General features: G+C 39.3%; 6 protein-coding genes across 9 annotated transcripts; 4 read left to right on the top strand and 2 right to left on the bottom strand.

Moving 5' to 3' along the window:
* Window positions 1-22,060: 22,060 nt before the first annotated feature.
* On the top strand, window positions 22,061-24,842 carry LOC122050243 (sulfate transporter 3.1-like). The gene is made up of 12 exons (XM_042611167.1): window positions 22,061-22,385; window positions 22,472-22,679; window positions 22,748-22,919; window positions 22,996-23,061; window positions 23,124-23,237; window positions 23,318-23,434; window positions 23,526-23,652; window positions 23,724-24,010; window positions 24,090-24,280; window positions 24,361-24,446; window positions 24,531-24,607; window positions 24,681-24,842. The coding sequence occupies exons 1-12, from the start codon at window positions 22,061-22,063 to the stop codon at window positions 24,840-24,842; spliced, it is 1,932 nt and encodes a 643-aa protein (XP_042467101.1).
* Window positions 24,843-25,618: 776 nt separating this feature from the next.
* On the top strand, window positions 25,619-29,905 carry LOC122051286 (probable RNA helicase SDE3). Of its 2 annotated transcripts, none has more exons than XM_042612330.1 (5): window positions 25,619-25,748; window positions 26,219-27,047; window positions 27,130-27,300; window positions 27,400-28,851; window positions 29,304-29,905. In XM_042612330.1, exons 2-5 carry the CDS (start codon window positions 26,268-26,270, stop codon window positions 29,670-29,672), a joined length of 2,772 nt encoding a protein of 923 aa, XP_042468264.1. In that variant the 5' UTR covers window positions 25,619-25,748; window positions 26,219-26,267; the 3' UTR covers window positions 29,673-29,905. The 2 variants fall into 2 exon arrangements, with proteins under 2 accessions (XP_042468264.1, XP_042468265.1); XM_042612331.1 differs by having other exon boundaries at window positions 26,235-27,047.
* On the bottom strand, window positions 29,803-33,189 carry LOC122051287. The gene is made up of 5 exons (XM_042612332.1): window positions 32,875-33,189; window positions 31,348-32,773; window positions 30,948-31,008; window positions 30,628-30,851; window positions 29,803-30,226 (listed from the first exon to the last, which is right to left on the bottom strand). The coding sequence occupies exons 1-5, from the start codon at window positions 32,999-33,001 to the stop codon at window positions 30,169-30,171; spliced, it is 1,896 nt and encodes a 631-aa protein (XP_042468266.1). The 5' UTR covers window positions 33,002-33,189; the 3' UTR covers window positions 29,803-30,168.
* Window positions 33,190-34,168: 979 nt separating this feature from the next.
* On the top strand, window positions 34,169-36,407 carry LOC122050244 (calcium-dependent protein kinase 2-like). The gene is made up of 8 exons (XM_042611168.1): window positions 34,169-34,931; window positions 35,040-35,183; window positions 35,255-35,407; window positions 35,483-35,598; window positions 35,663-35,830; window positions 35,895-36,022; window positions 36,095-36,194; window positions 36,274-36,407. The coding sequence occupies exons 1-8, from the start codon at window positions 34,169-34,171 to the stop codon at window positions 36,364-36,366; spliced, it is 1,665 nt and encodes a 554-aa protein (XP_042467102.1). The 3' UTR covers window positions 36,367-36,407.
* Window positions 36,408-37,020: 613 nt separating this feature from the next.
* On the top strand, window positions 37,021-41,835 carry LOC122051289 (transcription factor TGAL1-like). Of its 3 annotated transcripts, none has more exons than XM_042612334.1 (10): window positions 37,021-37,689; window positions 38,873-38,929; window positions 39,022-39,183; window positions 39,959-40,036; window positions 40,131-40,190; window positions 40,314-40,391; window positions 40,485-40,536; window positions 40,720-40,991; window positions 41,070-41,315; window positions 41,407-41,835. In XM_042612334.1, the coding sequence occupies exons 3-10, from the start codon at window positions 39,118-39,120 to the stop codon at window positions 41,551-41,553; spliced, it is 999 nt and encodes a 332-aa protein (XP_042468268.1). In that variant the 5' UTR covers window positions 37,021-37,689; window positions 38,873-38,929; window positions 39,022-39,117; the 3' UTR covers window positions 41,554-41,835. The 3 variants fall into 3 exon arrangements, with proteins under 3 accessions (XP_042468268.1, XP_042468270.1, XP_042468271.1); XM_042612336.1 differs by having other exon boundaries at window positions 37,021-37,671; XM_042612337.1 differs by having other exon boundaries at window positions 37,021-37,594.
* A 571-nt stretch (window positions 41,836-42,406) lies between these two features.
* Window positions 42,407-44,011, bottom strand: LOC122051288 (GDSL esterase/lipase At1g28580-like). The gene is made up of 5 exons (XM_042612333.1): window positions 43,745-44,011; window positions 43,461-43,670; window positions 43,227-43,375; window positions 42,889-43,165; window positions 42,407-42,815 (listed from the first exon to the last, which is right to left on the bottom strand). Exons 1-5 carry the CDS (start codon window positions 43,983-43,985, stop codon window positions 42,553-42,555), a joined length of 1,140 nt encoding a protein of 379 aa, XP_042468267.1. The 5' UTR covers window positions 43,986-44,011; the 3' UTR covers window positions 42,407-42,552.
* Window positions 44,012-70,521: the final 26,510 nt, after the last annotated feature.

Raw genomic sequence — 70,521 nt, forward strand, 5'->3', positions numbered from 1 at the left:
CGTCGTCGATTGCCATCATCAGACAGGCGACAGCGACACCATGAAGCCGATTGGCGGATATCCAGAAAGTCTCCTGAGCGGTATCATCCTCAGGGGCACGAGGACAATCCCCGGGTATCTAAGAAGCGGCCTCTACCGTCCGCCCAGGAGGAAGAAAATAGAAGCAACACGTCCCGGGGCGAAATCAACATCATCGCTGGCGGACCGACCGGAGGTGACTCCAACAGAGCAAGGAAGGCGAGTGTCAGGCAGCTCCAGATCCATGCGGTCTGCTGCAGTCAAGAACGGGCGAGCGAGCCCGAAATCAGTTTCGGGCCCAGGGACCTTGAGGAAGTCGAAGTGCCACATGACGACGCCCTCCTCATCAAAGCGGTAATAGCTAACTATACTATTCATCACATTTTCATCGATACAGGCAGCTCGGTCAACATTATATTTAAAAAGGCTTTCGACCAACTGCAAATTGATCGAGCTGAGTTGCTGCCCATGGCAACCCCCTTTACGGGTTTACGGGCAATGAAGTTCTACCGGTCGGACAGGTCCGACTGCTATTTCGCTGGGAGAAGATCCACTCAGAAGGACGCAGACTGTTAACTTCGTCGTGGTCGACTCTCCCTCAGCAAACAATGTTATCCTGGGGCGACCGACGCTCAGTGAGTTCCGAGCGGCCGTCTCCACCTTCTACCAGAAAATTAAGTTCTCTGTTGAAGATAAAGTTGGAGAAGTGCGAGGAGACCAGCTGGCGGCTCGGCGATGCTACGTCGAAATGGTCCAAGCCGAAGCTAATTCCGCGCGGAAGACGCCACGGATCGAGGTGAACGCCATAACCGAAAAACCACCCTCTTTGGTTTATGAAGAAAAAGAGGAGGTGCAGATCCACCCGACCCCGATCGGAGGCCACCACATTCATTGCGGCCGATTTGGAGGCAAGCCAAAAAAAGGAGGTGATCAAATGTCTCCAGAGAAACTGCGACGTCTTCGTTTGGTCGACGCATGAGCTGCCGGGAATTTCGCCAAGTATAGCACAGCATGAGCTTCACATCCGACCGGACTCTCGGCCGGTGAAGCAAAGGAAGAGGGACTTTAGCGCCGAACAAAACGTCATCATCCGAGCGGAAGTCGAGAAGCTTCTTGAGGCCGGCCATATAAGGGAGGTCCAGTTCCCGAGCTGGCTCGCAAATGTAGTGCTAGTCTCCAAGCCGGGCAACAAGTGGAGGGTTTGCATCGATTTCCAGGATCCCAACAAAGCATGCCCAAAGGATTTCTACCCTCTGCCCCGGATTGATCAACTGGTGGACTCCACAGCCGGGTGCGAGCTAATATGCATGCTAGACGCCTATCAGGGCTACCATCAGGTGCCGCTCGCCCGAGAAGATCAAGAGAAGGTCAGCTTCGTCACAGCCAACGGCACTTACTGTTACAATATAATGCCGTTCGGATTGAAGAACGCGGGAGCAACTTACCAGCGCTTAATGAACAAGGTATTTAAGGAGCAGATCGGACGCAATTTAGAAGTGTACGTAGATGATATTCTCATCAAGTCTGTCCGAGCGACTGATCTTTTTACAGACATGGAGGAGACCTTCCAAACGCTGAGGAAGTATGGAGTTAAGCTGAACCCTCAGAAATGTCTGTTCGGAGCAAAAGGCGGACGTTTCTTGGGCTATATAGTGACCGAGCGGGGCATAGAGGCAAATCCCAGCAAGGTAAAAGCGTTGCAAGATATGCCTCCCCCAAGAAATCTGAGGGAAGTACAACGCCTGACCGGGCAGATAACTGCATTGTCAAGATTTATCTCTAAGACTGCCGACCGAAGTCTCCCTTTTTTCAAGATCCTACGCAAAGCTACTAAGTTTCATTGGGACGAAGAATGCGATCGAGCGTTTGAGGAGCTGAAGACATTCCTGAACTCCTTGCCCGTGTTAGCCAAGCCAGCTGTAGGTGAGCCGCTCTGTATTTATTTATCCTCAACTGAGCGGGTAGTAGGCTCGGCATTAGTGAGGACGAGCGGTGAAGAACAACCCGTGTACTTCTTGAGCCATATTCTAAAAGATGTTGAATCTCGCTACACTGGGCTCGAGAAGATGGCTTTTGCTTTGGTCCTCGCCGTTCGACGACTTCGTCCTTATTTCCTGGCACATACAATCGTCGTCCGGACAAATAGCACATTGGGAAGAGTGCTGCTGAATCCAGAAGCGTCCGGACGGCTCATCAAATAAACAACGGAGTTGAGTGAATTTGACATTCAGCATCAACCCCGTTCGGCGATAAAGGCGCAGTCCTTAGCATATTTTGTTACTGAAGTGCAAAATCCTGAACCTGAAGCTATCTGGAAAATATTTGTGGATGGATCGTCCACTCGGCGCGGGAGTGGAATTGGTGTGCTATTACTCCCCCCCCCCCCCCCCCAAGAAGAAGAACAGATGCACCTATCCGTCTGGCTGGACTACAAAGCCAAAAATAATGAAGCGGAGTATGAGGCCCTCATAGCCAGCTTGCAGGCAGCCCGGCATGTAGGAGTCGGTCGGGTGACACTCCATTCAAACTCCCAACTGGCCGCCCAGCAGCTCTCGGGCACTTTTGAGATTAACAACGCTCGGCTCAAGCTCTACGCTGAGGCCTTCGAAAAGCTCAAGGCCCACTTCAGATAAGTCATTATCCAGAAGATACCCCGAGCGGAGAACCAGGCGGCAGATAAGTTAGCCAAGCTCGCAAGTTCAATATCACTGGTCATCATCCAACAGCCAATTGAGCAAGTATTCTTGGTGGCACACATTGACCGAATGGAGGGCCTCGCATTCCCGAGCGATTGGAGAGCAGACATCATAGAGTTTTTGCGCTCGGGTGCGACACCGACCGATCGGAAGGAAGCCCAGCTATTGAGGAGGAGAGTCGGTCGGTTCACACTCGTTGGAGACCAACTCTACGAGAAGGCTTTCTCCCGCCCACTTTTGAAGTGTGTGAGCTCGGAGGACGCGGAGTACATCCTCCAGGAAGTGCACCAAGGATCGTGCGGAGGACATCCGGGCGGGAGATCGCTGGTGAGGAAGATCCTGCTGGCCGGGTACTTCTGGCCAACCCTTCAAGCAGACGACGCTCGGACCATCGCGACGTGCCTCTCTTGCCAGAAGTACCACAACGTCTCCCACCGACCGGCGGAGGAGATGAAAGCATCTACTGTGTCCTGTCCGTTCGATCTGTGGGGAATGGATATCGTAGGTCCGTTCCCTATGGCTACCGGTCAGTGGAAGTTTCTTCTAGTGGCGGTCGACTACTTTTCCAAATGGGTGGAGGCCGAGCCACTGGCCAAGATCACCGAGCAGATGGTCAAAAGGTTTATCTGACAGCATATAATTTGTCGATTTGGCATTCCTCGCCGGCTCATATATGATAACGGATGATAGTTCGTCGGGAAGCAGCTCGAAGAATGGTGCAAAAGTTATGGCATCGAACAACACTTTACTTCCGTGGCGTATCCCCAAAGCAATAGTCAAGCCGAAGTAGTCAATCGGGAGATTCTTCGTATTCTTCGGGCTCGGCTCGACCATATGGGAGGAAGCTGGGTGGACGAACTGTCGGGCGTCCTATGGGCTATCCGCACTACTCCAAAGGAGGGAACGGGCGTCATGCCGTTCCATTTAGTGTACGGCGGCGAAGCAGTTATCCCAGTTGAAGTTGGCGTAGAGTCCGTCCGGATCCAAAACTATGATGATGACAATCCCGAGCGGAGGGAGATGGAGTTGGACTTGATTGACGAAGAGCGAGCCAAGGCGTCCGTCCGGCTGATGGAGTACCGGCAGAGAATGAAGCAGAACTACAACCGGCACTTGATCCCTAGAGCATTCCAGGTCGGCGACCTAGTGTGGAAGAAAGTAAAGTCGGTCAGGGACGTTGACAAGCTAGAGGCTCCTTGGGTGGGCCCCTTCAAAGTCATTGAAAAGCTCCGCTCGGGTGTCTATTATCTGGAGGATGAAGACGGGCGGCAACTGGATCGACTATGGAGCGCGAACCACCTCCAGCCTTACCGGGCGGGATGAAAGATGCGCCAATGTAATGTATGCTGAATACTTTCCGTTCGGTTGTATACTTGAAATGCAGGAGTAAAAAAGTCGGAAAATTAGTGCAAGTATAGGGCATCGTCAGCCGAATCGGAAGACCGTCAAGCTCCGACGTTAAATATCGAGAGTCGAACCGGCGACTATAAACCCTCCGGTCGAAAGAACCGTCGAGCTCCGATGTTAAATATCGAGAGTCGAATCGGCGACTATAAACCCTCCGGTCGGAAGAACTATCGAGCTCCGACGTTAAATATCGAGAGTCGAACCGGCGACTATAAACTCTCCGGTCGGAAGAACCGTCGAGCTCCGACGTTAAATATCGAGAGTCGAACTGGCGACTATAAACCCTCTGGTCAGAAGACCGTCGAGCTCCGACGTTAAATATCGAGAGTCGAACCGGCGACTATAAACCCTCCGGTCGGAAGAACCGTCGAGCTCCGACGTTAAATATCGAGAGTCGAACCGGCGATTATAAACCCTCCGGCCGAAAGACCGTCGAGCTCCGACGTTAAATATCGAGAATCGAACCGGCGACTATAAACCCTCCGGTCAGAAAACCGTCGAGCTCCGACGTTAAATATCGAGAGTCGAACCGGCGACTATAAACCCTCCGGCCGAAAGATCGTCGAGCTCCGACGTTAAATATCGAGAGTCGAACCGGCGACTATAAACCCTCCGGTCGGAAGAACCGTCGAGCTCCGACGTTAAATATCGAGAGTCGAACCGGCGACTATAAATCCTCCGGCCGAAAGACCGTCGAGCTCAGACATTAAATATCGAGAGTCGAACCGGCGACTATAAACCCTCCGGCTGGAAGACCGTCGAGCTCCGACGTTAAATATCGAGAGTCGAACCAACGACTATAAACCCTCCGGCCGGAAGACCGTCGAGCTCCGACGTTAAATATCGAGAGTCGAACCGGCGACTATAAACCCTCTGGTCGGAAGGTCGTCGAGCTCCGACGTTAAATATCGAGAGTCGAACCGACGACTATAAACCCTCCGGCCGGAAGACCGTCGAGCTCCGACGTTAAATATTGAGAGTCATACCGGCGACTATAAACCCTCCGGCCGGGAGACTGTCGAGCTCCGACATTAAATATCGAGAGTCGAACCGGCGACTATAAATCCTCCGGCCGGAAGACCGTTGAGCTCCGACGTTAAATATCAAGAGTCGAATCGGCGACTATAAACCCTCCGGCCGAAGCGAAAGACGCTTGAAGATAAGCGGCAAGGGAAAGTGGTGACAAGTCATATGCCACCTACGCCCGCTCGGGGGGCCTAGTTGGCCGAGTTGTGTGTCATAGGCCCCAACCAGTCACCCACAAGCATGCAAAGTAAAAACGAAGTTGCACAAAGATAAATTTTTCATGGAAATTAGAGAAATCAAGGTCGAGCGGCCGAATTACAAAAAGGGAAGTTTTTTGGCCGAACGACCGAATTACATAAAGACTTCTACTCCAAAAAATCATAAAGGTCCTTAGGGATATTGCTGAGGAGCGCCGCATAGTCTTGGGTCGGAATGCTGGCAGAGTCAGGGAGCTGACCCTTGGACTTCAGATAGTTCGTCGTGGCAGTTATGGCAAGCTCGAAAGCAGTATACATCCGTTCGCATACTTTCTCTGAAAATTCGGTCGAGCGGATGTGCTTCAACCTCAGGGCTGCGACTCGGCCGGGTTCCGCCTCTTGATATTCCCTGAAGGCAACTTGAGAAGCTTCGAGAGACTCCTGCAAAGTCTTCAGGTCATCCTTATGTTTAGTCGCCTCGGTCGAGCGGCTCGCCTTCTCACCATCCAGCTGCTCCATCAGCTCTTTGACTTGTTGCTCCAGGCCCCAAGCCTCGACATTCTTCTTCTCTAGATCGGCGATAGCCGTTTTCTTTCGATCGATCGCCAGGCTTATTTTTCGATCCAGTGATTTGACCTGTCGATCGAGTTCAGCCAGAGTGTGGGCCTGGTCGACCGTCTTCTTTTGCTCAGCCGCCAACAGAGCTTGGGTCTTCTTGAGCTCTTTCTGCAGCTCGGCATATGAAGGACCCTGAGAGGGTGCACCGCCCGAACTCCTTAACCTCTTTAGCTCCTCGTCCACCATGGCCAGACGATTGGAGACAGCCATCTCCTCCACCCATCTCTGGCATAAGCAAGATTGTTAGTAGCCGAGCGGAAAGAATGCGTAAAGGACTTGAGAAAACACGCTTACCCAGTGGCCTGCTGCATGTGGCTGTTGGCCAGATTGCCGAGTGGAATTATCGTGACCCGTGCCCGAGCGTCGGCCCACATCTCGGCTAGGGGCCCCTTCATGGTGATCATGTGCTCGGGCACGGTTGGCCGATCGGACTTGGGCATCAACTCTTCGGTGGGGAGATACAGGGAAACCCTAATGGTACGGTGCCGACCGGGAGTCGTCTGGGCAGAAGCTGGGGAAGGATCGGAGGCCGGCGCAGAAAACTGGGACAAAATGGCCGAACGTTGGACTTGGCAGGGAGCGGGCGGAAGGGCACTGACAGGAATGGCCTCGAGAGGGTCCGCAGACGCATCCAGCTGGGATGGGGTCCGATCGGACGAAATCGCCTCAACCGCTGGAGCTTTGCCGCGAGAATCGACGGTGGTCCGCTCTGACGGCTAGACCGCGGAAGTGGCCGATCGAAGTGGTGTCTCTCCTCGGTGCCTCTTTTATCGAAGAGGGTGCTCTTCCTCCTGAGCGGAGCCTTCCTCCCGGGCAGAAGGCCCTCGGCTAGAAGTTATGCCAACCGTCGGCTCCGGGAGAGAATCCTGAGCGGCCGACTCCCCCGCATTCGTTTCGCTCCCTCCTTCGTTAGAGCCGACCGGGGTGATGCCCAGTTGCTCCATCTCTTTGGCAGCTACGGCCTCAAGCGTCGCTGCTTTCCTCTTCAAAATCCCGGCCATCACGGACTCCATGACAATGTCCGTTGCAAAGGAAAAAGGAGAAAATCAGTTAGCAATCAAAGCGAATGCACAAGTAAAATTCTTACTGAAGCCGCTCGGGAGGGGGGTCCTGATCGGACTCAGGCCAAATATGTACATCACCCCTTCAGGCAAGAACTTATTGATGTCAAACTTCAGACCGACTAGCATGTATGCAGCGTGAAGATAGTCTGGTCAGGTCTTGAACCTCTTTAGCTCGGGGGAGATTGGCGGTCCGACCTGCCACTAGGTTCGGAAAGCGGCCCGTTCGGGAAGACGAAGATAGAAGTAGTACTCTTTCCAATGTTTATTGGAAGAGGATAATTTATTAAAGAAGATTAAACCGGGCCGAGCCTGGAACATGTAAGTACCCAGCTCGGACTGTTTAGGATAATAAAAATAATAGAAGACCTCCGGTCGGAGGGGAATGTTGTGGATTTTGAACAAGAGAACAACACCGCATAGAAGGCGGAAGGTGTTAGGGACTAAGCTTCCGAGCGGAATGCCGAAAAAATTACAAACTTCTACAATAAAGGGATGGATTGGAAAGCGCAGACCGGCTATGAACTGGTCGCGGAAAACACAGAAAGCTCCACGCGGCGGTTTGTGTGGCCGAGCGGAGGGGGGAGGGTAAGATAAGTTCAAAATCAGAGGGGATGTCAAAATTATCCATCAGAATATCGGCGTCACGCCGATCGAAGCGCGACTCCATGGTGGTATACCACGGGCCGAGGGCTTGGTCTTGAGGCTGAGAGGAACTGGCCATTGTCCGAACGGACGAAACCACAAAAGGCGAGGAAAGGCAAACGATAGAAGGAAGAAGATGACAAACAATTTAGTGACCAGAGAGCGAGAACTCGACAAAAAACACGAGAGTAACAGAGAAAGGGGTAAGGACCTTACAAAGAAACGGAGGATCGAAAGGAGGAGGCTGGAGATCGCCGGAAACGGGAAGGTGGGATCGCCGGAAGTCTAAAACGTCGGAGGAAGCTGTGGAGCGCAAGAAAGCAGAAATGCGGCGGAGGGGGAGAAGGAGAAGGCTTTATAGGGTTGAGCCTGAGCAGCCTCCACCGTTGGATGCAGGTCACGGGAACCGAAGCACGCATCGGGCCGTTCATTTTAAACCGCCTCGGTCTCGTCACCCGCGACGCCGCCGCCGTATGATGACGGCAGCAGCGCCACGTGGCATTCTACTGCTGGAGGGCATTTAATGAGCGCCTTCACGAGGCACAAAGCGCATGCCCGGCCTTAATGTCGAAGATTGGCGCAAAATTTGAAGAGATCCGAGGAATGGTGGCGTTGACTGAGGTCATAGCTATCCCCGTGGGGGCCGAGCGAAGGATAGTTTCACAGACGCCGCTCGGTGTGACTGGCGGTCCAGTCAGTCGGACTAATCACCTCCTTCGACTAGACTTGAAGGGGAGGCAAGTGATCGGCAGTAAGGTCGGGGGACCCCCTCTGGGGGGGAGTTAACGCCACGTAGAGGTCAAAAGTCAAAAGGGCCAGCATGAGGTTAGGCCGATCGGAGAAGGGGTGGGTCGACCGGCCGAACAGGTCCGAGCGGAATCAAAGACAACTCGACGGGTAGTCGGGTTTCCGACGCTCAGGGTGAACAGGGTCGCCGGGCCGAGCGGGTAGCCCGCTCGGCCGAGGCGTAAAGCAGCAATGCTGTGAAGGAACAGTCTCAACCGAGCACGCGATGGAGTGAAATCTTCCCGGTTGGACCGATACCTACGTCCGGTCGGACCGATGCTTGCCGAGCGGATGGACGCTCGGCTCCGAGAAAAAGGAGACAAGGACAAGGGAACATTGGGGAATATCTTCTGACAACAGGCATGTTCGACAACCAAGTCATACACAGAATCTTACGGCAGAAGGTTCTGCTGTCCCAGTAGAGAGATGCTCGGACTGTAGCAGTATGGTGTCAAGCATGTTTCTCTGGTAAGCCCATACTAAGGTATGGTAAAGGACACGTGTACGCCTCGGTAGGTGTGCATAAGCCTCCCCACAGCTTTATATAAGAGCCCTCAGACTTCGTCGGAGGCACGCGATCTCGCATCTTTGGAGCCACTTCATAGTTTTCCTCTTGCCTGACTTGAGCGTCGGAGGGTCGTCGTCGGGAACCCCTTCCCGGCCCGACTTCCTTACAGGTTCGCCGGAGATTCATACGGCCGGTCAGAGATCCACGTCATCAGTTCGGAGAGCACCACGTGCCCAGCGTCCATCGACTCAGCGTTCGGACAGGATCAGCATACAATCAAGACCACCCAATATATCAGGGAATTCGTGTCTCTGCTCATATATTTCAAGCAAGTGTTGGATATCAGCAACATTTGGTTTTCTCAAATATTAAGCTCCGAACACTTCAATTACACATTGACAGAAGTTAAATAAGCATTGGATGACAGTTGTTTCAATCCGTAGGTACTTATCATAATGATGGGCGGGGACTCTATATGTCAATTGACGGATAGCCGTCGTACATTTTCTGAAGTGGCAACAAATCTATTTTTTCCCGTCGCATTGACCTTCTATTGAAAATATTCTAAATGATTTTTCAAGGCATCGACTATACGAAGGAATAACCCTTTTTGCATTCAAAATTGATGTCAAAATATATCATCAGAATATATTGGCTCATCAGAGAAATAATCGTTAAAAAAACGAGCATGTCCGACTTTACAATCCCGATTTAAATACCTTCTCCTCTGTGTTCTGCTAGAAGAATTTTGAATTTTTCGACGTACCATTTGTTGTTGCTCATATAATCGGAACATTCTTTGTTCATTTATATCCTTTACATCTTGCTTTAATTCATTTATCTAGAATTTACCGAGCATAGATTGATCTAGATTTTTAGCCATCAAATCTTCTCAGATATTTTCGTGGTTGAAAGAAATAGAAAGTTGAGAAAATGATAAGAATAATAAAATATTAAAAGTATATTTATAGAATTTTTTAAATAAATAATTAACTATTGAATATCGTTGCTCAACGATTTAAAAAAATTAACATTCAATGTGTGTGTATTTTTTTTAATAATAAATATTTTAAAAAATTACTAACGACGTGGAGTCAATCCGTCGTTTGAGGGACGAGTCTTACGTCACCAGTGGAGATGCTCTTAATGGCACCATGAAAGAGCTTGCTTACGCCCACACGAACAACAGTGAGCTAGGTCATCCTTTTTCCACGCAATTCCTTCCAGGTGTAGTTATCGTCTTCCCTACCTCCTCTATGTCATTGGGCGTGGCAATGTACAGTCAAGGTGGTGCAATTGATTGTTTGTGGGTCTTTGTAGAGTAGCGTAACCTTTTCGGTCGGCTTCAATTTGACGACTTTGCTACATGCATTCTCCGTCGACCAATTAAAACTAATTGCACTGTAATATATAACTAGGTGATTCTGTCTAAAATCAGTGGAGATACACAATGGATAGATGATTCTATTATTAAATGGGAGAAGACTTTGAGATGGTGAAAAGACGACACTTGATACTCTTTCGTGCGAGCAATGCAAAAAGAGTAAAAGGAACGTTAGAGCAAGAACCAGGGAAGGGTCCCTAGCACAGATACTCCAACGCTCAAGTCAGTACAGTAGCTGAGTGAAAAGTGGAAAAGAAAATGAACATTAGATGCGTGTGTGTTCCAAAAACGTAGTTAGATGTAAAAAATATACTTGGCCAACGGAGAGTACCCCTTTTATACTAACCCTAGTAACCTCAGTAATAGTAAAGTGTCAGAGAATGTCTAGTATTAAAATATGTCGAGTAATTAAATATGTATAGTAGCTCTTCTCCGGGCGGAGGAAGGTTCCACTGTAGGTACATGTTAGAGTAGTGGAATCTTCTTTGACATGTCATTGTGATTCTCTGATAATGTTGTTTTTTAAAGGAGATCCGATTGACTTTGGGGTCGGGCCGATGTAGGCTGGGAGTCATGCCTAAGAGAGATGAGGAATTAAATTTGAAGTTTTGGTCGGCTCTGGAACCAAGGTGAATATATGTTGGGAGTTGTGTCCTAAGTAACGAGGACATGAGTCTAGAGGTCCGACTGGCTCTCGAGCTGAGCGAATGTATGATGGGAACTATTCCCAGGAGAGGTAAAGAATTGAGTTTGGATGTCCGACTGGATCTGGGACCAGACGTATGTATGCTAGGGGTTGTGCCCTGCGTAGTGAGGAGCTGAATTTGCAGGTACGACTAGCTCTGGAGCCAGGCGAATGTATGTTGGGAACTGCAGCCAAGATAGGTGAAGAACTAAGCTTGGATACCTGACCAGCTTTGAGACCGGGTGGTTATAGCCTGGGAATCATGCCCAAGGGGTGAGGAATTTGTTGGTTGCTACTCGGAAAGCCTAATGGTTCCACTGTTCAAAAATTTTGTACAAAGGTCTGAACCTTTTCCTAGCTACCATGTGTTCTTTTAAATTAAACTTGGATCGCCTGCGGAACTTAACACGTTTGATCCAAAGTTTAATCTATTTGTTCTTTTAGGTTTAGACTTGGATCTCCTGTGGAACTTAACACGTTCGATCCAAATCACCTAGGTTATTAATTCCATTAAATATTAATTTCCTAAATTGACTTCCATGACTGTATGGCGAGGCACATGACCTTCTTGGATATAGGAACAACCACCACTGCCTAGACAAAGCCTTTTAAGGAAAGCTAATATTTAATTTCCTTAAATAACTTTAGGTCAACCGAAAAGAACAATCAAATCACAAGGAAAAGAAAAACAAAGAACACAACATCGAAAATAAATTCGAAATACTGGAATCGCATGCCTCTTGTATTTGGTATTTTTACATGAAGATGAAACTAGTATGATGCGGAAATAAAATACTAGTATACCTTTTCTTTTGTAAGCAAAAAAACCTCTAGGTCTTCTACCGTATTCCTCTTCTGACCTCGGACGTTGTGTGGGCAACGATCTTCCGAGATGAGAAACCACCAAAGCACCTTCTTCTCCTTCTTGTAAGGCTCGGCCACAAACAAGAGCTCCTCCAAGGATGAAGAGAAAACACCACCAATGCTCCAAGGGATGCAAGCTTTCTCTCCTTCTTCTCCAAGCTAGAATCCGGCCACCACTTGATCTCCAAGAGGGATGTGAGGTTCGGCCATAATGATGGAGAGAAGAGAAAGGGAAGGCCGACCACACCAAGGAAGAAAAGAGGGAGAAGAATAATAAAAGTTGTGTCTTGAAGGCACCCCAACCCCCTCTTTTTTAATCCTTAGCTTTGGCAAATAAGGAAATTTAATTACAATAAAATTTCCTTAACTTTCCTTGACAAGAATTAATTAATAAAAATAAAATAAAATTTCTCAATTAATCATATCATGGCCGGCCACCTCAGGGAGAGCAAACAAGACAATTTTCAATCAACAATTAAAAATTCCTTATTTGTCTTCAGAAATTTTAAAAAATAAAATTTCCCTTTAAAATCCCTTCATGGTTGATAAAAAGAAATTTTTATAATTTTAATTTTTCAACATGTGAATAATTTATAAAGAAGAAAAATAAAATATCTTTCCAATCTACAAATAAGGAAAGAGATCTAATATCTTTCTTTAATTTTTTGTAGATCCTTTTAAAAGAGATATTTTAATTTTAAATCTCTCCAATAAATTATATCTTTCACATAAGAAAATTTTAAAATTAAAATTCTTTTAAATTTAATGGGAGCCGCCCACCTAAGCTTGGGTTCAAGCTAGGGCCGACCACCCATGAACCAAGGCTTGGCCGACCCTAGCTTGATCCACAAGCTAGCTTGGCCGGCCCCTACATCATGGGTATGAAGGTGGGTATAGTACTCTATAAATAAGAAGCTACGATAGGAACCGAGAGGAGGAATTGATTTTGGTCTCCCGATAAAATTAAGCATTCCGTGTTCGCCCCGAACACACAACTTAATTTTATCAATAATAGCTCATTCCACTAGAGAACTATTATTGAACTACCGCACCAATCCCAAATTACATTTTTGGGCTCCTTTTTATTATGAGTGTGTTAGTCTCCCTGCGTTTAAGATGTCGAATGCCCACTAATTAAGTGAGTTACTGACAACTCATTTAATTAATATCTTAATCCAAGAATAGTACCACTCAACCTTATCGTCATGTCGGACTAAGTCCACCTGCAGGGTTTAACATGACAATCCTTATGAGCTCATCTTGGGGACATTCTCAACCTAGATTACTAGGACACAGTTTCCTTCTATAATCAACAGCACACACTATAAGTGATATCATTTCCCAACTTATCGGGCTTATTGATTTATCGAACTAAATCTCACCCATTGATAAATTAAAGAAATAAATATCAAATTATGTGCTTGTTATTATATTAGGATTAAGAGCACACACTTCCATAATAACTGAGGTCTTTGTTCCTTTATAAAGTCAGTATAAAAAGAAACGACCTCTAATGATCCTACTCAATACACTCTAAGTGTACTAGTGTAATTATATAGTTAAGATAAACTAATACCTAATTACACTACGACCTTCCAATGGTTTGTTCCTTTCCATCTTAGTCGTGAGCTACTGTTTATAATTTATAAGGTACTGATAACATGATCCTCTGTGTGTGACACCACACACCATGTTATCTACAATATAAATTAATTGAACAACTACATTTATCATAAATGTAGACATTTGACCAATGTGATTCTTATTTCTAGATAAATGTTTATACCAAAAGCTAGACTTTTAATATACATCCTAACAGAATTTGCCCCGGATGTCCGACTATGTTTGAGACCGACCATATCTATTTTAGGAGCTCTGTTTAGGAGAAGTGATTCATTCGACCACATACATCCTAACTTGAACTGTCACATCATCTTAACTTTGACCCCAACTTCATGGTTATCGCATCACATGGGATGTGTATATATATGATATCACCCGAAAAAAACTTTGTGTCACCACTTGGGCCCTTTAAAATTTTTATAGCTCGAAATGATTCTATGCCCGACATTAAATTTAGGGTTTCTACTCTAGTCCCGTCCCAATAGCTGAAAGAAGAAAAGGCCCAAGCAATTTGAATGACTTTGAAACCTGGAGCAACTCATTAGGATTTAGCATCAGAGGGCATTCAACAGGCGGTCAAGAGAAATGGACTTCACGTGCCTTGAGCAGATGCTTTTCTCCGTATTATTGTTTTGAATTACCTTATTAAAAAAAATTATCTTCCAATTTGGATAAAGTAATTAATTTTTTTTTTACATTACTATCTTATTTATTCGTTAAATTTAACATTTATGAATAATATTTTTATTCCATTTCATAAATATTATAAGAGAGAAAGAAAAAAAAATAAAAAAAGCTAATATATATTGTATAGTGAAAAATTAATATTTAAATTTAATAAAATAATATTTTTATTTTAAATAACAAAATTGATATGAATACTTTAATGCATTTATTCAATTCCATACAAATTTTTACCAGCCATCATCAGCTAAATTAAAAAACACATATAAATTTTAATGGACAATCCAACCTTATGAAATTTTCAAACTCTTCATGTCGTCTTTTAACACCGTACTATATTAGAATCAAAAAAATTCATATTGAAAAAGAGAAGGCGAAAAATATATGTTTAAGTTGAGGGGCGCGGCGGTTCTCCCTTTCACCCTCCTTTTCTAACGAAAGCGATCAACTAAGTTTGACTAAATTAGTCAACTTTTGAATATTAGTGATTATATTTGAAGTTTATTTTTTGAGGAAAGTTTAGATATTGAAAATTATTAGCTTTATTCTTCTGAGTCTAGTTCGGTACAATTTTAATTGTTTTTTCTTAATAATTTAATACGCAATCAAGTGATATGCATATTCAATAATATATAAAACATAAATATATCTGGGGGAATGAGAAAGGTGTAAAAGGGCTCCATTAAAATAAAAAAAATTAAAAGGTACCACGATTTTTTAAAATACCTTATTTAACGTGACTAATTTTAATTAAAACTATTCTAATTAGAAACTTTGTACGAAGGTAAAGTAGGAAAAATTGTGCCCGCGGGCCCAACACAGCGGTAAGAGTGCGCATTTGACATGAATCAAAAGGTTAGAATAGAAATGAAAATTGTGCCCGCGGGCCCAACACAGCGGTTCGATTCTCTAGGCGGAGCCACCCGCAGAGCTACCCAGACGGTAGCCTGAGGGTCCTATAATTTTAAAAAGGAACCGAAATGAAACTGGTAACAGATGGGTAAGAAAATTTGATACCGGGGCGTTCCAAAGGTTTTTATTCTTAGACCGGGTACGTTTGTTCTTATGGCTCTCATTGTTTACTAGAGCGTGCGCCGGCTGGCGGAGAATTTACTAAAATGGAAATTGTGCTGGGACCTGGGTAGCCTGATGGAAATATCCATGTGCGAAAAAATTGAGAGCTAACCTACATCCGGCCTTGCTCACGCGTTTGGGCGTGTCGTCCGACCATAACTCAGCCGAATGGCCAACATCACCTTATCTGTGAACAATATCTCTTTATCTTCTTTGATTTTAATTTTCACATCAATCTATTTTCCTTGTTTTGACTTATCTTTAGTGGAACCTATGACTTTGACTTCCACATGCGCCTATTACTTATATATCTGTATGAACCTCCCTCCATATCCATGGGACTGACACTAGGAGGACCGCTATGATAGCGAATCTACTTTTTTTTAGTAGAGCCCCTTTTTATCACCGTATCAGAGGTCTTATCTCACTGACTAGTTAAGTCAACTGGATTAAAAAATATTAATAATAATAAAATAAAATTACTACAACAATTTTTTAAATCAATTATAATAATTACAGAAAAATATTTCATCTACTACTAGATAAACCTCTTTTAAAAAATATTTTTATAATATTTAATCAATTTTTATTAAATAATATTACTTTTGATCAAATTAGAGTTGTTTTAATTAATATTTGAACAATTTTAAATAATGTTAAAATACTTTTAATTTTAATTATTTAATAATTTAAAATATGTTATAATAGTTTTATCCAAACTATTACAAAAATGTTAAGGTAATATTGAATTCAGCCATTCAATGCTAGGATAAATTGAGAAATGCTCGTTTTAGATAGTTTGGAAGTCTAGTATTTCATGGTTGTTGAGAAAAAAAATTCTTGGTAACTGAAAATTAAATCATGAACGTTTAAGTGATAGCTTGTTTAAAATTTACAATAGACTAAAAATATCAGTTTTAAATAATGCTAAAAAACTTTTAGTTATAATTGCTTACTCATTTTAATATGTTATATTGATACCAATAGAGTTATGCCGATCCAACAACCAGTTCGACGATTTGAATTGGTGGAGTTCGATTTGAAACAAACTTTAATTTTTTTAAAATCCTTTGTATAAGCTTATCAGTTAAACTAATGAAATAATAATGTTCTAAAATTTCAAACAAACTTTAATTTTTTTAAAAAATTTGTATTGCTTATAATTGTCTATGCTATTGTGACAATAATTATGACTATTTATAAGGTTGAAAGGTAATTAACTAATTACCTTTTAATTTATAATTTCGATTTCAGCCCATAACAATAATAATTAATTGATCATTAAGTAATTAATTATTTACTTAATTAATCTATTAAGTAGTAATTAGCCAGTAATTAATATTTTGCTGCCGCTCATAGATTAATTAATGTCTTTCATTATTATTATTTTTAAAATTTAAAGAAAAAAAAACTAGCTTTGTTTAAAAAATTATTTTTTATTACGCTAATTACCTCAATTATTTTCTTTTAAAAAAGTAAAAGAAAAAGAGAAAGCACAAAATTAGATAAATCGAACAATGGAATTTTAAAATTTAATCCGATTTATTCAAAAAGTTTAGTTTTTTTTTAAATGATTATTTAGGTTCGATTTTAATTTAAAAATTTCTTATTCAATTGAATAGATCGAATTAATTAAATTTTTAGATCATATTTTTTAAATTAAAATTGAATTTTATTTAATAACAAAAATTAAAAAAATAGTTAATTCAGTTGATATTTTATCGATTTTTTTTTTAAAAAAATTATCGGTCTAATTTATTTTTTAAAGATCAATTATATTAGATTTAATCGAATACTCACTGACCAAATTACCAAAAACATTACAAATCTCGTTTTTTTTAAAAAAAAATTTGGCGAAATCCACTCATCTTTATTGCTTTGATGCGACAATCTTCTTTAATATTGTTTCCATATTTAGAAAATTCGGATTTTATCTCGACACATTAGAACCTGATACGCCTCTTAAATTCCAAATTATCCGTCATCAAACCTAATTACTTTGTTTGCCTTACATGTTCATTCCCAATTCAAATCTTCTATCCCCAAATTTCTCTGTCTCCATATCCCCTACCGATCGGACGAATCTGCAAGACATTCTTGAGATATAATTTGATCCGTCCGATTGGTAAAGAGACACGGAAACATTTGAGAACAGAGGATTTGAATTCGTCCATTCCCATTATATTCTATCTCAACTAAATTTGATATAACCAATTATTTCACATCATCTGTAGCCATATACAGAGCTATCCGGGCTTTAGCCTACGGGCCACATTGAAAAAAAGTAGAAATAAAAATTATAAGAGATAGGATAAGAAAATTTATTAATCATGTCGATTCAGCCCGGGCTTTCTAAAGGCTTTTATTTTCTATTAGTCCGGGTAGGTTAGTTCTTATGGCTTCGTCATTGTCTACTGAAGCGTACGGTGATGATAAATTTGTTAAAATAAATTGTGTTGGGCAGTCCCGATCGAAATACTCACCTGCTGAAAAAATTGAGAGTTTACCTTTTTGGTCTAAGTATATGATTCGGAATTAGATGTCCTCTCGGATGGGTCTAGTGGCTAGCACATGAGGTGTTATCATCATGAGATTTGGGATTCGAATTTTGGCAAAACCGAGATAAATGTCTCCCTTATGTGCTAGTCACTATTCCAAAGGTTAGTAGCCGCCCATGATTTATCTCCTCCGTGTTGATCTTAGGACGGGTTGACGGGGGCGCTGGGGGCGAGCGTATTCGTCTTTTGCCACCATGATTCGAAATTAGATGACTTTATAGGACTGTATGACAGGAAGGATTGATGTATTTGTTAAGTTTATCTAGGGGTAATAATTTAGATCGGGCTTAAATTGATGAATTTAATTAATATTTCGGATCAAATTATTCGATACAAATTTGATATGTTTATCTGCATCTTAACCTGAACTCAATCTGAATTCGATCCGAAAGACTTATAAATGGATTCGTGAATTGTAACTGGATCATTTTAGATTAATCCGAATTCGATCCATTTATTAATCATGTCAATCAAGTTAACCCGAACCCAATTCAAAACTAATAATATTTGATCCTAATCTAATTTTTTTTATATTCAATTAGGTCATTCGGATCATATTTTTATATTGGGTGATAAATTGTCACCCCTAAATTTATCATTTTAACATCTAGGTGAAAACTTGTGAAATAATAATGTTCTAGAATTTTGAGTACTAACCGACAGGATTTTTTTTTTTTAATTTGAATTGCTTATAATTTTTATGCTATTGTGACAATAATTATGGTTATTTATAAAGTTGAAGGGTAATTAATTAATTACCTTTTAATTTATACATCCGCCAATTTCAATTTAAGCCGCATAACAATAATAATTAGTTGATCAATTAAGTAATTATTTACTTATTTAATTAATCAATTAAGTAAGTAATTAATCAGCGATTAATGTTTTGCTGCCGCCGCATTAATTGATTAAAGGAAAAAAAATAAAATTAATTCCAAAATGGTAAAAAATCACTTTTTATCACGTTGATTACCTTAATTATTTTTTTAAAAATAATATAAAAGCAAAAAAGCAGACAGAATTAGAAAAAAATAATAATATTCTTAAAAAAAAAATTTAAGGAAAACTTGGAGGTTATGGGGAATAAAACATAAACAAATGTTGTTTAGTTCAACTTAGATAATACAACAAAAACTTGTTTGTTTAAAGGTTTTAATAAATATCTTAGTTTAATATTTTACCGTATTACTCTCAGTTACAAAATCAACTATACATATTATTATTATTATTATTATTTTTTTTTATGTTTTTTTACTTTTTTTTTTTTGTATATTATTTTACTTTTTTATGTGTTTTTTTTATTTTTTTAATGTTTTTATATTATTTATATTTATATTTTTTTACATTTTTTAAATTTAAATTTTTATTTATTTATTTTATTTTTTAAATTTTTTATTTTTAAAAAATTTTAAATTTTTTTAAAAAAATTAAATTTAAAAAAAATTAAAAAAATTTAAAATTTAAAATTTTTATTTTTTTTTTAAATTAAAAAAAATTTTAAACATTTTTTTATTTTTTTATATTTTTTAATATTTGTTTACCTTTTTTCTTTTTTTTCCATGTTTTTTCTTAATGGAAGATATTTTTGGTAAAAAAAATTCGTTAATCCCGGAATCAAGAAAAACCTTAGTTTTATGAGGTTTTCCGATTCCGGGCTACATGACCCTTTTGCTAACGTGTCAGGCATGGAACATTACTCGGGAATCATCGAATACCTAAATCAAACAAGGTTTTTGTTGATAATCTTGGATGAATAATCAAGATTATCAAGAATAACCTCGAACCAAACACCCTTAAAGATAAACAACATATAAATATGGGATCCACATAAATAAAATAGTGGATCTCATCATTTATATATCATAACTGTTAGAAAAAACGTTACAAATCTTGATTTTTTTTAAAAAAAAAATGCTAAATCCACTCATCTTTATTCTCACTGTGCCAATCTTAATTAATTTTTGTTTAATAATTGACTATGAAATCAACTGATATGCATGTTGATAATTAAAGTAGCAGTATATCGTAGTAATCATGATAGAATTAAAAGTTTATAAAATAGAAATATGAAATGAGAAAGGTATAAAAGGGCTCCATTTAAAAATAAAAAAAGGACCCTAAATTTTAAAAATATCTTATTTAACGTGACTAATTTTAACTAAAACTATTCTAATTAGAGCAACTTTGTATGAAGGTTAATTAATAATAGTTGTGTTTTTTTATGACTAATTGGATTGTGAAAAAAATAATTAATTAGGTGGGGTAACGTCAAATCTGGGGTGATTGATCCTTACGGAAGCGCTTGCAGCGGACAGCCCAAGAGCCCAATATATTTTAGTTGCGGGTCTCATTTGGAGGAAAAATTTCTACAAATTCATCATAGCTAGGGCTTGAACCATGAATATTTGGACGATAACCTGAATACCTTGTCATTACATCATAACCACAGGGGCACTAATTGGATTGTGAAAGAATCTATAGAAAGAATTTATAGGAGGGTGGAGATTCATGTATACGATACATTAAAAGTATATTTGGATCTGATATTTTATTAGATATGAACACCTAATTATTATTGTCTACTCTTAGACTTATAATATATACATTTTTTACTCATAAAAAAAAATAAAATTGCTCCGTGTAAATTTGATCCATTATTATATATTCTAAGAATTTTAATTAAAATGATTTCGTCTATTTTTTATTATACCTTCTTAAAAAAATGTGTTTATAATATGTGATCAATTTTAATTAAATTAGATTACTTTTGATCAAATTAGAGTTGTTTTAATTAAATGTTTCGTCTATTGTTTTAATTTTTAAACAATGTTAAAATATTTTTAGTTTTAATTAATTAATATTTTTAAATATGCTATAATAATTTTGATAAAAAACAATTAGTATTAAGTGTTGAAATTTATTGATGTATGTATTATTGGATTGATGGGATTGATCCAACAGTTGTGTTTGGTTAATCAGCTCGGCGATAAGTCAAGGCTCCATCTACAATAGCCCGTATATCGATGTGAATTTAGTCCCATTTATATTCTTTGCACATTTTTTTTTGTTAACGAGACAATCATTGGATAATAGACATATCCTTTTTGATATCATCATTATAAATTATAATCTCATTGATCATCGTGTTAATTATCCTTTTAAATATGGACCACTACTTTTTGATAAGTTTATCCCTATGGGTAAAATTATTAAGGTTGAGATAAAAATTAGATATTATCTTGACTAAGTATTTACGATTAATCAACAATCGTATTTCAAAATGCAAATGACCTATATCTTGAAATAGAAACACTATAAAGTTTAAGCCTTGATAAACTTTAAAATCCTTAAAACTCTTCAAAAAAGGAGAGAGAAGAGGATTCAAAGTAGAGTTATAACTTAAGAATTGAATGATTTAATTCAAAGAAGTGAGGTTCATTTTTATAGGAACAAAGGATTTAGGCTTTAGAGTTTCTTTTCCGAAGTGACATGAGTAGTGTGTTTTTTCACTTAAATATTAATTAAATTGATATTATAGTTATTATTAATCTGATTGATCATTCAATTAATCTCAAATATTGTGACAATCAATAAATACGAAGGATGATACTATTTATTAATTAAATATAATTACCTTTTAATTTGTACATCCACCGATTTAAATTTCAGCGATATAACAATAATAATTAATTATTGACTTTATTAATCAATTAAGTAATTAACCCGAAATCAATATTCGCTGCCGATTAATTAATTCCTTTCATTATTATTATTATATTTAAAATTTAAAGAAAAAATAAAATTAGTCCTAAAATGATTAAAAAAATCACTTTTTAATCACGTTAATTACCTAAATTATTTTCCTTTTAAAATAGATAATAAAAAAAGAAAAAGCAGACAGAATTAGAAAAAACATTACTTGATTTTTTTTAAAAAAAAAATTGCTAAATTCACTCGTCTTTGTTGCTTCGCTGTGTCAATCTTCTTTAATATCGTTTCCATATTTAGAAAATTCGATTTTATCTTGACACGTCACAATCTGATCCACCTCATAAATTCCAAATTTATCCCCATTAAACCTTAATTACGCCAGTTAATTACCCTATTTATGCATTACGGTAATTACCTCTGCCACAAATTACCATATCCATTTCACCTCGACTCAACTAAACGCTCGATTAATCCGACGTTTTATTTCGCCAGATTCGACAAAATTTCTCAGCGCGATGGAAGAAGCGGCGGAGGTTCCCCGGCGGCGAGGCAGCGTGCCGGTTCCGCCGGCGCGGCCGTTCCTGGATTCGTTCCGGTCGAACGTGAAGGAGACGTTCTTTCCCGACGACCCGCTGCGGGACTTCCGGCACGAGAAGGGCTGGCGCCGCCGCACGTTGGCGGCGCTCGCGTACGTTTTCCCGGTCGTGGGGTGGCTGTCGCAGTGCACCCTTAGCACGGTGAAGTCGGACGTCATCGCCGGCGTCACCATCGCCAGCCTCGCCATCCCGCAGGGCATCAGCTACGCCAAGCTCGCCAACCTCCCGCCCCTCATGGGCCTCTGTGAGTCGACTCGAAAGATCGAACCTCTCCGAATTTGTCCGCATTCTAAAAAAGGAAATATTAATCAAACGCCGCCGTGCATGCAGATGCGAGTTTCGTGCCGCCCTTGGTGTACGCGATGATGGGGACGTCGAAGCACATGGCGGTGGGGCCGGTGGCGACGGCCTCGCTGGTGATGGCGTCGCTGCTGGAGTCGGAGGTGGTGCCGGCGGAGAACCCGACGCTGTACTTGCACTTGGCTTTGACGGCCACCTTATTGGGCGGGATCTTCCAAGCCGCCTTGGGGATTTTAAGGTAAATCTCACTCCCAAACTTTGTAAATTTTACTCATAACCCCTCCCATTTCCCTGATTTTTCATCAGGCTCGGGTTCATCATCGATTTCCTGTCCCACTCCGTCATTAAGGGATTCATGGGAGGGACTGCTACTCTGGTGTGTTTACAACAGCTGAAAGGTGTGTTGGGCCTCAAGCACTTCACCACTTCCACTGACATCATCAACGTCTTGAGGGCCATTTTCTCACAAACCCACGAGGTTCTCTCTCTCAATTTCTCTCTTTTCTCTACAAATTAAACAATGACATATTGATACTATCTATTTATTTCTTTAGTGGAGGTGGGAAACTGCTGTGATGGGCATTTGCTTCTTGGTCTTCCTCTTCATCACCAGATACATAGTACGGATACTATCACTCATATATATATTGGAAAAAAATGTTATTTAATCACTTTTTTTCAGAGCAAGAAGAAGCCAAATCTCTTTTGGGTTGCTGCATTGTCTCCACTGGTATCAGTGATTCTAGGCAGCCTTGTGGTTTACCTCCTCCACCTCGAGAACCATGGAGTTCAAGTGGTGAGCATCAGTGTCGAGCAGTATATATACACTTCATAACACATGAAATTAACATCCAAAATTTGTCATTTATCTCGCAGATTGGATTCTTAAAGAAGGGTATTAATCCACCATCACTCTCCAACTTAGTCTTCACACAGCCTCATTTGACAATTGCATTGAAGGCTGGCATCATCACTGGAATTATCGGCCTAGCAGTAAGTAAATACACTTAATTTCCCAATAACATATAATAATAAAAAAAATATTTTGAATTTAAAAATATGTTTTTCTGATATTTTACCGCAGGAAGCGATAGCTGTAGGAAGGATCTTCGCTATAGCGAACAACTACAACGTCGACGGCAACAAAGAGATGATCGCGTTCGGGATGATGAACATCGTGGGGTCCATGACCTCGTGCTTGTTCGTTGCAGGTAGAATGTTTTTTTTTCTACTTTAGGGGTGGGGTCGATCTAGGAGACTGATGGCCTTCTTGCTAAATTAGGGCCGTTCTCGAGGTCGGCGGTGAACGCCAACGCCGGATGCAAGACTGCGTTGTCGAACGTCATCATGTCGGTGATGGTGATGATCATCCTCATGTTCCTGATGCCGCTGTTTCAGCACACTCCTTCGGTGGTCCTTTCGGCCATCATCATGGCCGCCATGCTTCCACTCATCCACTTCGGCGAAATGTTTAACTTGTGGCGCATCGACGCCTTCGACTTTGTCGCTTGCATGGGTTCCTTCTTCGGGGTCATCTTCGGAAGCATCGAGATCGGTCTCTTCATCGGAGTAAGCCTTAACACACTGCTTAGTACGATAAAGACTTGGTTGTTATTGTTATTGTATTATAATTCTTCTACTTGCATAGGTTGCACTTAACCTAGTTAGAGTCCTATTATTCATTGTGAGGCCCAAAACTTTCACCCTAGGCAATATGCCAAACACCTCAGTATTCGTTCGAACGGACCAATATCCGCAATCGCAACCGATCCCCGGGTATCTCATCCTTCGCATCGATGCACCGATCTTCTTTGCCAATGCTAGCTATTTAAAAGAAAGGTTAGTAGTAATTTCCATGCAAATTCTAGGATTCGTTCAAAGTTTGTACTCGATATCTTATATATGTTTGAGTGTTTTAGGTTAGAAAGATGGATCGAGGATGAAGAAGAGAAGTTGAAATTCAAGGGCAACCCTGATTTGCAATACATAATTTTAGATTTTACTGGTGAATTTGTTGTTTTTTTTTTCAGTTTAATTGTTTTTATGACTTAATTTTTAAATACACCCTTAATTTTAAATTCGTGTGCAGCTGTGGCTTCTATCGACACTAGTGGAATTAATATGCTGAAAGAGCTGAAGGACAGTTTAAAAAAGAGGGGTCTTCAGGTAATTAATAATAATATATATATTTCTTTTGTAATTTTATGGTGTTGTTTTCACCATTGTTTGGTAAATGTAGCTCGGATTGGCAAGTCCTAGCAGCGAGGTTATAAAGAAGTTAGATAGGTCGGGGGCGATGAATGTCATCGGCGAAGAGTTGATTTTCCTCACGGTGGATGATGCGGTGGTCGGGTGCTCTTCTCGGTTGTCCAAGGAGTCTGTTTGTGACGATATTCCGTGAAACTTATTGTACATGAATCATGAATGAATAAGGATGCAGTCCATTTTAGCTAACAAGTATTAGAGGATGATGCTTCAAAAAATTGTGTTACGATATATATATTTATGAGGTATTGAAAAAATATAAATGGGCTGTTTTTGGTTGCCCCAATTGGTTGCCTTGCCTTTGTGCGTGTTTTATTAAGGAAACTTCCAAACAGTAATTGTTTATAAATATGAGGTTTGATTTATAAAAAATTCAAATTTTTGGCGACAATATTATTTGGTTTAAACCATATTTAATTTAATATTTAATAAAATGCCCTTTTTTTTAAAAAAATAAAAATATCTTTTTTATCATGTTGGTGAAGAATCTCTCGTGCGTCCATGGGCCCACGGTGGGCTTTTTCCGACTTGGCCTTTTCTTCTTTTGCTTTAATGCCCTAAAAATTTAGGGCGTAAAAAGCTTTTGTTTCCCATCATATTCTTCTATTTTACAATCTCAATTATTTCACATTTTGAAATTAAAAAGCATTCATACCTCGCACTATTGTCTTAAAAATTGAGAGTACAAATAATTATACAATACGGCGTGACAATAATTATGATAAAAGAAATTAAAATTAAAAGAGAAAATTTTCACTTTTCCTTTACGAAGGTTGAGGGAATAGTGTAATGTAACGAATTCCGGAGGGTCAATAAGAAACCTAATAAACTTTAGGGATTAAATAGAACTTTTCCGTACGATGAATCGGAAGTCTAGACAAAATCTAGGGTTCGGTTTGTTAAATTATCCTTTTGTATACTCAGGAATTATGCTTGCTCTTTCTTTCTTCCTCTCTGGCTCCCGCACTAGAGGAACAGCCTGCTCGATTTCATCACCAAATCCCTACTTCGAAGAAGCCTTTCATTCGAGTCCAGGTTGAGGGTATGTTGTTCCATTGATCTCGATTTGGTGAATGCTTTCTGTTAGTCTGAATCCCTATGTTTTTCCCCCACCATTAGATCTCTTGCGAAGCCCTCCAAAAAGGTGATCTTTCGGGGTTTGCGTCTGATTGCTTGCATTGTTTTTTCGGGGGCATTTGATCCTGAAGCATCCGTTTTTAGTTTCTGAAATCGCTTTGACGATTTAGATTTTATTTATTTATTTTGAATATTTTAATAAAAGTCTGGAAGAGTGTCATCTGGATGTCATGTTCATCTTATAGGAAATATTATTGCGTTGTTTAAGGATCTTCACTGTTTCTTCTGCTCATATTTTATGGACACATGTTTTGAGTTAGCTTTCCTTGATTGTTCATACTATGTACATGTCATTTTTTTTTTTTACCCGTAAAGGCATTTTTGATATGTTATTGCGCGAATAAGGATCAAAATAGTCATTGTTAGTTTGTTCAGTGGATGTCTTTTGTAGGATTGGAGTCTGGGCAGTAAGAGCTAACTCATAATGAGCACATTTGGCGAGAATGATTGCGAAGATCAGTACTCTGAAATTGGAGAAAAGCCTGACATAGGTTTTATGGATTTTGAAGATGACAAGTCCTTTCACAATTTTGATCCATTGGAAGGTCCTGTTGTTATTACTGCCCCTTTCCCCTTAGTCCATGGGAAACCTCAGTCTGTCCTGATTGGAGAAACATCGGCAGCATCAATTGATATCAGAAACACCACCAGTGATCCGGTAGTGCTCTGGAGCATCCGGATCTTCTCGTCTAATCCAGAGGACAGTTTTGTTCTATCAATGATGAAGCCTCCATCTGACAATGCTACAGAGGAAGAAAGGCAAAACTTTGTGGGTGATTATAATTTGGAAGATAGGGTGCTTCAGCCAGGGCAAACCCTCAAAGTTTGGCTTTCATGCAAGCCAAAAGAGATTGGGCTACATAGTTCTGTTATTCATTTCGATCTGCAAGATGAGAAAATCGAACGTGTTGCCTTTCTGATTGCAGATGATAACATTTCACGGGATTTATTTTCCAACAAGCCTTACAAAGCAAATTCTAGGAGGAAAATGTTTGAACATACACAGTATGTAGCAGGACCTCGCCCATCTCGGCCAAACAGTCAGATGCACAGATACATTCTTCCTCAATTTAATATTCCCCGGGATCTACGCGAAATGATTGAAAATAAACAGGTTCCTGATGTCATTATAGAAGGCTTAAATGATGGAAACTATGCAAAATTTTTTAGCGCCCTACTAGTCATGGAGGAAATTAATCTTGAGGTAACTCTGATTAAACCTGAAAATTAGAAATCATATCTAATTCTCTTCATTTTATTTATCATCTAGTTACTGAATTTTACAGCAAGAGATGCGGGGGTACGACATGGTGGGTGCAACTATGAAAAGAAAGGGAAACTACTTTTTGTGTCTAGAGGTACCTGGATTGGCCGAGAAAAGGCCGTCGCTGGTTTCTGGGGACCATGTGCTTGCACAGCGAGCAACAGATGATGCACATGATAGACAATCTTATGAGGTTTATCTTTTAACCTCAATGCTAGTTATGCTGCAAACTATGTCCTTATGCTTTTAAATTTACCAAAAAGAAGTTAATAGTATTGGCTGACCTTTTCAGGGTTTCATTCACAGAGTGGAGGCAGATGAAATATACCTGAGATTCGATAAGGTTTTTCACCACTGCCACCAAGAAGGTGGCATTTATAATGTCAGCTTCACATACAATAGAGTGTGCATGAGAAGGTTGTACCAAGCAGCCCACGCGGCAGAAAGCTTAGGTGCAGAGCTTCTCTTTCCAGCGCAGACACCTCAGAGAAGAGCTATCAAAAGATCTTTTCAACCAATAAATCCAAATCTGAACAGGGAGCAGGTCTGTGCGGTTGAAATGATACTTGGCTGCAAAGGTTTTCCTCCTTATGTAATTTATGGACCTCCAGGAACTGGCAAGACTGTTACACTTGTTGAAACTATATTGCAGCTCTACAAAACCCAGAAAAGAGCTAGGATCGTTGTGTGTGCTTCATCTAATAGTGCTGCCGACCATATTCTTGAAAAACTCTTGGATAGAGACGGAACTGGTGTTCGGACAAATGAGTTGTTTCGATTGAACGCAACCAGCCGAGCATATGAGGATGTTAAGCCTGATTTTCTTCGCTTTTGCTTCTTTGACGAGATGGTTTTCAAATGCCCCCCTCTGAGAGCCTTACTAAAGTACAAGATCATCATATCAACCTACATGAGTGCATCGCTACTATATACTGAAGGCATTCGTAGAGGGCATTTCTCCCACATCATATTGGATGAAGCAGGTCAAGCATCTGAACCTGAAACCATGATTCCGATCTCAAACTTGTGTATCAAGGACACTGTCATCGTGCTTGCTGGAGATCCTAAGCAATTGGGACCTGTCATTTATTCAAGACAAGCTGAGAATTATGGTTTGGGAAAATCATTCTTGGATAGGCTTTTCGAGCACAAGTATTATGGAGGCACTGATGAGAACTATGTCATAAAACTAGTTAGAAACTATCGTTGTCATCCGGCTATCTTGGATCTTCCTTCAAGGCTTTTCTACAATGGCGAGTTGATTGCTTCTAGAGAGGATACAATCTCAACAATGTATGACTATATGGACCTTCCGAACAAGTCCTTCCCTGTCCTTTTCATTGGAATTCAAGGATGTGATGAAAGGGAGGGTAGTAATCCATCATGGTTTAATAGAATTGAAGCCAGTAAAGTGGTTGAGATCATCAGAAAATTGAGGAGGAATACTGATCTGTGTGAGGATGATATTGGAGTAATCACTCCATACCGCCAACAAGTTCTCAAGTTAAAGAAAGCACTCCAGTCTCTGGAGATGCCAGAACTGCAAGTTGGTAGCGTGGAGCAATTTCAAGGGCAAGAGAGGGAGGCTATAATTATATCTACAGTGAGGTCCACTATCAAGCATAATGAGTTTGATCGTGTGCACCAATTGGGATTCCTTAGCAACCCTAGAAGGTTTAACGTTGCCATTACTCGTGCTAAATCTCTGCTCATCATTGTAGGCAATCCTCACATCATTACGAAGGTATAGCCCCTAATTTGCAAATAGTGGCATTTGGCTATTTTAATTCTCACTAACCTATTAATGTAGAGCTGCCAGCATTTTAACCTATTATTAGTCTATTATAAATTCTATGTGGTGCTAACACCATCATCATCTTCTTCAAGCCTGGTCAGTCCAAGTTCTCTTATGTTGATACGGTGAGTGTCCATCGAAACAGAATAAATTCCCAATGCGAAGTTTATTAAGGAGGCGAATACATAATGATTATGAATAGAATATCATCAGGATGCACCAGTCAATGATTTACTAGGGTTGTTTAGTTTTACCTAGTTTATTCATTGTGACTAAAGGGACGGGATTGATGCAATGTCGATACTAACTATATTTAGTTTCCAAGGACAGTAAACTAGCTGAATCATTTTCCTGCTAACATCTTATTGTGATTGTTTAACTCGCCAACTTTAACATTGCAGGATTGTAATTGGGACAAGATTCTCAGGCACTGTGCAGATAATGGTTCATATCAAGGTTGTCCTCTCCCACCACCAGAGGGGAATGACCATATCAATGGTGCATCATCAGAACATGATTCCAAATGCGAAGATTCGCAGAATGACCATATCAATGATGCGTCATCTGAACATGATTCCAAATATGAAGATTCGCAACCTTACAACGACAACGATGTGAAATTGGCGGAGGATGAAACAGTTCAACAAGAAGTTGGATGGAGTGATTTGCCTAGCTCGAACAACTACGGCTCCAACTGGAATGACGACCTCCCAAAACCTAATGTCGTTACGTGGGGTGATTTTGTCATAGAACCAACTGGGTGGGATTAATGAACCTTGGAGGCCTACGCCTGCAGTGAAAGAAGACGAAAGCATTCGCGCTTTGAACTCAGTTCGGCAACCACTTCATTTATGCTGCTTTTCTTTGTGTATAACTTTCAAGTTTAATCCGGGGAAGAGGTTTCGATAACTAAGAACATTTGAAGGAGTTTGCTTGTCATAAAGCATATGGTAACTAAGAACATTCTTATTTCAGTGCTATTAAAGCAATTCAAAATATCAAATCACACGATCAAAAGTTTTAACATTTATATAATTACATTCATTTACTATGCGAAGTATCAAAACACAGGGCAAAACAATCTATTGCTCTGCATCCATATGATGATTGGAGATTTGTGATTCTGTTTCTTGTGTTGCTTTAAGAAGCTCAAGAGGAAGCAGGACCATTAGGCAGCTTTCTGCCAGAAACCATGCAAAAAATCTGCTCGATAAATCTGTCTCCGATTGTCGCTGATAAATCAACATGCTCTTCTAGCTTGTCTGTCTATCTCACAGTGGACCTTGGAACTCTCATGCCAAATCCCCGTCCCGTCTTCTCCACTCTGTCGAAAAGATGGATGACTCAAGTAATGAGAAGAGTCCAGTGCCAAGAAAAGTTCAGATGATTCATTCATGTATTGGAACTGAAGAACAAGTCCTGAAACTAACAACTCAAACATTTGGTAGGCCTGTTGCCTTTTGTTTACTCGAAGAAAATTTTGATATTTGCAAGCCAAATGCTTGATAACAACTTTTCTGAAAGGTATTTGATTTAGCATGTTCATACATTTCTCTGTAATAGTTTGCGAGACTCTGGTCTTCCAATCATGCATTTGAACTCAATCTGAATTTTGCATCCTAACATTTTGCATTTAAAACACTATTTGTGATAGTTTAGGAGGGATTTAGGGAAAATTGGTAGAGGAATATATTGAGTTTATGTAAATGTAGCACAAGAACTTACGTTGGAGCAAGCTTCCCAAAATTAGCCAGATGTACACCAGAGATTTCAGCAGAAAGATTCCCCGAAAAATCAAGAAGGTATGATCGACCAGCTGACAGTGGAAATCCTCGAGTAACCAGCATATTGAGATCTTTTCTATGAAGCTCTCTCCTGTTCAAGAGGACACCAGTGTTCCCGCCGGCACAGTTCTCTGGCATAGGATAGTCGAACTCTTCTATAAATGGCTGCAAGTTTGAACAAAATCAACATGTCCCACTAATGAGTTTGAAAAACTGCTAGGAGGTGATGTACGGACAGAGAAAGAATTGAGTTCATCTTACAGGAATTATGCCGAGACACGGTTGTCCCATGACACCCCAAAACCCAGCGTATCGATCATACCTTGACCATATGGCAGATACTAATTCAGAGAGTATAATTTTACAAGGAAACAAAACAAAACTATACAAAATAATGGTAGTCACAAGCTATGCTACTAACCGATGACCTTAAAATGTAATTCCAAACAATAAAACGGCATCCTCAGTAAACATCTTAGGCAGCTTTTCGGTATCTCTATTTGACAGAATGATCATGTAACAATCTGATAGTTATGCATGAAATATTTTCAAAAAATGACAAAAATTGCATCAAAACCTATTGTTCATTCACCATGGTTTTAAGTTCGCTATTGGCATAAATTTTCATGTACAGTTCATGAGACGAGTGGATGTATCTTACCAATATTCTCCGGGAACAATGGTTCCGGCCTTTTTTTCAGCCTTCCAAACTAAGTGATCAGGAATTGGATGGCTATTAACCCAAACTTGAGATCTTTCATCTCTCGCTGGCAAATTAATTCGAGTTGTATCCCCCAGGCTTGTGTTTAGAACTAATGAGTCGTCAGTCTTGTCAATAAATGTTTGATTTTGATGTTTCTCTATACCATGGTAATCCTGAGAGGAAATGGAATAATCATTCACTGATAGATCAATCTCAGTAATTGCTTCGCCTTTTTCGTAACTCTGATCAAATTTGTCACTGTTGGAGATTGTTATTTCTTCATCAGAATGTTCCTTCTGGCTACCAGATTCAGAAATGCTTTTTGGGCTGGATAGTGAGAAAGTTAAATTGTCCTGAATCGGTAAATCTGCGACATCTGATACGACTATGCTGTCTGGGTTTTCCACAATTTCAGACCTATCAGAAGCCACTGAAATCCCCTTCAACTTCTCCAGATAGGTTAAATCTATACTTTCTCGTTCCATAAGTTCGTGGCTAGATGTTAAATGAGACGAGCTATTGCCACCATGCTCCTCAGAAAAAGAAGAATCATCTGATTTAGTACTAGTTTGTGCTGTATATCGCTCATGTCGGTTCACTTTGACATGGGAGCTAGCAATGGCTTCTGGAATAGTCGAACAGGAAGACACAACAAGCCTATTTCCAGTAAGTTCAATGCAGAGCACCTCCGAGCACGAACCGCATCGCAACTTGCTAAGTTTTTTTGACACGAGAAGAATAACTTGAGGCAGCTTCAGTAGCTCAAAGCAGCTAGAGCATATCACAAAAGGAGTTGCACCGGCGAAAGCTCGACAAGGATGCAATCTCTTGGTTTTGGAGGATGCAGCTCTTGTCACTTTTTCATTGTGTTCTTCATCAGTGTTCGAGCAGGGAGTAACTCTTTCAGGCAATAGCTTATATTTTCGGTGATCTGCATCAAATTGTCCATGGAGATACTCTTTCCTAGATGTTCCGTGATCGTTATTCAAACCTGAAGAATAGGCTCCCGACACTCCCACTCTTTCCCTTGGATTGCTCGTAAACTCCGGACTGGAATACCAGATTGGCCGTTCAGTCGGTGCAGGCAGCTTCCAAATCGGTTTTCCCACAAACTCAGATGATCTACTGATACGGTCCCTTAGTTCATCGAGCTGCCGCAGAAGCATCGACGAGTCTTTACTGGCGAATTCAGCTTCATGAATCCGAGATTGATTCGTCTTCTTAGACCTCATTTTATCCTCCGGCGGCATTCGGCAGAATGCCGGCACTGCATCGTCCGATCTGGAGGTAGGTCTTCTTCTACTCGCAGCATCTGGATTCAACCCTAATCTACCTTGTTCTTCTCTCGAATTGAGTCCTGTGGAGTTCCTCTCCCACGGGGAATCTGCGAATGGAGAGCCAAACGGGAATGTATCACCGTAAAAATCGCATCTTTATTAAACCCTAACTTTTTTTTTTCGGGGAAAGGAAAGGCATCTTTTTCACCTCGGAAAGCAGCAGCCGGACCACGGCAGCGGTGGGTCGTCAAATCAGCGAGGTCGGGGAGGAGATCGTCGCACTTGGGACATCGCACCGGCCGACCCGTCCACCTTCCGCCACCGCTCTCTGCCATGCCGGATCCCTGGCGGAGCAACCGAAGGAAAGGCGGAGAAGAGGAAGCAAAATCATCAGCAGCGTCGCCGGGGGAAAAGCTCGACACTTGAAGCCATCGACGGCTCCGCCATGAAGCAGAGCTTCGAAAGTCGCAGTCGTGTCTGGTTGAGCCAACGGAAGCGAATAGGTTAGGTAGGCGAATTGGTCCTCGCCAGGGAAGCGTCTATTTGGACTTTGTCAACGAATAAAGTCACATAGTCGATGGAAAGGGTTTCGCCAAGTCAACTGATTTATTAAAAAAAAAACGAGAATTCTAAAATTTTCCAAATTTTTATTTTTTTTAAAAAAAATAAATTAAAATTAATGTAGTCCTAAAATTATTTTAATATATTTATGCCCTATATCTATTTTTATTTAAGATGATATAAAATTTATTAAGGACGTCACTATATTAATACGAAATTTATTGATAGATTAAAAAAAAATAAGAGATATTTTAAGAATATGTTATGTGTTTTAGTTATTATAAAATTTTAATATATGATTTCGACTGAAACTTACTTACACTGATGGTAAAAAGATAAATATGTTCGTCCTCAGTGTTTTCGTCAATTCATTTCTTGATTTTATCGAGATTCGAACTCCAAATTTCATTGATGATAACACCTCATGTGTTAACCACTAGATTGAAACTTACTTACACGGTCTATATAAATATAATTGCGGTTTATATTTTTATCTAAATATGCTCTTTAATTGAAAAACAAAGAAACAAATTTTTATCTTTCAAAATTTTATTTTAAGAACAGTCCTCCGATAGACGATTAGAGGCGGCAAACAAGATAAGATAAGCTCAAAATAGCTAGTTTTTTTTTCTACTAATTTTAGTAATCTCTTTGTCTTTTGCTTCTGAGGTAGAAGACGATGAACTAATTATAGAAGGTTTTCTAGCTGCAAAATCCAGTGTACAGTTTTCTAGGAACTAAATATTTCCCCAAAGCAATTCTTCTTAAAGTAAAGAAAAGTAATTTATAAAAAAAAATGATTTTTTATTAAAGAAAAATATTTGTTTGCTAATTATTTATTATAAGAAAAAAGACAAATTATCGTTTCGGTTAGGATAAAGAAAAACAGTTGGTTCCCGCCAATATCTCTTCACCTCGATCCCAACTTCCCTTCCTCCTAAATGTTCTCTGTCTCCTCCAAAACTTTCCTTCCCCACCACCAAAACTTTCCTTCCTCCTCATGCAATCTCTTCTCCGCTGCCTCCGGTAGCCCCATCCCCTCCTCCATGGGCAATTGCTTCACCAAGGCTCCGGCGAACTCCTCCCCGCAGCCGGACGAGGCCAGCGATGACAATAACATCAACGGCGACAATAACAATAATGATTCTCCCGTGAAGATGCCCCCCGTCCCGACCGCGAAGCCGGCTGCCCCCATCGGGCCCGTCCTCGGCCGCCCCATGGAGGACGTCCGCGCCACCTACTCCGTCGGCAAGGAGCTCGGCCGCGGCCAGTTCGGGGTCACCCACCTCTGCACCCACAAGGCCACCGGGAAAAAGTTCGCCTGCAAGACCATCGCCAAGCGCAAGCTCACCAACCAGGAGGACATCGAGGACGTGCGGCGCGAGGTCCAGATCATGTACCACCTCACCGGCCAGCCCAACATCGTCGAGCTCAAGGGCGCCTTCGAGGACAAGCACTCCGTCCACCTCGTCATGGAGCTCTGCGCCGGCGGCGAGCTCTTCGACCGCATCATCGCCAAGGGCCACTACACAGAGAGCGCCGCCGCCGCCCTCCTCCGCACCATCGTCCAGATCGTCCACACCTGCCACTCCATGGGCGTCATCCACCGCGACCTCAAGCCCGAAAACTTCCTCCTCCTCAACAAGGACGACGACTCCCCTCTCAAAGCCACCGACTTCGGCCTCTCCGTCTTCTTCAAACAAGGTCAAGATCCCTCTTTTAATCAAAACGCCATTTCTCCCCTCCATAAACACCCAAAAAAAACAAAAAAGATATCTTTTTGATCAAGTTCTTCAGATTTCTCATGAACAGGCGAGGTGTTCAAGGACATCGTCGGCAGTGCATATTACATAGCACCTGAAGTCCTCAAGAGAAAATACGGTCCGGAAGCAGATATCTGGAGCATCGGAGTCATGCTTTACATCTTTCTCTGTGGAGTTCCTCCTTTTTGGGCTGGTACTTTTGACAATATTCTTTAGCAGTTTATATCTTTTTCAGTAAACAAATCTAAAAATTTATCGAAACAGAAACGGAACATGGGATCTTCAATGCTATTCTGAGAGGGCAGGTTGACTTTTCTAGCGATCCATGGCCTGCCATTTCGCCCGGAGCTAAAGATCTCGTTAACAAGATGCTGCATTTGGATCCCGAACAGAGACTGACTGCTTTTGAAGTTCTGAGTATGATTTCCTTTCTTTTTTCCACTCGATTTCATTTATATTCGGATTTGATTCACCGATGAACTTGAAATGTAGACCATCCTTGGATCAAAGAAGATGGAGAAGCACCCGATACACCACTCGATAACGCGGTCCTCAATCGATTGAAGCAGTTCCGAGCGATGAACCAATTCAAGAAGGCTGCTTTAAGGGTGAATTTCTTGGCTTCGTGTATCAGATACTGGGATTTTACCAATCCAGCTATTGTGGTTACAGGTGATAGCAGGATGCTTGTCTGAAGAGGAGATCAAGGGGCTGAAGGAAATGTTCAAGAACATGGATTCCGACAACAGCGGAACGATAACTCTCGAAGAACTGAAGAAAGGGCTTGCCTCCCAAGGCACAAAGCTCTCCGAATTCGAAGTCAAACAGCTAATGGAAGCTGTGAGTTCTAGTTGCATTCTAACCTCACACACCCTAAACCCTGAATCCTTCGCGCCTAATTCAGGCCGACGCGGACGGCAACGGAACAATCGACTACGAGGAGTTCATCACAGCCACAGTCCACATGAACAGAATGGACAGAGAAGAGCATCTCTACACGGCGTTCCAGTACTTCGACAAGGATAACAGCGGGCAAGTTTCGACTAAATTAACAACTTGATAAGCCCGAAAGGACTCTGACCGGCATTTTTGTTTTCGTTGTAGTTACATCACCAAGGAAGAACTTGAGCAAGCTCTGAAGGAGAAGGACCTCTACGACGGAGAGGAGATCAAAGAGATCATTTCTGAGGCGGATGTGGACAATGTAAGTAGACCCAAAAAATGATGACAACGACGATGATGATGATGAGAATGACTGGAGTCGGCTTGTGAATCTGATGCAGGATGGAAGAATAAACTACGAGGAGTTCGCGGCGATGATGCGGAAAGGGAACCCCGAGCCGCTGCCCAAGAAGAGAAGGGACGTGGTTATTTGATCAGACCATGGAAGAAGAAGAAAGAACAGAGGAAAGGAGACAAATTGTCTGATTCATGCTCGACTCAGTTCGAGGAGGAGAAGCTAAATCGGTGTATATACGGAAGATAAATTTTATTATGTAAAACGAAAATATGCAATTGGACTCTTCAATCGTGGGGAATGGGGAAAAGGGGAGATGGAGAAGAGATGTCGTTAAATTTAATTTGAAGGTGTTTCTTGTCCGTGTCATTTGCTTTCTCTCAAATTTCATTTCATTTTCTTTAAGGCCCGTTTAAAGTTGAAGTTGTGGAATTTTCAAAAGCCACCTAATTTTCCATTTTATTCCTCCCACCAATTACATTCACTTAACTGACTAAAGTTTGACCAAATTTTCGTTGGGTCCCACTGGAAGAGCCAATCACCATCGAGCTTCAGTCATCAAAGTGGGTTAGAGACGTCTGGACCCCGCGCGGTTGGCGCCGTTGCCGCACTGTGGACCCTCGTAGAGATTGAATTATTATTTATTTTTAATTCATAAATGGAGCAAAATTATGATTTAATTTGTTTTTTTATAAGAAAGTGAAATTATTAATATTATTTTTTAAAAAATTGAGAAAGTCAACCGTCGTACTAAAAACTAAGAACTAAAAATAATCCCCTCCAAACAAAAAACTAAGAAGCATTTCTTCGACGAAACGACGACTCCAGATTTGATTGCGCTCCAGCGTCAGCAATTTTTGAAATTTTCAATCTCTTTCCAATAGAAAATTTTCGAATTTCTTTTGTAAATTTCAGCGAGAAATGATTTAAGAACCAGATAGAGATAGGAGAGAGATTGAAGGGAATGGAGTCAAAGTTGTAGTTGGAGCATCAGAAATAGCAGCGACGAGCAGTGGGAGTGGTTCCTCTTCGGCGTCCCTCCCAAATCTAGGGTTTTGGAGCCAGGATTGCGTCTTCCTCGCCCCATGCACTCCCAAGATCTCGCCTTCGTGGCTGATTCGTCCGGAATCGCGAGGAGCAGCAGGATTTGATTTTGTTGTTGGAGCTCCTCGCAAATATCCCCCTTTCGGACGGTCGTCGTTTGTACGCTGCCGCTCCCTTTCTGCGTACGGACAAGTGTTTGGGGATCGCTATTGCTTTGTAATTTTTTGGGAGATGCTCTGTCGCCGCTAGAAGAGAGGCTTTTGGATTCCTCGTTTTCGACGCTTTGGTAGCTTTATGGCGTTAGAAAAATCGAGGCTTTGAAGGTAGTTGTTCCTCCTCGATGCCGGTACAGGGAAGATGGCAAGCCAACTGCGGCCTTTGATTCTGAGAACTTTTTACGGTGCTTCAGAACATGCATGTGCATAATCTTTAGATGCTTTATTCTTCTTATTCTTTTTTTTTTCCGCCTCTCGATAGATATTGCTTTTAAGTTTATTTGGCTCCTGCAATCCACCTCTACTAGTATTAGACTAGTAGTCGAACCTGTTTCTGGAATGAAACTGTGCCTTGCAATCCGTTTGTCGGCTGAATTTTGGGCGTTTCTGATCCATTAGTTTTTCTAAGGGATGGATATTTGAGCAAGCAAGTAGAATAGATGTTTCTGCCAGACCATTTGAAAGAGAAAGAGATTCTTAACAGTTGACTTGGTAACGAATCTTTGTGAAGTTGTTGCCACTAACAGGATATGCATCTACTAACTGTATCTAACGAGCATACAAGATTAGATTTGAGAAAGGTCATTTTTTTTCTTTGAGTCAGAGTTTTCTTGTATTTATAAGGTCTGAAAAATCATTTATTACCACAGTTGACCATGTATCTGTGAAAGAGGGTGTGTATCTTCAATATGATGGGAAGTTCATTGATGTAAAAAAGACAAGGCCTTAAAGCTGACTCTTGATTGAACTTGTAGGAAATTCATTTTATACGTTCTTGGTAGCTCTAGCATTACTAGCTACTATATCATAGATATCCTTTATCACTTCAACATAATTTCTCAATACTCTTTTCATTCACTAAAACCCGACAATCGAACTATCTTGAGTCTTTTAGTAAGTTAGAATTCATAATACAGTGCAGTATTTGTTTCAAATAGTTTGTGGTATCTTGCTAGTGCTACTATTGACTTGTACATGAGTGATTTTTGTATAATTATCTTCTGTCATTCAATCGTCTGGTAGCCAAGTAATTTGTGTCAGCTAATGTTTGTTTTCTTTTATAATTACTTAGATTATTATGCAATACATGGGACCATATTACTGCATCATTGTTCAGTCTTGTTCATTAACGAGATATTAACTCTTGTTCATTGGAGAGTAGAATGAAGTTAGTTTGGTTTAATTGTACATACAATTTTCTATTTGGTTCCAAGGAAGACAGATTGGGATGCTTAAATATCGGTGTATTGCATGTAAATCTGAAAATGAATTAGCATCTAGTTTCATCTCTTAGCAGTGGACTTGAGTGGTAGTAGGATACATGTGCATATCAATTAATTTGGAGTTTAAGTCGTTGCTTCATTTTCATGCTTTGCCATTATGCAGATGTGGCAACTAAGTGTATGACTCATCGAGCCATTCATTTTGATCCTTCTCGATCAGGTATTCTTGGTAAAGCATGATCCCGCATAGTTGTACAACTGCTTTATATTCATCCAGCTAGTTCCACTTTATTTTCGGTTTGCCGATTTCAGGAGTTTCTACCGACATAAACACTCCAACTGCCTACTGTTGAGTCATTGGCACTACAAAAGAAGGGTCCGCTACCGAGTTACATCACTTTTGCCGTGATGGCAGATGGTAGTCCCAGGACAGATACCTCCACAGATGTGGACACTGATGAGAAAGATCAGAGGGTAATTTCTTTGCTCTTTTGCTTTTCAAATAGAGATTCAGTAATTTCCTTCATGGATTATGTTTTGCATCATCCAAACTAAGATTTGTTTCTCGTGTACTGTCATTCCTAAAAAGGATACGAAAGTTTCATGTATTCTGCTTTTTCAGTGTATATTTTTCCTTTCTCTAGACCTACTTTGCTGCCCTCTATGAGTTCATATAGTGGGAATGCCTCTGTCCATACCTCATATATGTGAGTATGTAGGGTATGTCAAGTAACTTGCAACATGGTCTATTTTGTATTTTATTTGTAACCGCAGCTAAATTATTATTTTGAATATTAACGGAATTATTCTAAGTGGCATAGCTTCATTCTTATGTTCAGATTTCCTTCCTTAACTCTTTGTTTACTCTTACTAGTGGTTGAGTTATCCAACAAACCATCTCATACTCATCTCTCCCTCTCCTCATTTTTTGCTTATAGACAGAAGGAAATAGCATGCTTTCGTTGATGCAACATGCCGGTTCCCCATAGTACTTTGCTCTACGTCTTCACTGATACACTCATATAAAACCATACTCGTCAACTTTTCCTTTCTAATTCTAACCATAGATCACTTCATATTGGCAAGTTTTCAATAGTTTGATGAATGATCATCTTAGGATTTTGAATTCGTGGTTATGAGAGTTAATTGCTACACTATAATGCAATATGCTCTTTTGTTTCCTGATAAGATTAAAAGGAGTTTACTTTTTAGCTATTGAAAATCTTTTGATATCTCTACTAATTTGTAGTTCGAACATGGTCAACTTGCTGCTGTTGCAGCTTCTGATTCTAGTGATAGGTCGAAAGACAAAACACTCGATCAAAAGGTAATAATATGTTCAGATTTTCTGTTAATTTCCACATAATTAGTCCAAGTTGCACACACTATCCATTATATGTTCTTTTTGTTTTTCTGCACAGACTCTTCGTCGCCTTGCACAAAATCGTGAAGCTGCCAGAAAGAGTCGGTTAAGGAAAAAGGTTTGCTGTCTATGTCCTTGTTACAAGCTTTTTGCGGCGCAATTTGGTTGCGATAGAAAATTGCACAAACATGTAACTTGTCTCTTTATTGTTGGGCATTAACCTTTTCTCCTTTGCTACAAGGCTTATGTACAACAACTAGAGAGCAGTAGAGTAAAGCTGACCCAACTTGAGCAGGAGTTTCAAAGAGCTCGTCAGCAGGTATCGACCGATCTGAGCATCTTTGTCTCGGTCCTATTGAGGTATTTTTCCACAAACATATGGGTCGTCATATGTAATATGGATCCTTTGCAGGGTATTTTCATCTCTAGCTCAGGAGATCAATCACATAACACGGGCGGGAATGGTAATTTCCTTACGCACGACAGTTTGATCTGATTTAAATCGCCATTGGCCTTATCCATGAAACTCAAACCGAAAAACTATCCTTAACTGATATTGTGACTTAAAGTTGTGCCAAAACTAGTCAATCTAGTTGAATTTAGTTCGATTGAGTCTTATGATCATGGGTGTTAAATCATCACTGCAGGCGCAATGGCTTTTGATGTTGAATATGCACGATGGCTTGAAGAACATAACCGACAGACAAATGAACTGAGAGCAGCAGTTAATGCTCATGCGAGTGAAAACGACCTACGCATTAGCATCGATGGTATCATGGCACACTATGAGGAAATATTTAGGCTCAAGGGCGTTGCCGCAAAGGCAGATGTCTTTCACATATTATCGGGAATGTGGAAGACACCGGCTGAAAGATGTTTCCTATGGCTCGGGGGTTTCCGATCATCTGAACTTCTAAAGGTATGCATTTGAATTGGCCGTCGTCTTTCTTTTCTCCTTTGAGTCTATTGTTTAATTGAATGTGCTATGATGCTACAGTTACTTGCAAACCAGCTCGACCCTCTAACCGAGCAGCAATTGATGGGGATATGCAATCTCCAACAGTCATCCCAGCAGGCTGAGGATGCCCTCTCTCAAGGGATGGAGGCCTTGCAGCAGTCCCTAGCCGAAACATTGGCCGGTTCTCTCGGTCCCTCGGGATCGTCAGGAAATGTAGCAAATTACATGGGTCAGATGGCTATGGCCATGGGGAAACTCGGTACTCTCGAGAACTTTCTTCGGCAGGTAAAGCCATGAAATCTGTTATACGTTGGAACTAGTCTAGTGTTCTAGTTCAGAAGATTTCCACATTATCGGTTTCGATAACTTTTTCCAGGCTGACAATCTCCGGCAGCAAACCTTACAACAAATGCATCGGATATTGACTATAAGACAGTCTGCTCGGGCATTCCTCGCCATAAGTGATTACTTCTCGCGTCTCCGTGCCTTGAGCTCCCTCTGGCTCGCTCGGCCTAGGGAGTAAGAAGAAGCTTCGGGTGGTCGGTAGAGCTTCCTATTCTGCTCGATCGTGTGCGTAATCTGTCGATGTTTCTATCGGTTTAGTGATTACTAGCTTTAGCAGTATGGATGGAAAGATGGATGAATCTGTTGGTGTTTGGTAGAGACAACCAACAGAGTTAAATTGAACTCAGATCATGTTCAGCCATCATGCTCCATCTTCATGCAATGAAACTTCTGTGAAACAAACCATCAGTCTCAGTTATAAATAATTATTATACAAACAATAAAATCTAATTATTGCTAATCTTATTTTTTTAAATCTGTGGATTAGTCGATTAGTCGTAATTTTTATTTAGATTAACTATTATTATTATTATCGGCACAATAATTTAATATCGAATGTAATATTAATTATTATTTTTGCGTGTCTATTCATGACCCGAAGCTCTTAAGGCTGTGTTTGGTAGAGGGTAATCTTTCTAGTAATGTAATCCAGATTACATTACAAAGTTGATTAATTTGTTTGGTTTCATTTTTAACTTGTAATGTAAGGTAATTTGTATTACAAAATGTAATGAAGTTTTGTAATCTGGATTACAAAATAAACACATTGTAATCCGATTACATTACAAGGTCATCGTTTAACAAAAATTTAAATGTCAAATATACCCCTAATCTGTCGCCGCCCATCGTCGCCTGCCCCCCATTGCCGGCGACTGACGACTGGCCGTCGGCGATGGGCGGCGGCGACCGGCAACCGGCGACGACGGCGACCGCAAACTCCGACAGAGATGTAACGCCCACCGGTAGAGGTCGTAGGATATTTTTGTCATTTTATAATAATACGAATTACATTCCTTATAAAAAATAATGGACACCAAACAAAAGAATGTAATCATCCTTGTAATTAAAGATTATATACATTACATTATCAAACGTAGTAATGTAATCACGATTATATTACATTACATTACAAATTTGATTACATTATTCAATTACATTACATCAAACCAAACGTAGCTTAAATGGAAGCGTGGATTCCCTGCGAGAAATTGGCGTCGATTTGGGGGCAAATTTGGGCCAACGAAGGCTCGGTCCATCGGCCCAATAATTCGCTGGTCACGGCCCGGTAACCAGCTTCGGTGAAGTGCATGCCGTCCCAGCTAATGTACTCCGTCGGGTCGCGGCACGCCGTCACCGCCTCGTCGCCGCACAGTGCCGACGCGTTGAAATTGTACTGTCCTCCGCCGCCGCAACACGCCACCAGAGGGCTCCTGCTGAATCCTACGCCGACGGCGAGCAAGTCAGTGGAATTATCGTCGACTCCGTGGAATTGATCGATCGAACCGATACTCACCGTAGCGCCGCGGATTCCGGTAGATGGCCGCCATCGCGTTGTAGTAGTCAGCATAGATGATGGCGGCGTCGGGATTTGCTTGCCGGATCTGGTTCAGCTCGCGCAAGAGCAGCTCGTTGTGGTGCTCTGAGAATCTGTTCAGGAACTTGAGGCACCCTGTTTCCCGTTCGTAGTCGCCGGCATCGTTGCTCCGGAAGTGGTCTAATAAAATGGGCAGGCAACCGAGCGTGACGGCTCCGGGAACCACCAGCGTTCTCGCGCCGAGCCGGATCAGTTCCTAAAAATCGAATCAAAGTTTAGATTTGGGAATGAAATTTGATCGAGTTAGTTGTTCATACCGTGATGGCGGAGCTGATGGCGGAGATCACGTCGGGAACGAAGGCTTTGACCTCCTCCACTGCTCGTCCTTGGAGGAGACTGTGGCAGTAGTCGTTGCCGCCGATTTCTCCGACGAGGAACAGAGAATCGGCCATGAGATTTCGGCACTCTGAGTCGCAAGATTCGATGTTTGTGATCTGGGAGCGATAAAAATACGGTGTAATCGATCGAAATCGAAAAGATCGAATTTTGACCTGAGGAAGAGGAGCAAATCGAGGGAAGCAGTTGCTGGAACCACTCCATTTGTACTCCCAAGGAGTAATTTCTCCATGAAATCTCCAACCCTAGCGATCGAAAGAAGTCGTTGTCGAGCGCAGTGCAACCAGCGACGGCGAAATTAGCTCCCTCCGGCGAGGTCTCCCCGGAAAGATACGGCGGCACCAAAGGCAATCCAAGTTCTTGAGCTGCACATAAAAAGGGGGGAAAATTAGGAATTAATTGGGGCTATTTAAATCAATATTGAGACGGAGAATTTTACCGAGGAAGTCGACGATGAGGCGGCCATCGGAGCAGCGGCCGGTGGGGCGATGGAAGAAGGTCTGGCCGTAAGGCGGGTGGCCGACGGGATCGGGCGTGGCGCCACATGATATGAGATAGTTTCCAGTGTCAGAGATCGAGTCTCCGAAGCTGAATATGGAAGAGAAGCAGGCGGAAGCAGGAGCGGGATTGGCGGCTGCGGCGGCGAGGAAGAGGAGAAGAGGAAGCAGAGTTGCAGCCATTGAAGATGATGACGTGGGCTTAAGGTCCCCTTACAAAATAAAAAAGGGTTAAAAATTAAAATGAGTCTTTTTATGTGAATTTGAAATGAGTTTTTTTTAATATTTATTATAAAAAATACTCCATTCTACTTTTATGTATATATTTTTTGAAATTATGGTTATTTTTTATACTACTATAATAACTATTTGCTAAAACTTAGAAACTTCAAATCAACAAAATAATATATAGTGTGTGTGTGTGTGTGTGAGAGATGTTAACTTACACATCTGGCCACGCATATGGACCACCTCTCACACAAAGAGACATTCACGGTAACAAGGAGAAGAATTTCTCGCAAAGAGAGGGGAGAGGGAGAAGAGGATTGTATTTCTAAAAATTTAATCAACTAAATAATAAAATTTGTATCTAATTCTCTCTCAATTACATCTATATAATTCTCTTTAATGAGTTGGATTAGAAAACCTAATTTTAACCCATTATCTCTTAACAAAAAATTAACTCATTAATCCCTTGATTTGGTTTACAACTAAACCAAGTTGGTTCATGACTAATTTATGATTAAACCAAATATAGTTCAACTCTACCATAAGAGATGTAACTTATCCGCGTTTCCATCATAACAAATATTTCCATGTTTGTCTAATGTATGGTCTAACCAAACATTTATCTCTTGATCTAAGAATCCTATTCATTAACTTGTTTTAAGTCTTTTAAAGATTTGTTAGTGCGTGTGACCCAATAAGTTCCCAGTTTATTTTAGTCATCCATAATTAACTACTTAATTATAGAACAATTATGAGTGACACCTAATAATATATCATGATCTCCAATTAGTCGAAAAATCATAGTTGATCTTAGAACTAATTCTAAACCATTCAACATCCACAGTGAGTCGTGCCTTGTTCCTTTCACTCGTCTTATACCTACTTGATTTAGGACATGGTCTATGTGTCTGTCCCCACTAGACTGATTACCTCACACCTAGGCCAAGTAATACTTTCTCGTTCTACGGATTCAAATTACTCATACTCTTAACATGTGATGCTTTAACCAAAGACTTTGAGTAATAATCCTAACGAGTGGTCATAGGGTATACGTCTCCTCGTAAGGAGCGGTGAATCCTCTATGAGCTATCCAAACATCTTCATGTTGGTTAGTCTTAGGAAAATCGTATCGGTTCCACTGTATAAAAATTTTGTACAAGTGTCGAACCTTTCTTTAAATAACCTATTGTGTTCATTAGAAGTTAAATTAGGAATCGCAGACAGAACTTAACATCATTGATTTCAAATTTAACTTATCTGTTCTTGATGATTTAGATTTGGATCGCAAGCGGAACTTAACACTATTGATCCAAATCCACTTATGCTATTAATTCCATTAAATATTAATTTCCAAAATTGGCTTCCAGAACTGCATGGCGAGGCACATGGCCTTCTTGGGTATGGGAGCATCCACCACCGCCTAGACAAAGCCTTTTAAGGAAAGTTAATATTTAATTTTCTTAAATAACTCTAGGTTAACAAAAAAGAACAATCGAATCACAAATTCGAAAAATAAAACAAAAGAAACACAAATTGATAACAAATCCGAAAACTCTAGAATCATATGCCTCTTGTGTTTGGTATTTCCAAAAATAACTATACAAAGAAAACTAATATGATGCAGAAAATAATTACTAGTTATACCTTTCTTTGTAAGCAAATAATCTCTTGATCTTCTACTGTATTCCTCTTCTTATCCCGGACGTTGTGTGGGCAACGATCTACCAAGATGAGAATCCACCTAAGCCACCTTCTTCTCCAAGCAAGATTCGGCCACCACAATTCTCCAAGAGTAGTAGAGGTCCGGCCACCACCACCAAACTCCAAGGGATGCAAGAAACAAAACTCTCCTTCTACTCCTAGCTAGAACCGACCATCAATAAGAGCTCCAAGAGAAGATGAAACCGGCCACTAAAGAAGAAGAGAAGAGGAGAGGGAAAAACTCTAGGGCCGGCCACACCAAGGAGAAAAAGAGGGAGAGAAAAAATAGAATAGTTAGTACCCATAAAGGCACCTCTACCCCCTCTTTTATAATCCTTGGTCTTCGCAAATAAGGAAAATTTAAATAAAAACTTCCTTATTACTTTGCCATAAAAAGGAAAATTTAATTAATTAAAATTAAAATCCTTTTCACAATTGTAATGGCCGGCCACTTTAATCCCCAAAACAAGGAGAGTTTTAATTAATACAAGAATTAAAACTTCCTAATTTGTTTCCAAAAATTTAAAAAAAATTCTCTAATAATTTTTCCCTTCATGGTGGATTATAAAAAAGAATTTTTATAAATTAAAATCTTTCTTTTAAACATGTGAACAATTTTCAAAAAGGAAAGTTATCTCTAAAAATTAAAATCTTCTTTCAATCTACAAATAAGGAAAGATATCAAATCTTTTCTTAATATTTTGTAAAACTTATAAAAGAAATATTTAATTTTTAAACTCTTTTTTAAATCATGAACATGGTTTAAAAAAAGAAAAGTTTTCTTAAAATTAAAAATCCACTTTTCAATCTACAAATAAGGAAAGATTTCAAATCTTTTCTTAATCTTTTGTAGAAAACTATAAAAGGAAAGATTTAAATTTTAAATTCTCTTTTAAAACCATGATATCCACATTAAGAAAAGATTAAAAATAAAATCCCTTTTAATGTGATGTGGCCGGCCACACTAAGCTTGGGTTCAAGCTAGGGCCGGCCACACCAACTCAACTCACCCTATTTACTTGGACGGCCCAAGCTTGGGTTCCAAGCTTGCTTGGCCGACCCCAATAGGATGGGTATAAAGGTGGGTAAGAAGTGGGTATGTGGTGGGTATAAATCTCTATATACAAGAGGCTACGATAGGGACCGAGAGGAGGAATTGGTTTTGGTCTCTCAATGAAATTAAGCTTCCCGTGTTCACCCCGAACACACAACTTAACTTCATCAATAATAATTCATACCACGTCAATCCCAAATTATATTTTGGACTCCTTCTTATTATGAGTGTGTTAGTCTCCCTGTGTTTAAGATGTCGAATGTCCACTAATTAAATGAGTTACTGACAACTCACTTAATTAATATCTTAGTCCAAGAGTAGTACCACTCAACCTCATCGTCATGTCGGATTAAGTCCGCCTGCAGGGTTTAACATGACAATCTTTATGAGCTTCTCTTGGAGACATTATCAACCTAGATTACTAGGACACAGTTTCCTTCTATAATCAATAACACACACTATAAGTAGTATCATTTCCCAACTTATCGGGCTTATTGATTTATCGAGCTAAATCTCATCCATTGATAAGTCAAAGAAGTAAATACTAAATATATGTGTTTGTTATTATATTGGGATTAAGAGCACACAGTTCCATAATAACTAAGGTCTAGTTCTTTTATCAAGTCAGTATAAAAAGAACTTACCTAAAATGATCCTACTCAATACACTTAGAGTGTACTAGTGTAATTTATCAGTCAAGATAAACTAATCCCTAATCACACTACGACTTTACCGATGGTTTGTTCCTTTCAATTTTAGTCATGAGCAACTGTTTATAATTTATAAAGAACTGATAACATGATCTTCTGTGCGTGACACCACACACCATGTTATCTACGATATAAATTAATTGAACAACTACACTTAACATAAATGTAGATACTTGACCAATGCGATTCTTATTTTTAAATAAATGTTTATACAAAAGCTAGGCTTTTAGTATACACTCTAATACTTCAGACATTTCAACTTATACCCAATCATCCCGGGTTCACACCTCAATAAGGTGCTTGCTTAAGATGTCAAAGTATAAGTTTCTATGCCCAAGATGACTTGTATACCTCAAGTCGAAAGAAACTTGCACTCGAGCTGCGGTAACAGCTTCACAGACATATCCATATATATAGATAACCATGTGAAGTCTTACAACGAATCACTCCAATGAACTAGTAACCATAACTAGCATTCACGTTTAACTTTCGACATCTCAATGTCTCCAGCCAGTGAGAAAACAGCTGCTTGGTGAATCAAGGAGTATAACTTGTGCTAGTCTTACAAAATTGATGATGTCCAAATGCATCAATTCGACGACTAGAGAAATTCTAATACGTTCATAATTACACATGTAGAGATAATCACTAATTGTGATCCAATTACAATTTCTCTCATGCTATGAATTATATTGTGAACATTCAGTAAATGACTTTAAGACAATCAAACATATAATATGTACTCAAATAGTGAATCTATATTAAGTAATAATCGTAAGACGATTGCCTTAGGACATCACTCAAAATCTAACAAATGTCTCACACCATGTTGAACTGGAGGGGGATGTTGGTTGCTACTCGGAAAACCTAGAGGTTCCACTGTACAAAATTTTGTACAAAGGTCTGAACCTTTTCCTAGCTACCATGTGTTCTTTTAAATTAAATTTTGGATCGCCTGCGGAACTTAACACGTTTGATCCAAAACTTAATCTATTCGTTCTTTTAGGTTTTGACTTGGGTCTCCTGCGGAACTTAACACGTTCGACCCAAATCGCCTTAAGTTATTAATTCCATTAAATATTAATTTCCATAATTGGTTCCCAGTACTGACGTGGCGAGGCACATGACTTTCTTGGATATGGGAACAACCACCACCGACTAGACAAAACCTTTTATAGAAAGCTAATATTTAATTTCCTAAAATAACTTTAGGTTAACCGAAAAGAACAATCAAATCACAAGGGAAAAATAAAACAAAAGAACACAACTTCGAAAAACATATTCGAAATATTAGAACGTAAGCCTCTTGTATTTGGTATTATTTCCATAAATAACTAGTATGATGCGAAAAGAAAAATTACTAGTTATACCTTGTAGAAAAACCTCTTGATCTTCTACTGTATTCCTCTTCTAACCTCGGACGTTGTGTGGGCAACGATCTTCCGAGATGAGAACGTGGTTCATTATATAGTCCTTTTCTAAAAATCAGTCATTGATGCTAACAATGACCTTCTGATTTTTAAGACTATAATCCTACTTTTGTTTATCTAGGATAACTTACAAACAAGTGAACTCCTATCCAACTTATCATTGTCTCTCTTTAACATATGTGCTGGATTACCCGAATCCGAATATGCTTCAAAATAGGTTTTCACCTATTCATCAATTCTATATGAGTAGAGAGTTCTAACTTGGAAGGTACTATGTTCACTTTCGTTTTCAGAGTTTATCCTTAAAACAAATTTGGTAATTTTCTGAATAACTCATCATCTATCTAATTATTCCATAAGAGTCCTTTACCTTCTTTCTACTACACCATTCTGTTGGGGTGTACCAGATGCAGTTAGTTGGGATTGAAATCTAACTTCTGATAAGTGACTCCTAAAATCTCTCAAGAGGTACTTGCCACTACGATCTTCCATAGTAACTTTTTACTTTAACATTTCTCCGCATCAACCTTGTACTCTTTGAACTAATCAAAGTACTTAGTCTTGCGGTACATTAAGTAAATTTATCTGTATCTTGAATAGTTGTCTATAAAATAGACAAAATATTCAATACTACCTCTTGTCTGGATAGTCATAGGATCACACAAATCAGAATGAACCGATTTCAACATATCTTTGACTCCATACCCCTTGGACTTAAAAGCTTCTTGGTTATTTTCCTTCCAAGTAAGACTCGCAGGTTGGAAAGATTTCCACTACCAATGAACCCAAAAGTTCATCAGCCACTAATGAATCCTACTCATGTATAACCTAGCTTTAGATGCCAAAGATATAATTGGTTCATTTCCGAAGGTTGCTTTCTCTTAAAATTAGAAGATGTGTTACTAATTTCCATTTGTTGCATCGTGGGAGTTATTGGATTATAAATTGTCAACCATCATACCAGAATAGATAACTTCCCTATTTTTTTTTATAACAACTTTGTTATCAAAATAGACACAATATCTATAATAGTTTAGAAACTGAAATCAGGTTCTTTCTAAACTTGGTACGTAAAGACAATTACTTAAAATCCATATTTTATTCTTATCAAAGGATAAACATCTCCCACTGCAACAGCTACCACTTTTACAGTAGTGCCCATGTGGACGGTGATTTACCTTTCATTTAGTTGTCGGGTTTCTGGAACCCCACAATGAATGATTAATGGCATCTTGTATCTACACTCCAGGTTCTGGTAGATAACACCACTAGACATGTTTCAACTAATGAATTAAATACACCTAAATTGTTCTTAGTTCTTAGAAGACAGTCTACCTTAATGTCCAAGTCCTATTTCCAAACATTACAATTGGGACTACTAAGTCTTTTCTATAGTATAACAACTAGGGAATTGACAAACATTTTAAATCCTAAGAATCACAAAAATATTTGGTCAAGATCAATTCCTTAAAATCCCTATGAATTTTATATGTCACGATAGTGTGGACGTATACAAAATCAAAGAGGAGATTTTATCCATTAATTTTATTATCTCGTCAACTTGACGAATAAAATTAATAGTTGATCTGTCTTTGATCAAATATTTGGTCAAAACTCTTTGAATTTAAAATAACATTGATTCATCAAACAATATTATTTAAATTTACCAACACCTCAAACACCGTGAATTTTGCATGCCACGTTAGTGTGGACGTATACAAATTCATCATTTGTAAGAGGAGGGTTTTACCCATTGACTATCTTGTCAATATAACTTTTTGACAAATAAAATTACCTCAAACACCATGAATCTTGTATGCCACGTTAGTGTGGACGTATACAAATTCAAACATTTGTAAGAGGGGTTTATTAATTTTATTATATTGCCAATCTAGTTTTATGACAAATCAATAGTTGGTTTCCCTTTGGTCACACAAGTGATAGTAGTGACTCCGTTGGGGAGGATACTATTAAATGTGTCTAAGTGTATACCATTACTTGACACTAAGTCCATTAATAAGATTATGCCCCTTCCGTTGGGGAAGATCACACGCTCTTAATTAACTTCCTATAGTCATCCAAAAATGGAAGTTTGTTCTAGTGATCCACAAATAAGCTCATCCGTTATGGAGGAAGACACTCAGAGCCAACGCGCAAGCTTGTTTGCATCACTTACAAACCAGTAATGGAGACCATGGGATTTACTTAAAAATCCCTCTCCCACTTAGTTATTTATAAATGAGGAATTTTAACTATGCTAGCCTACTAAATATGTAAACCAACATGCACACACAGCACAATATAAAAGCAATAAATAGAAAATCTAATTTTCAACTATTATGGCTTTTATCTCTTGTTGTCCTCCGTGTGTTGTCATCCCAAGCTGCTGTCATATTTGGCCACTGCCACCGGGTCTAGCTGTCGCATCCATCTTGCTCCTAGTTCCGCTGCGCCTCTGGTCCTTAGAAGGTTCCACGCTTTGCAAGATTTGAACCGCGACATAAATAGAATTTTACATTTTGATCCTATATTCCTCGAAGGAATGTACATGTAAACTAGATCGAACATAAAATAAAATTTACATCCATCGATCCTATATTCCATAAAAGGAATGTACATATATCTAGATCAAAAATAAAATCCTAATAAAACTAAATACAACTCCTGCTGTATTTTAATACAATCATGCACACACATATAAATGCCCTTGACATGTCCAAGGGTCCAATCACACACATAAAACTATAAGGCATAATAGTTGGATCCTGCATCCACAAAGTTAGCACATCCTACTATTATCCTGCCTAAATTATGTATGACATGAGCATAATTAAACTAATACCAAATACACAGAGGCAAAACCCTAGCTCTGATACCAATTGTTGGTTGCTACTCGGAAAACCTAGAGGTTCCACTGTACAAAATTTTGTACAAAGGTCTGAACCTTTTCCTAGCTACCATGTGTTCTTTTAAATTAAATTTTGGATCGCCTGCGGAACTTAACACGTTTGATCCAAAACTTAATCTATTCGTTCTTTTAGGTTTTGACTTGGGTCTCCTGTGGAACTTAACACGTTCGACCCAAATCGCCTTAAGTTATTAATTCCATTAAATATTAATTTCCATAATTGGTTCCCAGTACTGACGTGGCGAGGCACATGACCTTCTTGGATATGGGAACAACCACCACCGACTAGACAAAACCTTTTATAGAAAGCTAATATTTAATTTCCTAAAATAACTTTAGGTTAACCGAAAAGAACAATCAAATCACAAGGGAAAAATAAAACAAAAGAACACAACTTCGAAAAACATATTCGAAATACTAGAACGTAAGCCTCTTGTATTTGGTATTATTTCCATAAATAACTAGTATGATGCGGAAAGAAAAATTACTAGTTATACCTTGTAGAAAAACCTCTTGATCTTCTACCGTATTCCTCTTCTAACCTCGGATGTTGTGTGGGCAACGATCTTCCGAGATGAGAAACCACTGATAAACCCTAATTTTGTCGCAAAATGGGTATCAAAAGAATTAAGTGACCAAATTCATTCTACACTAATGTAGCATAGAGATGACTCGGGTCGTCTCCCAACGAATGTAAACAGTAGGATGATAGTCTTAGGATCAATTATTGTTGGCTTGGGGTTTTCTGGATAAATTGAAGATTTCAGAATTGACTTTTGAACAAAGAGAAGAAATAAGGCCCTAAAACTATGCTACATTTGTAAATTCAACTCATGGAAATTAACAAACAAAGAAGCTAACTAATCTAAACTACTGCATTGAAAGAAATAGCAAACAAGAACAACCTAATGCAACAATTAAACAATTCTAACTTGTGTAGAATCAAGAATCAAGAATCAAGAACAGCGGCCTTAACCGAAGGTTTCAAAGCAATAGTAAGGAAATTTGAATCAACTATGCATTGATCAACTACAACAAAACAACAATTCAATCAAAGATAAGGAAACTAATCAAACTAGGAAACCCTAGCTTGGATCTGATGTGTATCGGAGGAAGAACTCAGTGATGAAGATAATAGAGGAGATAAATTCGGCTAGAAATGGATCAAGATTAGAGGAAAATAAGAAGCAAACACTTATGATGGTTCAGATGGATGCAGAGCTTCAGGGAAGAAAGATCTCCGGCTGGAAGACAAAGGAATCGGCCGAGACCACCAGATTCTTCACCTTCTCTGCTTCTTCTTTCTCGCACGAAGTCACGGCAGTGGTTTGAGATCAGATGATCATGGCATCGCCGGTTGCTTGTGAAAGACTACCGGAGGAAGGGAAGTGCCCTTGACCTCGCTTACTCGCCGGCGGTGGAGTGGATCGGAATCGCCGGAGAAGGATCGCCCCTCCTCTGTTTTTGACACGAGGACTGTAGCCAAAATTGACGATCCCTGTAGCTTCTCATTTCCCACTTAAATCAAATCTCAGATCTGTGATGAACGGCTGTGGTTTCCTCAGATCGATCCAACGGTGGAAATTGCTCCAAATCTGTTCCAAATCTTCAGATCTCGATCAATGGTTGTGATCTACTACCCTTTGGCTTGGATGGACCAGATTCTTCACAGATGTCTTAGATCTACTCCGATCTTGGATGAACGGTCCATATTGCTTCAGAACTTGATCTCTTCAATTAGCCCTAGATTTGAATCCAAACTTGGTCTGATCTGATCAAGTCCATGACCCTTTTGATCCTACAAAACATATAACAAAATATTAGCATCAAATACCTCAAATATGATATAATTTGTAATTAAGTCCACAAATGAATGTAATTCATGAAATATGATATAAATGTGGAATTAACACATGAGAAGATCAAATGATATGCTTATATGAATCAAAATATCAATACAAAATGATGGTTATCAACCACCAACCACCTTCTTCTCCTCCTAGCTAGGTTCGGCCACAAAAGAAGAAGCTTCACCAAGGAAGAAAATCAAAACACTAACCAAGCTCCAAGAGATGCTAGCTTTCTCTCCTTCTTCTTCTTCTTCTCCAAGTAGTATCCGGCCACCACAAGAGCTCCAAGGGAGAGAGAGAGGTTCGGCCACCACAAGAGGAAGAGAGGGAGAGGATGGCCGGCCACACCAAGGAACAAAAAGAGGGAGAGAAATAATAGAGGTTGTCACCCATGAAGGCACCCTCACCCCTTCTTTTATATTCCTTGGCCTAGGCAAATTAGGAAATTTAATTACAATAAAATTTCCTCAATTTCCTTGACATGATTTAATTGAGAAAAATAAAATAAAATTTCCCCAATTGAAATCTTATGGCCGGCCACATCAATGAAGAACAAATTGGACAAGTTTCAATCAACAATTAAAACTTCCTAATTTGTTTCCGGAAATTTTAAAAAATAAAATTTCTCTTCAAAATCTCTTCATGGTTGATAAAAGGAAATTTCTATAATTTTAATTTTACAACATGTGAATAATTTTTAAAGAGAAAATAAAATATCTCACCAATCTACAAATAAGGAAAGAGATCTAATCTCTTTCTTTAATCTTTTGTAGATCTTTTACAAGAGAGATATTTTAATTTTAATTCTCTTTAATAAATTATATCTCCCACATAATAAAAATTAAAATTAAAATCCTTTTTAATTTAATTTGGCCGGCCCCCACTAGCTTGGGTTCAAGCTAGGGCCGGCCACCCAATCTTATACCTAGGCCGGCCCTAGCTTGGTTCCCAAGCTAGCTTGGCCGGCCCCTGATCATGGGTATAGAAGGTGGGTATAGGTGGGTATAGTACTCTATATATAAGAGGCTACGATAGGGACCGAGAGGAGGAATTGGTTTTGGTCTCCCGATAAAATTAAGCATCCCGTGTTCGCTCCGAACACACAACTTAATTTTATCAATAATAATTCATTCCACTAGAGAACTATTATTGAACTACCGCACCAATCCCAAATTATATTTTTGGGCTCCTTCTTATTATGAGTGTGTTAGTCTCCCTGTGTTTAAGATATCGAATGTCCACTAATTAAGTGAGTTACTAACAACTCATTTAATTAATATCTAAGTCCAAGAGTAGTACCACTCAACCTTATCGTCATGTCGGACTAAGTCCACCTGCAGGGTTTAACATGACAATCCTTATGAGCTCCTCTTGGGGACATTATCAACCTAGTATCTCTAGGACACAGTTTCCTTCTATAATCAACAACACACACTATAAGTGATATCATTTCCCAACTTATCGGGCTTATTGATTCATCGAACTAAATCTCACCCACTGATAAATTAAAGAAATAAATATCAAATATATGTGCTTGTTATTATATTAGGATTAAGAGCGCACACTTCCATAATAACCGAGGTCTTTGTTTCTTTATAAAGTCAGTATAAAAGAAACGACCTCAAATGGTCCTACTCAATACACTCTAAGTGTACTAGTGTAATTATATAGTTAAGATAAACTAATACCTAATTACACTACGACCTTCTAATGGTTTGTTCCTTTCCATTTTGGTCGTGAGCTACTGTTTATAATTTATAAGGTACTGATAACATCATCTTCTGCATGTGACACCACATACTATGTTATCTACAGTATAAATTAATTGAACAACTACAACTAAATGTAGACAATTTGACCAATGTGATTCTTATTTCTAGATAAATGTTTATACCAAAAGCTAGGCTTTTAGTATACACTCTAACAGGGGAGAGAATAGAATCCATAAGGATATTTGGTCAATCTTTCATAGCTGAAGGTTCCGGATCTAAGAATAACAAAAGATGGTTTCAAAAAAAGGAAAGGAAAAAAGGAAAAGAAGCTAGTGTTGCTGCTAGTCCAATAAAGAAAGGAAAAAAGTATGGAAAGAAATCTCAAAGTAAGATGATTTGCTATAACTGTGGCAGGAAGGGTCACTTTGCTTGGGAATGTACTAAGCCAAAAAAATGTATATCCGTGTTTATCTTCTTTCCATGATCATTATGTTGTTAGTTTAGTATTGTTAGCTGATTCTTATCCTTTGTGGATTATAGATTCAGGAGCAACGTGTTGGTGCAATATCCCTAGGTCAAGGCTGACCAAGTTGACTAAGTTTGAGTTGGCTCAAACTTGAGTTTTGATGTTTGAGTTTCGATGTTTGACAATATATGGAGATTGCTGGTGCAATCGTCCGATTGGGAAGATTATTGGTACAATTCTCCTCTGGACAAGGTTTGACCAGTTTGATGTGAAGAATAGTCAAGTAGCTTAAGGTTGACCGGATACTTGACTGGGAAAGTCCTAACTAGAGGTTAGGCAAAGCCAACTCCAACAAGAAGGTTGGCAGAAAAGAAAATCTAAGTGGGTCAAAATTGACCAGACACTTGGTGGTGAAAGTCCCGGTGAGTGAAGCCAGGCAATGGGAAAATCCTGGTGAGTGAAGCTAGGTGAAATTCCTGGCGAGTGAAGCCAGACATATGGATGTTGGTTAGTCCTAGGAAAACGTACCGATTCCACTGTACAAAAATTTTTGTACAAGTGTCGAACCTTTCCTCAAATAACCTATTGTGTTCTTTAGAAGTTAAATTAGGAATCACAGACGGAACTTAACATCATTGATTCCAAATTTAACTTATCTGTTCTTAATGGTTTAGATTTGAATCGCAAGCGGAACTTAACACTATTGATTCAAATCCACCTATGTTATTAATTCCATTAAATATTAATTTCCAAAATTGGCTTCCAGGACTACATGGCGAGGCATATGGCCTTCTTGGATATGGGAGCAACCACCACCGCCTAGACAAAACCTTTTAAGGAAAACTAATATTTAATTTTCTTAAATAACTCTAGGTTAACCAAAAAGAACAATCGAATCACAAATTCGAAAAAGAAGAAAACACAAACTCGAAAAATAAATTCGATAAACTAGATCTAATTGTCTCTTGTATTTAGAATTCTTACTAAGAAAATAACTAGTATGATGCGGAAGAAAACTACTAGTTATACCTTCTCTTTGTAAGCTAATGACCTCAAAATTTTCTGCCGTATTTCTCGCCTCGCCTTGGACGTCGTGTGGGCGACGATCCTCCAAGATGAATACCACCCAAAAGCTTCTTGCTCTTCTTCTAAAATCCGGCCACCACCACCACCAAGGAGAAGAGAGCAAAAGGGAAAATAGAAGGGAGAGAGAGGGTCGGTCACTTGAGGTTCTCCAAGCAAGAGAATAAAAATTGTTGTCTCATGAGGCCTCCTCACCCCTTCTTTTATATTACTTGCCCAAGGCAAATAAGAAAAAACTTTTTACAAAAATAAAATCATCCTCTAGTTTTTCCTTTTCCCTTTTTATTTTTCCTTTTCTTTCCTCTTGATTGAATCAATCACCAACATTAATTTTGTGATGATTTTTTTTTAATTTTAATTATGGTCGGTCCCTTGCTTGGGCACCAAACAAGGTGGCTGCCCACCTCATCAAGGGAAAAAGGAAATATATTTTTAAAATTTTACAAGAAGAAATCCTCTTATAAAATTTACAAGCTCTCTTTCCTAAAGTAGGAGTTAAAAAAAGAAAGTTCTAAAAATTAAAACCATGTTTTAAAATTTAAAACTTCTCTTATAAAATTTCCTTTTTTTAACATGATGATAGAAAATTTTAATTTTAAAACTTATCTTCCTTTTTTTTTCTTAAACCATGAGGATGGTTAAAAAAAGAAAGTTTTAAAACTTTTAAAACTTTTAAAACTCTCTATTAAAACATGTGACCTAATTCAAATAAGGAAAGTTTTAAAAATTAAAATCTCTCTTTTAAAACTTATAATTTTCTACAAAGAGAAGATTTTAAAAATTTAAAACAACCCTCCCTTTTTTTTTTATTGTGGTCGGCCCCTTCATTCTTGGTCACCAAGCAAAGGGCCGACCCCTATAGAAGAGGATGTGGTCGACCATTGCTTGGTGACCAAGTATTGGACCGGCCCACTTCTTGGACACCAAGAAGAGTGTTACATTTGGATGGACTTGAAGCTATAATGAGACTACGACAGGGACCTAGAGGAGAAATTGATTTTAGCCTTCCGATGAGCTTAAGTATCTCATGTTCACCCCGAACATACAACTCAAGTTCATCAATAATAACTCATTCCACTAGAGAGTTATTATCGCGCTACCGCACCAATCCCAAATTACATTATGAGCTCCTTCTTATCATGAGTGTGTTACTCTCCCTGTGTTTAAGATAACAAATGTCCAATAATTAAGTAAATTACTAACAACTCACTTAATTAATATCTAGCTCCAAGAGTAGTACTACTCAACTTCATTGTCATGTCGGACTAAGTCCGCCTGCAGGGTTTAACATGACAATCCTTATGAGCTCCTCTTAGGGGCATTCTCTACCTAGATAACTAGGACACAGATTCCTTCTATAATCAACAACACACACTATAAGTAATATCATTTCCCAACTTATCGGGCATATTGATTTATCGAGCTAAACCTCACCCTTTGATAAGTCAAAGAAATAAATATTAAATATATGTGCTTGTTATTATATTAGGATTAAGAGCACACTTTCATAATAACTAAGGTCTAGTTCTTTTACTAAGTCAGTACAAAAAGAACTTACTTAAATAGTCCTACTCAATACACTTAGAGTGTACCAGTGCAATTTATTAATCAAGATAAACTAATACTTAATTACACTACGACTATTCCGATGATTTGTTCCTTTCCATCTTAGTCGTGAGCAGCTGTTTATAATTTATAAAGAACCGACAACATAATCTTCTGTGTGTGACACCACACACCATGTTGTCTACTATATAAATTAATTGAACAATTACATTTAACAAATAAATGTAGATATTGACCAATGTGATTCTTTTATTTCAAAAATAAATGTTTACAAAAGCTAGACTTTTAGTATACACTCCAACAATGGAAAGTCCTAGTGAGTGAAGCCAGACACGTGGAAATCCAGGTGAGTTAAGGTTGACCAGACACTTGGTGTTGAGAAGTTCAAGTAGGTTAAAGGAGTGACCGGATACTTGGCATAAAAAAATTCAGATGGGTCAAGGGTGATCGTATTGGTTGGTCCTAGGAAGATCGTACCGGTTCCACTGTACAAAAATTTTGTACAAGTCCTGAACCTTTCCTAACAACCTATTGTGTTCTTTAGAAATTAAATTCAGAATTGCAAACGGTACTTTACATTATTGATTCCAAATTTAACTTATCTGTTCTTAATGGTTTAGACTTGGATCGCAAATGATGCTTAACATTATTGATCCAAATCCACCTACATTATAAATTCAATTAAATATTAATTTCTATAATTGACTTTCAGGACTGCATGGTGAGGCACTAGGCCTTCTTGGGTATGAGATCATTCACCACCGCCTAGACAAAGCCTTTTGAAGAAATATAATATTTAATTTCCTTATATAACTCTAGGTTTAACCAAAAGGAACAATCGAATCACAAATTCGAAAAACAAAACAAAAGAAACACAACTTCGAATATTTAATCCGAAAATCTAGAATCACTAGCCTCTTGTGTTGGAATTCATACAAAGAAAAACTAGTATGATGCGGAAAACAATTACTAGTTATACCTTTCTTTGTAAACAACTTCTTGATCTTCTACCGTATTCCTTTTCTTATCTCGGACGTTGTGTGGGTAACGATCTACCGAGATAAGAATCACCAACACCTTCCTTCTTGCAAGATTCGACCACCAACCTTCAAGCTCCAAGGGATGCAAGAGCAAAGTCCCCATTATCTCCTTCTTCTCCTAGCTAGAACCGGCCACCAAGGACTCTTCTTGTGTTGATGTCGCCTGCCACCAAGGAGGAAGAGAAAAAGGGAAGAGCAAGAAGCTTATGGTCGGCCACCACCAAGGAAGAGAGGAGAGGAAAATAGAATAGAGTTTTTTTTCTCATGAAGGCACCCCCTCCCTCTCTTTTATAATCCTTGGTCTTGGCAAATAAGGAAAATTTAAATAAAAACTTCCTTACTTTCTTTGCCGTGAAAAGGAAAATTTTAATTGATTAAAAATAATTTCCTTTTCTTATATCAAGTGGTCGGCCACCTCATAACTCCAAGCAAGGAAAGTTTTAATAACACAAGAATTAAAACTTCCTAATTTGCTTCCGAAATTTTAATAAAAATTTCTCTAATAATTTTTCCCTTCATGGTTGGTTATAAAAGGAAATTTTATAAATTAAAATATCTCTATTAAAACATATAGATAATTTTCAAAAAGGAAAGTTTTCTCTAAAATTAAAATCTTCCTTTCAATCTACAAATAAGGAAAGATATCAAATCTTTTCTTAATCTTTTGTAGAAACTTATAAAAGGAAATATTTAATTTCAAAACTCTCTTTTAAATCATGAACATAGTTAAAAAAGAAATGTTTTATCAAAAATTAAAATCTTCCTTTTAACTACAAATAAGGAAAGATATCAAATCTTTCACTTAATCTTTTGTAGAAAGCTATAAAAGGAAAGATTTAAATTTTAAATTCTCTCTTTTAAAACCATTATATTCACATAAGAAAAGATTTAAAATAAAATCCTTTTATATTTATTAGGGCGGCCACAACAAGCTTGGACTCCAAGCTATGGTTGACCCCCTCATATTGACTCAACCCTTGGCTTAGTCGACCCAAGCTTGGACTCCAAGCTTGCTTGGCCGGCCACCTAAGGGTGGGTAAGAGGTGGCTATGCGGTGGGTATAATTCTCTATATACAAGAGGTTACGATGAGGACCGAGAGGAGGAATTGATTTTAGTCTCCCGATGAAATTAAGCTTCCCGTGTTCGCCCCGAACACCCAACTTAATTTCATCAATAATAATTCATACCACTAAAGAATTATTATTGAACTACCGCACCAATCCCAAATTACATTTTGGGCTCCTTCTTATTATGAGTGTGTTAGTATCTTTGTGTTTAAGATGTCGAATGTCCACTAATTAAATGAGTTACTGACAACTCTCTTTAATTAATATCTTAGTCAAGAGTAGTACCACTCAACCTTATTGTCATGTCGGACTAAGTCCACCTGCATGGTTTAACATGACAAACCTTATGAGCTCCTCTTAGGGACATTATCAACCTAGAATACTAGGACACAGTTTCCTTCTATAATCAACAACACATACTATAAGTAATATCATTTCCCAACTTATCGGACCTTCTGATTTATCGAGCTAAATCTCACCCTTTGATAAGTTAAAATAATGAATCCTAAATATATGTGCTTGTTATTATATTAGGATTAAGAGCACACACTTCCATAATAACTAAGGCCTTGTTCTTTTATTAAGTCAGCACAAAAAGAACTTACCTTAAATGGTCATGCTCAATACACTCAAAGTGTACTAGTGTAATTTTATAGTTAAGATAAACTAATACCAAATTACACTACGACTATTCCAATAGTTTGTTCCTATCCATCTTAGTCATGAACTACTGTTTATAATTTATAAAGAACTAATAACATGATCTTCTGTGTATGACACCACATACCATGTTATCTACAATATAAATTAATTGAACAACTACACTTAGCGTGTAGACATTTTTGGCCAATGTGATTCTTTATTTCAAAATAAATATTTACAAAAGCTAGGCTTTTAGTATACACTCTAACAGATCAGACATCTGGTGGAAGGAAGTTCAGGTGGGTCATGGAGGACCGAACACTTGGCATGAGACGGTAAGTCCAAGTGGGTCAAGATTGACCAGACACTTGGCACGAGGAGAAAATTTCAAGTGGATCAAAGAATTGACCGGACACTTGGTGAAGAAGTCGCAGCAGGTCAAGATTGATCGGATGCTGGGCATGAGAAGTCCCAACAGGTCGCGGTTGATCGAATGTTGAGTTTGGGAACCTTGGACTTAAGTTAAGCTAGTCAAAGGGAGGTCAATCGATCAACTGATCGATTGAACCATGGAGCAATCGATTAGTCGATCGATTGAAGGTGTGCTGCAAGTGAAGACTAGCCCAATCGATTAGCCGATCGATTGAAGGTGTGCTGCAAGTGAAGACTAGCCCAATCGATTAGTCGATCGATTGGAAAGTGTTATCACAAGCACAAAACGATCCCCAATTGATCATCCGATCCCTAATTGATCAGTCGATCACCAATCGATCGGTCGATCGATTAAGGGCTGAGTTTCTCGTGCGGTCGTGAGGAAGCCTGAATCGATCAGTCGATCGATTCAAGCCGTTTCCAGCAGAGCACAGAGGTGCTATGGATCGATCAGTCGATCGATTCAAGCCGTTTCCAGTAGAGCACAGAGGTGTTATGGATCGATCAGCCGATCGATTCAAGCCTTCCCAGTCGATTGGTCAATCGATTGGGATATGATCATTGCGTAGTAACCGAGTGATGAATGGTTGCAATTGCGTGGATGTGATGTGACAATCGATTGGGAGTATGCCCAATCGATTGGAAGCCTAGAATCACAGAGTATAAAGCCGTGGCGAGCCTCCTTCTTCGTAGCTCTCTCGACACAGCGCTTACATGATTTCTCCTTGCTACTGTGCGTCGGACTTCGAGTGTGAAAGACAAGTGTTGTTGCACTTTCCAGCCAGTCCAGAGGCATCTTCATCATTTTCTTTGTACACTTTTGTATTTACTTCTTGCTTAGAGTTGTCTCTTGTTTTGTGAGTTTGTACGAGGTTTCTGTACCTCTCGTAGTTACCGAGAAAGAGTATTTTCATAGTGAAGAGTGTGTCGTGTGTGGATCCTTGGATTAGTCACCTCTTCTTGAGGTGAATACCAAGTAAATCCTTTGTGTTAGCGTTGTGAGCGTTGCTTGAGTGTTTACCCTGCAACAACATCATCAAAGGAAGCAATCGAAGTGTCATGAGCTATTCACCCCCCTCTAGCTACAAATTGATCATAACAAGTGGTATCAGAGCAAGGTCGCTCTTCATCGGAAGGGCAACAAGCTAGAGGGAGAAGAAGTTGAAGCAAGTTCAACAAAGTCAAAGGCTTCAAAAGAGCTCAACTTCAAATGGAATTCCAAGATGGATTTTAATATGACACAAGGGTACCTCTACCATACACATTGACAAGCTTCAATTATTGGAAATCAAGAATCAAAAGAGCAATGGTTTACTCTCATGGAAGGCTTTGAAGTTCCAACAAATAGCAAAGGAAAAATTCTCAAGAAAAGCAAGTGGAGCCAAGAGCAAATCCAAATATGTGAGGCTAATGATAAAGTGACCAAGCTATTGGTCAATCTATTTCCTAGAAAAATCTTGAAGCAAGTGGGAGAATTTGAAGATGCCAAGGAGCTATGGAGCAAATTAGCTAAAATCTATGTGGTCCCCTCCACTGCATCAAACCAAGAAGAATCCAAAGAGGGCGACTCATTGGATCAAGATCAAGAGAAAGAGAACTCAGAAGTTGAGAGATGCTCAACTTCTGAAAAAGAAGTCCAAGAAGCTTCATCCTCAAAGGAGTGCAACCAGAAGAGCAAAGAGGGAGCATACTCTTTGTTTCATGTGCAAGAGAATGAAGACGAAGAGGCCTCTATCTCTAGAATTGAGGGAGAGCGTCATTCATTGACACCGGAGCAAGAAGAAGCTTTTAGCTCCGAGTCAAATGAGGAAGAAGATGGTGCCACCTCCACAAGTCAAGCAAAATCAAATGGAGGATCATGTGTCACTCCTACAAGCAAATGCATAACAATTTCAAATTTAAATAATAAAAATTATATTATATGTTTTGAGTGTAGGGAAAAAGACCATTATAAGAGTAAGTGTCGTAAATTGGCCAATAAGAAAGGTCAAGTGACACATAAGGGCAAGGAGAAGTCCAAGGAGACCGGCCTCATGACAAAAAAGAGTAAGGAACACATTGTGTGTTTCTTGTGTAATCAAAGAGGACATTACCAGAGTCAATATCCTAAGAGGAAGAAACTGGCCCAAGCCAAAGGAGGAAGCTCAACTTAAGGGGGAGCTCTCAAGAGCAAACTCAAGGTATCATTTATTGAACTTATTCCTTTAAGTCATGATAAAAAACATGCTAGGTTTAGTTTATATCATTTTAATGCTATTTATCATGAAAATAGGAAGTATGATAGAATTAAGAAAAATTATGTAGCTTATTATGCTAAAACCACTCAACCTAAGGCTAGAAAGATAGATAATAAATTAGGCAATAACTCTAAGGATTTTAGATATATGCCTAAGAAAAGGAAATCTCAATGCCTTAAGGAAAAGTTTAAGGTTGAGGAGTTATGGAGAGAAAATCAAGTCTTAAGGTTAAGACTTGACAAATTAGAAAGGACTCTTAGAAAATTCACACATGAAAAACAAAGGTCCAAGAATAATAACCTATGGGTAATTAGACAAGAATCATCCGATGGTGGGAGGGGTTTAGAATACAAACCTCAAACCAAGAAGGATGTTTCTTCTTACCATAGGGTTCCATATAGTTATGGAGCCAACCCTAGATCTAGGGGTCAAGTCAAAGATACAAGGGAGGTTATCCCTAGAAGTATTTTTACCAAAATCAACATGACTAAGACATCTAAGAAGTCAAAGAAAGTCACCAAGAAGACCACAAGGAAAGCTATCCTAGAGTTGACTTAGAGAAAGTGACCAAGGCTTCTAAAAAGCCTAGAAAGGTCATTAGAAAGGTATCTAAGGAAGTCATCCCTAGTGAATATCTAGAGCATCCACGGAGCACCAATAGACTTTGATTTACGAGGAATATATTCTCTACACCCTAGACGGGTTGAGACAGTGTCAACTCTAAATGAGTAGGGTGGTTAACCCAACCTTGATAAAGTTGATACTTGGAGACATTTTCAAGATTTTTGTTAACCTTTGAAAATGAAAAGGATTAATTGATTACTCTTTGGAAGAGAAAAATGTGCCAAAATTTGAGAAACACCTTGTGTTATGATTTATTTTTAATTTATTGTCCTTCCTTATTGTTTATAGGGTTTAGCTTTCTTCTTGTTAGTTAGTGTTTTATTTTCTGCTACGTATTAACAAGTGTAGGAAGTGACGATTTGGGTGAGACGCTATTCACCCCTCCTCTAGCAGACGTCAAAGTACCAACAATTAGCTGTCATGCGACAATTACTCGGTGTCCATGACTTAGAACAATGTCAGGATTAGGAGGGGTAATGTGAGCATATAATCCGGACATGATAAGTAGTGGTCACATTTTTTTTCTCCTTGCATTAGTAGTCTTAATATTTCTTAGTTTTAAGGGATTAACTAGTGAAATTAGTCCTTTTTCCTAGTTTTAAGGGATTAACTAATGGAATTAGTCTCTCCTATTTTCATGGTTTAGTGATGTTAATCTTTCCTATTAATTAGTTGAATTAGTCTTTTCTTTTATGTATTTAAAGAGTCTCATTGTAAGGTTTCTTGACAGAAGAAAATAATCTCTCTTTGCGCTATTCCTCTTGCATATTAGTGTGCCTTAGGTGTGCTATTCATCGATTCTAAGCCAATAGTCCTACCACCTCCGTCGTCGAAGCTACGGTCGACCTCCCGGTCCACTTCCCACGCCAGTAGAGGCTGGAAAACCGACCGTCACCCCTATTCTGGAGATGGCGTAAAGGTAAGAGTAATTTAATTAATTAAAGTTAGTCAGTCTGTCAGTTAGGTTCTTCTCGCTAGAACAGCCGGCTCCACACTCTTCCACGGTGAGGTAAGGTTTAGTTTTAGGCGTGTTGGAATGGTGCTGCAGGTTAGTTGGCCACGCTATAGGTACATCAGAGGTGTTTGTGATTTACCGACGCCCCTCCTGTTTCCGGCGTGATGCCGGACTGGTCTGGACGAAGCCTGCTTAGGGAGTGCATGCATCTCCCCTTCTCGCAGGAAGGTGACGGGAATCACCAATGCCAAGGGTCGTGCAGAAGACAAGGATAGTGAGAACCTCGCTGAAGTCGAGAACCAGAGTGATGGAGTGTTTGAGCATGGTTACAACCGTTACGATTATAGTTAAGGTTACCATAGAAAAGGAAACAACAAACGAAGAGAGAACAAAACATATTTTATTGGAGACACGCAGCAAGGAGGAGACTAACAGTATGAGTGGATATCTGCCTGTCAATATGATGAGGACCACAGACCATCCATGACTTGAGCGGAAAAACACATCGGACTTTTTGGGCGACAACGCAGCAAGAGGAGGAGCCGCATCAGGAGCTTCATTTTGATTCTAAGCAGTCAGAGATCAAAAATGACAGGGGACTTACTCCACCTACGCAGGGAAAGGGACTGGAGGAAGCCAAACGATGATACTGCGTGAGGGTGGCGTCACCGGAGGCGAGGAAGATGAAGCGACATGTTTTCTGACCGTTACCAAGAGGCAATCCAGCTGACCACGGCTTTTTAGTTGGCCAACCAGTGACAAAAGGCGAAGCTCTCGCCCTTCAGTTGGCCCATTAGTGATAACGGAGAAGGGTGTGGATGTGGAAACTGTTGAGCGAAGCCGTGAGTTCAAATTCGATTCATCCGGATATTAGGTTAACAGGTGGTGGATGTGAGGAAAAAAATGAGATCCTTGGTGGTCAGTGGATTCCCAGCGGGTTATCGAATTAAACTCCTCACCTGGTACTGTTCTTCTTCCTTGTCGAATACAAAATGCACAGGTAGCCATCGCTACCACATCGGGGATGGAAATCCTCCTCTGGGTATGGTCAGAGACCACCGACACAGTTATGCATCACTGTTGGAGTTAGGAAGGTGAGAATGTAAGAAGAAGAATAGGGAGAGAGGAAGGAATAAGATGAGAATAATAAAATCTGTTGTTCATTGATATTTGTCCTAAGGATAATACAATATATAATGTTCAAAAGTACTTGGTCAAATAACTAATTAATAAATAACAGAATTATTCTAAGAATAATTCTGAGAATAATTACAACAGAATTATTAGAATAATCCAAATACTAATATGATTTGATTTGGTAATTTGATCCGGTTAATTTGGATAATTCTGTTATATCTCTTTTACCCCCGACAAACTCAGCGGGAGATCTCTGACGTTGAGTTTGCTTGCTAACTTGTTGAAACGTTGTCTGGATAGTGGCTTAGTAAAGATGTCAGCGATTTGATCTTCAGCAGAAATATAAGAGACGGATAACTGCTGAGTTGCCACACGTTCACGAACAAAATGAAAATCAATTTCCACATGTTTTGTACGAGCATGAAAGATTGGATTTGCTGTAAGATATGTTGCTCCAATATTGTCGCACCAAATTTTTGGTGTAATATTTGATGCAAGATGAAGTTCAGAGAGAAGTGATTGAAGCCAAATAATTTCTGACGTTGTATTTGCTATAGCTTTATATTCTGCCTCAGTGCTTGAACGAGATACCGTAGGTTGCTTTTTTGAATTCCATGAGATAAGATTTCGTCCAAGAAATATTGCATATCCACTAGTAGAGCGTCTATCTTCAGGAGAACTTGCCCAATCCGCATCACTATATGCATGTAAATCTCGAGATGATTGGCGATATAAAAGAAGACCATGTAGAATAGTGCCTTTGAGATAGCGAAGTATTCTTTTTACATTATCCCAATTTTGTTCGGTTGGAGCATGCATGAATTGGCAAGCACGATTTACCGCAAAAGTAATATCAGGACGTGTGATAGTGACATATTATAAGGCCCCAACAATACTTCGATAAATTTGTGGATCAGATAGAGCAGGAGAGGATGAAGTTGGAGAGTTGTTTATACCAATTGGCGTAGAGACCGGACGTGCTCCATCCATTTTGGCTTTTTGAAGAAGTCCAGTAATGTATTTGCTCTGAGAGAGAAGATAGCCATCCTCATGTGGAATAAGCTCAATACCAAGAAAAAAATGAGCAATACCCAAATCTCTAGTAGGAAATTCTTGATTGAGAAGACTTAATAAAGTTGTGATACCCTTGTGATCATTGCCGGTTATCAGAATGTCATCCACATAAATAAGAAAAAAATATCATATTTTCATCATTATATTTGTGAAATAGAGACGAGTCAGTCTTTGATCCAGAAAATCCTTGAGCTTGTAACCAATTAGATAGTCGATGAAACCATGCACGAGGAGCTTGTCGAAGACCATATATTTCTTGAGTTGGAAAACATGAGATGGAAATTGTGGATGAATGAAACCAGGTGGTTGCTCCATAAATATAGTTTCCTCAAGATGACCATGGAGAAATGCATTTGAAATATCCAATTGTCGTACAAGCCAATTATAACTAACAGCTATTGATAATAATAGTCTGACAGATGTAATTTTGATGACTGGGCTGAAAGTGTCATTAAAGTCAATACCTGGCTGTTGACTAAATCCTTTAGCTACAAGTCGAGCTTTGTATCTTTCAAGAGAACCATCAGCTCTATGCTTAAGACAGAATACCCATTTAGAGCCCACAATATTCATTGAGGGAGTGCGCGGAACTAGAGTCCATGTTCCATTGCGAAGAAGTGCATCAAATTCTGTAGCCATTGCACTACGCCAGTTTGGATCCTCGTTTGCTTGTGTAAAACAGGTTGGTTCAATAGATTTGGAAGAAACCACTAGAGCTCGTGGAAGGGGATATCGAGTTGTATTTGGTGGGCAACGCTCATAAATATCACTAATGGGAAGCATGCGACGAGGAGCATTATCATCTGAATCACTGGTTGATGACGACGAGGAAGTAGGCTGACATGGTGATGTAGATGACGGACTTGCATTATCCAAGGAACCAGAGAGCATATTATCTTCAATCGGCGAGACTTCTAAGATTGGAGCAGCAACCGGAGGTGATTCTGATGGTATAGGAGAGTTATTAGAGAGCTCCATAGCAGGACCTAGAATTCCATCACTTCTGATAATATTAGGTGGCATTAAGAAGGTGCCACTTGTATCTGGAGGAGAGATTGAAGAAGCTACCGAAAAAGGGAATAAAGACTCATCAAAAGTAACATGTCGTGAAATATAAATTCGTCCTGTTGGTATATGCAAGCAACGATAACCATGATGCAAATTGCTATAACCAAGAAAAATACATTGTAGTGAACGAGAGTCAAGTTTGTGTTTAGAATAGGGGCGTAACTGTTAGAGTGTATACTAAAAGCCTAGCTTTTGATATAAACATTTATCTAGAAATAAGAATCACATTGGTCAAATATCTACATTTATGATAAATGTAGTTGTTCAATTAATTTATATTGTAGATAACATGGTGTGTGGTGTCACACACAGAGGATCATGTTATCAGTACCTTATAAATTATAAACAGTAGCTCACGACCATAATGGAAAGGAACAAACCATTGGAAGGTCGTAGTGTAATTAGGTATTAGTTTATCTTAACTATATAATTACACTAGTATACTTAGAGTGTATTGAGTAGGACCATTAGAGGTCGTTTCTTTTATACTGACTTTATAAAGAAACAAAGACCTCAGTTATTATGGAAGTGTGTGCTCTTAATCCTAATATAATAACAAGCACATATATTTGATATTTATTTCTTTAATTTATCAATGGGTGAGATTTAGTTCGATGAATCAATAAGCCCGATAAGTTGGGAAATGATATCACTTATAGTGTGTGTTGTTGATTATAGAAGGAAACTGTGTCCTAGTAATCTAGGTTGAGAATGCCCCCAAGAGGAGCTCATAAGGATTGTCATGTTAAACCCTGCAGGTGGACTTAGTCCGACATGACGATGAAGCTGAGTGGTACTACTCTTGGAGCTAGATATTAATTAAGTGAGTTGTCAGTAACTAACTTAATTAGTGGACATTTGTTATCTTAAACACAGGGAGACTAACACACTCATAATAAGAAGGAGCCCAAAATATAATTTGGGATTGGTGCGGTAGTTCAATAATAATTCTTTAGTGGAATGAATTATTATTGATGAAATTAAGTTGTGTGTTCGGGGCGAACACGGGATGCTTAATTTCATCGGAAGACCAAAACCAATTCCTCCTCTCGGTCCCTATCGTAACCTCTAGTATATAGAGATTTATACCCACCGCATACCCACCTTCTTACCCATCCAATGGGGCCGCCCAAGACCAAGTGGATGAGCCATGTAGGTGGCCGGCCAAAGCATGGGTCCCAAGCTTAGGTGGCCGGCCACTAGAATATTAAAAAGGATTTTTATTAAAATTATTTCTTATGTGGATATCATTGTTTTAAAAGAGAGTTTAAAAATTAAAAATTTCCTTTTATAGCTTTCTACAAAAGATTAAGAGAAGAGATTAATCTCTTTCCTTATTTGTAGTTTAAAAGGATGGTTTTAATTTTTGGTAAAAACTTTCCTTATTTGTAAATCATCTACATGTTTAAAAGAGAGTTTAAAATTTGAAATCTTTCCTTATTTGTTGATTAAAGGAGGATTTTAAATTTAAGAAAACTTTCCTTTTTAACCATGTTCATGATTTAAAAGAAAGTTTAAAAATTAATAATTCTCTTTTATTAGTTTCTACAAAAGATTAAGAAAAGATTTGATATCTTTCCTTATTTGTAGATTAAGAGAGATTTTAATTTTTAGAGATAACTTTCTTTTTATCCACATGTTTAAAAGAAAGATTTTAATTTATTAAATTTCCTTTTTATTAACCACCATGAAGGGAAAAATTATTTGAGAAATTTTTATAAATTTCCGAAAGC

Source organism: Zingiber officinale, chromosome 3A (genome assembly GCF_018446385.1).
Source record: "Zingiber officinale cultivar Zhangliang chromosome 3A, Zo_v1.1, whole genome shotgun sequence".
NCBI classification, from domain to species: Eukaryota; Viridiplantae; Streptophyta; class Magnoliopsida; order Zingiberales; family Zingiberaceae; genus Zingiber; species Zingiber officinale.

Excerpts from the sequence above, each read along its gene's own strand:
- LOC122050243 (XM_042611167.1), top strand. The coding sequence starts at position 22,061 with ATGGAAGAAGCGGCGGAGGTTCCCCGGCGGCGAGGCAGCGTGCCGGTT. Across the intron at positions 23,062-23,123 it reads TCTTCATCACCAGATACATA|AGCAAGAAGAAGCCAAATCT; the intron begins GTACGGATACTA and ends ACTTTTTTTCAG. Across the intron at positions 24,011-24,089 it reads AGATCGGTCTCTTCATCGGA|GTTGCACTTAACCTAGTTAG; the intron begins GTAAGCCTTAAC and ends CTACTTGCATAG.
- LOC122051286 (XM_042612330.1), top strand. The coding sequence starts at position 26,268 with ATGAGCACATTTGGCGAGAATGATTGCGAAGATCAGTACTCTGAAATT. Across the intron at positions 27,048-27,129 it reads TGGAGGAAATTAATCTTGAG|CAAGAGATGCGGGGGTACGA; the intron begins GTAACTCTGATT and ends TGAATTTTACAG. Across the intron at positions 28,852-29,303 it reads ATCCTCACATCATTACGAAG|GATTGTAATTGGGACAAGAT; the intron begins GTATAGCCCCTA and ends TTAACATTGCAG.
- LOC122051287 (XM_042612332.1), bottom strand. The coding sequence starts at position 33,001 with ATGGCAGAGAGCGGTGGCGGAAGGTGGACGGGTCGGCCGGTGCGATGT. Across the intron at positions 30,852-30,947 it reads CGTGTCTCGGCATAATTCCT|CCATTTATAGAAGAGTTCGA; the intron begins GTAAGATGAACT and ends TCAAACTTGCAG. Across the intron at positions 30,227-30,627 it reads TTTGGGAAGCTTGCTCCAAC|AGTGGAGAAGACGGGACGGG; the intron begins GTAAGTTCTTGT and ends TCTTTTCGACAG.
- LOC122050244 (XM_042611168.1), top strand. The coding sequence starts at position 34,169 with ATGTTCTCTGTCTCCTCCAAAACTTTCCTTCCCCACCACCAAAACTTT. Across the intron at positions 34,932-35,039 it reads CTCCGTCTTCTTCAAACAAG|GCGAGGTGTTCAAGGACATC; the intron begins GTCAAGATCCCT and ends TCTCATGAACAG. Across the intron at positions 35,408-35,482 it reads GACTGCTTTTGAAGTTCTGA|ACCATCCTTGGATCAAAGAA; the intron begins GTATGATTTCCT and ends CTTGAAATGTAG.
- LOC122051289 (XM_042612334.1), top strand. The coding sequence starts at position 39,118 with ATGGCAGATGGTAGTCCCAGGACAGATACCTCCACAGATGTGGACACT. Across the intron at positions 40,537-40,719 it reads ACATAACACGGGCGGGAATG|GCGCAATGGCTTTTGATGTT; the intron begins GTAATTTCCTTA and ends TCATCACTGCAG. Across the intron at positions 40,992-41,069 it reads GATCATCTGAACTTCTAAAG|TTACTTGCAAACCAGCTCGA; the intron begins GTATGCATTTGA and ends ATGATGCTACAG.
- LOC122051288 (XM_042612333.1), bottom strand. The coding sequence starts at position 43,985 with ATGGCTGCAACTCTGCTTCCTCTTCTCCTCTTCCTCGCCGCCGCAGCC. Across the intron at positions 43,376-43,460 it reads GATTTGCTCCTCTTCCTCAG|AGTGCCGAAATCTCATGGCC; the intron begins GTCAAAATTCGA and ends CTTGCGACTCAG. Across the intron at positions 43,166-43,226 it reads CCATCAGCTCCGCCATCACG|GAACTGATCCGGCTCGGCGC; the intron begins GTATGAACAACT and ends TTCGATTTTTAG.